At 36.3% G+C, this 72,089-nt stretch overlaps 2 protein-coding genes and 1 non-coding gene across 3 annotated transcripts; all 3 read left to right on the top strand.

The window, feature by feature from the left end:
- Nucleotides 1-14,502: 14,502 nt before the first annotated feature.
- On the top strand, nucleotides 14,503-14,609 carry LOC131182587 (small nucleolar RNA R71). The gene has a single exon (XR_009150851.1). It is a non-coding gene; the product is annotated as a small nucleolar RNA R71 (small nucleolar RNA).
- Nucleotides 14,610-22,931: 8,322 nt separating this feature from the next.
- LOC110641285 (ethylene receptor) lies at nucleotides 22,932-35,902 on the top strand. Its single transcript, XM_021792949.2, has 7 exons — nucleotides 22,932-23,302; nucleotides 24,156-25,109; nucleotides 25,870-26,238; nucleotides 26,362-26,628; nucleotides 26,722-26,849; nucleotides 27,061-27,258; nucleotides 35,364-35,902. Exons 2-7 carry the CDS (start codon nucleotides 24,204-24,206, stop codon nucleotides 35,713-35,715), a joined length of 2,220 nt encoding a protein of 739 aa, XP_021648641.2. The 5' UTR covers nucleotides 22,932-23,302; nucleotides 24,156-24,203; the 3' UTR covers nucleotides 35,716-35,902.
- Nucleotides 35,903-38,976: 3,074 nt separating this feature from the next.
- On the top strand, nucleotides 38,977-52,815 carry LOC110641284 (regulator of nonsense transcripts UPF2). Its single transcript, XM_021792948.2, has 18 exons — nucleotides 38,977-39,145; nucleotides 39,412-39,487; nucleotides 39,735-39,822; nucleotides 42,003-42,205; nucleotides 43,029-43,379; nucleotides 43,618-43,722; nucleotides 43,883-44,010; nucleotides 44,961-45,137; nucleotides 45,256-45,337; nucleotides 46,021-46,311; nucleotides 46,430-46,627; nucleotides 46,764-46,865; nucleotides 48,208-48,459; nucleotides 48,549-48,767; nucleotides 49,806-49,976; nucleotides 50,253-50,438; nucleotides 50,889-51,359; nucleotides 51,731-52,815. Exons 2-18 carry the CDS (start codon nucleotides 39,425-39,427, stop codon nucleotides 52,244-52,246), a joined length of 3,603 nt encoding a protein of 1,200 aa, XP_021648640.2. The 5' UTR covers nucleotides 38,977-39,145; nucleotides 39,412-39,424; the 3' UTR covers nucleotides 52,247-52,815.
- The last annotated feature ends 19,274 nt before the right edge of the window (nucleotides 52,816-72,089 follow it).

Genomic DNA, 72,089 nt, shown 5'->3' on the forward strand with positions numbered 1-72,089 from the left:
TTTTGCCTCATACTGGGTTTAGAATAAAATTTATAAAATATTCGTGGATGATCAAAAAATTATGATTCCTTTTGCAATAGCCTTATAATATTATTAAAAACTGCGTAACAAGTTTATAAAATTTTTAAAGTTCGTTTGGATATTTCTTGAAAAAATATTAGTTTTAAGCCTTATAATTAAATTGTCTGATGTTGTAATTATTGTCTAGTTTGGAGGGCTCAGGAGGGGTCATATGATATGGGTTGAGCTTAGAAGTGTTATTTGAACCATTTTGTATGTTGGATAAGTCCTACGTATAGGAAAAAATTTATTGTATTTTCGACATGAATTAGGCTGTCTGTTGTCTCTTTAGAGTCTTATTTTGAATTAGTACTAATAAATTTATAATATAATTATTTAGGTGATCTAGGTCAACTATTTTTCTCCACCCAACAGCCATAATAGTCCTCAGTGTACTGTGAGTAGATATTTATTTTATTTATAATTTCAATATTATTATATTTCTGGCATTCTCATACATTACTTATACTTATATTTATGTAGTTAAATATTAGGCATACCTTGTTTTCTATTTATACTTGATGATATTACTTTGGTTGCTGTGTTTTGATAATGTGGAGCTATGTGTGCGAGTTGGTATGTATGTGGAGTATATGGATATGGGTAGGACGGGTAGACACGGCTGGAGCTTGACTCGCTGGGACTCGATCTTTGTTATGGATAAGTTGGGGTAGGCACAACTCAAGTTGATCTCGCTGGCCCCCGCATATGGATTATTAAGCGAAGGTCCTGCTCGAGTTGATCTTGCTAGCAGGCCTTGGATTAAGAGAGCTAGGTAGGGGGATCAGCTCCCCATATATGTATGTGTGAGTATAGATGTAATACACGGGTGTGTGAGTACTCCATATTATCTTTAATGTGACTTAATATGATTTGTATGACTTGTATAAAGATGATACATTTCATTTCTAATGATGCATTAGAATTAGATAGTGATAAAAATTATATGTGAAATTAATATCTTACTCTATGAGTTGAACGCTCACTCCTGTTCACCATATTTTTTCAGGCTACAGGAGGAGTTCTTTTTCAAAGTAACCTACTTTCTTTCTCGCAGGTTCATTAATAGTTATTTAATTGTAATATTATTTTCTAAATTTGTAATCTAAAACTCGGCATGTGTTAGCAGTATTATGGATCTTGTTAGAGACAGTGTCAAATTGAGTTATTGGATTTTACTAAACGAAAATTTTTATGATATATAAAAAAATTTATAAATAGTGGTAATAGGGTTGAGCTGGGCTCCCCTCGCTTTAGTAGTTGATATTCAATGGGTTGGGTTTAACCGAATTAAAATGACATATTTTATTTTTATTTTATTTATATGTTGGGCCTCAGTTTTTGGGCCTTGGCTATGGATTTGGGAATAGTAAGGCTTACTATGAGTCTCGAGGCTTTATGCCGGCCCAGGTCCTAGTGCTAGTCTGGCTTATGATATTGGGTCATGACAATATTGGTATCAGAGCTTAAGCTCCAAATTCATGAAAAACACGTATCTAAGGCTTTAAGAAGAGTCTGATTAGGAGTCACATGCGGAGTATAGGATTCTTTTCGTCTTCTTTCCGTGATTCCTTGCTTTTAGATTCTGCATTATTTCTTGGGTAGTATAAGAGTGCTTCAGTTTAGCACCTCAGTTTTGTGAAGTACATGGTGACGTGAAATAGATTTAGCAGACATGTTGAGGTCTGCTATGGAAATACATGTTTCTGTTAGTATGGGTACAAGTGGTGTGCCTATTTAGTGCAAGGCACGAGGACCTAAAGGTGATTTTTAGCAGTCTAGCTACCCTAAATGGGAGTGAGGCTATCATTGCTGGCAGTCATCAGTGAATAACCAGTCAAAATAAGTTCATGGTATTAGTAGATTCAGGATAGATAAAAGAGTGGGAAACCTGGTCTGTAGAGATGTACCGTAGTACTATGCAATGTTCTCGATGTTTGTGCTGTAAGCTGTATACCAATATGGGATTATTGTGTAGAGCTGCGTGCTTCCCCATGGTGCTCCATAATGAGAGTGTTTGCGGAAAACCTCTATATTGATACAGTTATATCAAGACAGAGTTTTATTTCTACAGAGGAGTTAGGAAAACTCCCAGTTAGGGTTTAAGACCCTAAAGATAGAACATCAAAGATTGCAGTTGGGTGATAATTAAAGTTAATGACTCAATTATCTTAACTTGAGCGCAGAGTTATAGCATAAGTGGCACGAGACTAGAGGTTTTTACTATGGTTGCAGTGTAATGATAACACTTACTTAGTGGGATCATCTGGTCTCCAATATGGGGTCTTGAACAGTCTTGCCATGATAAGATATGTTTTGCCTAAAGCTTAGTAAGAATAATATATCCCTCGTGTGTCAGTAAAATGCAAAGTACAACATTACTACCTAGAGAATACAGGAGGCTAGGAATAAAGTTTATAGCCTGTGAAATGATAATTTAAAAAGTTACAGTATGATAAGAGAGTAAATGATCTTTCATGGTTTTGAGCAAGGTGGCAAATGCAGTGCCCCTAATACAGTCAGTTATGATGTATGGTATAATCTTATGCTTTCAAGAAAGACAGGAGAGTAGTATTGTGGTGGAGAGTATCCCAGATGGGACTGTAGAGTGTGGTGGAGAGTAGTTGGCTTAAGTATCCTGAAAAGGGTAAAAGTTTATGATGGATGACAAGCTAGTGAATTGAATGATAGATTATAGTACCTAGTACCAAAAGTTTTGACTAAATGGGTGGATATTAGAAAATAGAATCCCAGTAGATTTCCTCCTTGAGGTATTAGAGGGTAGTTGTAGTTAAGTAAAGGAAAGGACAATGACTGTAAGTCAATGAAAATAAGTCATAGGATATCAGTAGATAAAAGGAAATATAGGAATGAAAACTTGGATAGTCGGTTTTAGATGTGACAGAAGAGAAATTTGAACAGCGGTGGAAGTGCTAATCAGAGTAGTCGAAGGACCAATTCTGAGTAGTGCAAAGGTGAAGATGACCTAGCAGAGACATTGAAAAGTATAGTCATCTAGCATAGCTCTCATGTCAAGAAAAAGAATGGAGCTAAGGAATAAAGTAATCAAGGATCTATTTTGGGTAAGATAAAAGAGATGAATTAAAGAGCAAACTAAATAGCCAAGAATAGGACAAGATCAGGAAGATCAAGGTAAGATATAAAGTACATAAGTTCCATCCTAAGCAAGACAAATAGGATGAGCTGAAAAGCAATATTAGAAAGCCTAGAACGAGATTACATGAGTGAGGATAGTTACCAAGATATGGAATCCAGAAGTGTAGAACTTAGAGTAGGTCATAGTTTGGCAATGTCAGGAGCCAAAACATGAAGTTCAAAGTTGTAGGATAGGGATCAAACTCAGTCTATTCTTGTTCCTAAGAGGGAGTAGGTAGCAATGGGATAAGATCTATTTAAACTCCTAACAGTATAGGGAAAGTTAGTTGAGGAATGCAACCAAAACAGGCAAAACTTATAGGATGTGCAATGGTGCCTTGAACAGTCCTATCAGGCAAGGGAGTAAATTAAAAAGTTATAAGTTAAATAAAAGTAAGCCTAATAGTTTAAATAGGCATGATGAGCAAAAAAAAAATAATAGTGGAAAATGGCACATAGGTTTATGGTCATGAGTAAAGATGGTAAGATAGTAGTTATAGGGTCATTTCATAAGAAAATGTGAATGAAAATAAGTGATAGAATGACAGTAAGAGATAGAGCAGGAAGAGTATGTATGAGTGACAGTCACAAGTCATTGAGAAGCACAAGGATGAGAGTTATGACACTAAGCATGATTGGAATCCATTTTGAAAGAGTCTATTAATGAGAGGTATCTTCTTGAATATAGTAAAATATAGGGATACAAAAGAGTTAAGGTAAGCATAAAAAGGTAAAAGTGGAGTACAACTGGAGATAGAAAATCTAAAGATGATATGTCAGGCAAATCGGTGGTATAACAGAAGGATTGTTGTAGTTGATATCTTATAGAGAGATGACGAAATTTCAGGGAGAAGACCAAGAGACATGAATAGTGTGCTGATGTCAGTAGGAGGAGATTTCTTCTTCTCTTCAAGTTTAAATTGTACCTTTAGCTCTGAAAGTCTACATAAGCAAGGGAAATAATATTGAGATGACCTAGTATTTAAGAACCTGGTAGGCACCAGTCTGTACACATTCTTTTTTTTAAAAAAATGACGGTAAGTGTATACCTGATATTAAGTATGAAAGGACGAATAGAGTAGTGACAGGAATTAAGTTGAGTTAGTTACCAGGGCTTACAATTGTTTGCTGGTTTTACAACCCCGCAAGTGCACGGATCGCTAACAAGTAATAAAATAGTTAGTAGAGTATCGTCCCACGAGGAATGTGATTAATAAGTACCAATCTACATAGTAATTTTAGCTGTCTAGGTAGTCAAATATAATGGGGAAGTGAAATTTGTCTATTTTGAAAGCTGGGATAAAAAAGATAATAAATCTAAATTGGATAATCTATTTTGAAATGATTCTGGAATTAAGATTTCACACTTGAATCTCACTATAGATGTGACTTCGTTTATTAATTGGATTGAGAATCAGTTGCCTTGATGGAAATTAATCATAAGATATCTTAGGTCCTCTCTCAAGGCACCCAAGGTGTGTTTGAATCAACCTAAACCCTACTTTCATGGTGATTAAATTAATTAAAACCCTTTAAGATCTTTGATTACTTTTGAAACTCCACAAAGGTTATTAGCCTATCCCTAGGTCAGATTTCCTAAGTTTAAAATCTTGATTTTCTAATATTAATCTTCACCTTTCAGTCCTTCAATTAATATCTATAATCAATACTAGGTGGGTACCAACACATAACATGCATTAAGATCACAAGAAATTAAATTAAGGAACAAATCTGAAATCTAATAAATAAAACTTAATGTTTATCCATAATAATGATTACAAGTATTACTCTCCCAATTCCAGAATATGAAAGTTACTCACTCATGGTGAGTTCAGCAAACATAATAAAAATGAAGTAAAGAATAATAAAAATCTGTTTAAGAAAATGAAATGAAAGAACCGAAGAGGGTTTGCAGCTTTGATTTTGTGGAACTTCGGCTGAAAAACTCCTCCTTGATACTAATATTCTTCTCCTCAAGACTGTTGAAGAGAATGAAAAAGCAAGTACTCTTCTGAAACTCCTAAAAAGCTCTCTAAAAAGATTGATCTCCCTTCTTTTGATATTTTCTGCTTCTATTTATAATAGCTGTTCTAGAGTTAGGTCATTTTAACTCCAAAAAGCCTTAGGAGTCTGTTTTGAATATGTAAACAAGAGCGAGAATTCGAGTTAAGAAACTGGCTACCACGTGATACAAGGCCCGCGTGTCACTACATGGCCCCAGGCCGTGTAATTTACTGGAGCGGAATGGCGGAGTCTTGCATTGGCACAGAGGTTTACACGAGTCTACATTGACTATACAGGCCTAGTTACATGACCCGTGTACTTTTGTTCTCAGAAAATTCTTCAAGCTTGTGCCCGGCAGAGACTTACACGGGTCCTTACAGATTACACGGGTCCAATTACACGACCCGTGTACTTTTGTTCCTCCATTGGCTCTCTGGCTTTCATCTGGCAGAAGGTTACACGGGTCTATGGCTTTGTTTACATGACCCGTGTAAGGTGTATTAGCAGCTTTTCTCAATCCTTTGGCCTTTCCAAGTTTCCTTCTGGACTCCTATGCCCTGGGGCTTCACCCAAACACCTGAAATGATGCAGAAAACATGGAATTAAGAGCTTGACAATAGAAATTATAAAAACTAATAAAATCAACTACTATGCATGAAATAGTATACAAATGTGCTTAAAAACATCTATACAATTCAAGTGTATCAAATGCCCCCAAACTCAAACTTTTGCTTGTCCTCAAGCAAAATAAGACTTTGTTTTAGAACGCACTTTAGGGAAAAACTCAGGAATATAACCAACAATTCGATAAGTGCATAATTGAACTCCTCCAATCCTTCATATCATTTACCATCTTTCAAGGCATAAGGGTTCTAATAGCTGCCTGTTTGGAACTTCACCTCCTTTCATGGTGTTTCGACTAGTTATACTTCTGTGCAAGGCTATTAATAAGTCACAAATAACTTGTTTTATCAGGATAAATTTGAGAAACACTTACTCCTCTAAATTTGCCTCTATTATGGATAATTGTAGTGAGTTTAATTTAATTCCAACTCCATAGACATATCTTGATTCTCTATCTCCACTAATGCAGCATATACTTTTCAAAAGATCAAAAGGTCTTTAAAAGGGTTGTAATGGGGCTAAAAGGATAATGAATTGATTGTCAATGAAAGGTTTTTAGGGAATGCAAATATGAGGGTAGTATGAGTGCATAAAGTGTCAAGTATACTAAGTTTATTCTACTGATTTTGTATGGAGAGGAAGGGCTTTTAGTTTCTTATAGTGCCAAGCGTGCTTCCATGATACTTATCTTGGGACTCTTTTTCCCTTTTGCTCTTTTTTTTTTTTTTAATGTGTATGTCCCTTTGTCCTCTCCCCTAAACTCATTACTTTTGCTGGGTTAGGAAGGCGGATTTTTCTTTAGTTTCAATTTCACATTTGCACTCTTTCTCGGGTTCTTCATCCTCTCTCCATTTTCCTTTTTTCACTTAATATACTTTTTACTTATGCATTTAGCTTCCTCAAAAGGGTAGGTATGTGTTTAGGCTAGGGGCTAGGTCAATAATTATGGGTAAACAAGGAAAATCATATAGGTAAAAATATGAGCTCAAGTTGGGTGCAAGGAACATATTGTGACTAAGGGTGGCTAAGGCTTAATTTGGTTATATCAAAGAATGCCTTAATCATTTCTTCATCAAGCATATGCTAGGATTTCGCCTTGATAAGTCCAAGAGATATATGCTAGAGCTGGTGAGGCATTTTCATGTTTGTTTATATTTTAAGAATTTCTCCTAACTTTACAAGTTTGATGTACAAATTAATAATTATGAAGGGGTTTAACTAGTCTAGTTCTACTAAAGAGATTAGGTTTTTCATAGACAGCATATTAAAATCCCTTTTTGCCTATCCAGATACGTTCATTCCTCTATCCCGTGGAGTCTAATTATTAGCTTACTAGAAATTGGTTATAGTTCTAAGTTTCACAATTCAAAGTTCAAAATTTTGAAAAATTTTTTTCAATATTTTTCTAGAATTTAGATACACAAGAATAATATACCTAAAATTAAGCAATGTAATGATATGCAAGACATGAAATGCACTTGTACGCCCCAAAAAAAGCGAATCGGACATTGTCCTCAATGTCAACATAATATGCAAAATTAGAGAAAACCATAAAAAATAATAAGAAAGCATATTATGTATTAGGCATGGAAAGGTTGGACAAAAAGCAAATAAAAGAGACCTATGATTGCAGTTTAGGACTAAGGTATGTAAGATTTTACAATAAAGAACCTATCCTATAGTCCTAGCTCTAAAAGGTCTCTGATGGTGATGATAACGATGATGGCTCCTTTTCATCGAGCCTCTCCATTAGCATGTCCAGCTTATTATGGGCTTCTTGGATGCTGTCCTCGATTGCTCGCATCCTACTGTTGATGGTGGTCTCCATACGCTGTAAGTATGTGAGGACTGGGTCTGTGGGTGGTGGTGTGTATGGAGGTACTCGAGCGGGAGACTCATGAAAGAATGGCTCTTGGGCTTCCGCCTGTGGCTGTGAGGTCTCGCCAGGTCCTTCTTGTGCTTTATCTCTCCGAGGGATGGCATTCTCTTTAGCATCAAGCAGGTGGCAAGTGCTGCCGACCTTCTTACATATCCCCATGGATATGTAGATGGTTTGATCAATTCTTGATGTTTCACTGACGGAGCGTAACCAGTGATGTCCTAGGACGAATCCAAAGTGGAGGGCGATGGTTATGATGAGGCCACCAAGTATGATGTGCTCGATAGGCTGGTGAGATAAGTGGCAGAGGTGGTTGCACAAAAAGAAATCTGTGCTGCAGCGCTGCCCGGTGACCATACACCACAGGAAAAATAACTCGTTGGCATTTACCATGCCGAGGCTGTCACCACGGCCCATTATGCTGTGGGCAGCTAACTAGTGCATGTAACGCAGGGCTAGACTGGTGATACTCTAGGATTTTGACTTGCTAGAGTTATAAAGCTCTGTGTTTTGGGCTATGGAACTCCAGAAGTCAATGTTATTGTAGAGCATGCGGTTCCGAGGGATCTCTTAGTGGCCGATATTATCGAAGCCAAAGATGGCATTGAACTCATCTACATTCATTACCCGATCGACATCAAGGAGGCAAAATTCAATTCTTCCTCTATCTTCCCTGTCGGTGGGCCATAAGGCGGCCTTGAAACTGCCCAAAAACTCCAGTGTGGTGTCCCGATATGCATGGAATTGGAGTTGGGCAAACCTTGTCCACCCGATGCTGTCGAGGAGTCCATTGATCTCGTCTTGTAGCCTAATTTGCTCCAGTAGCGCAAAATCCATATATTTTGTGGAGCTAATTTTCCGGGTGTGAAGCCGGGTGCACATGGCCTTATGGGCATCATCACGGAATCTCCAAGGAATGGAGATTTCGGGTTGCGGAGCGGCTCATGGTTGGGGTTATAGTGGGGATGGTTGAGAGGGTTGTGGTTGAGGAGGGGCTGGTTAAGGAGAGGCTGCCCTTGTTCTTGGGCATTGGGGTGTCGGCTGAGGGGGAGAAGGTGAGGATTCTCCTCCTTGCCTCGAGGAAGACCCCATTCTTCGTGCAGATCATTTTGCAGGAGCTATTGATCAGTTTTGGGAAAGAGAAAACTAGGGTTTGGTGAAGGGAGAAGAGATTTGAGAGGTTTTTATATGCTAGGAGGGGTGGAGAGGAAGGGTTTTTGCATGGGGAGTGGTTTAAGGAAGAGAGGTGCATTTAAAGGGTCATTGTGACCCTTTGTTTCACGCATTTCGTGCCCCAGGAGTCACGTCTGCAACAAGATACATGAGTCATGTATCACTACACGGGTCCCGACATGTAGGGCTATGTAATTTTCTGCTCGAAATTTCATCACTTCTGTTGAGTTACACGGGCCGCGTAATTCTGTTCGGGAACCCGTGTAACTACTACCCAAAATTTTGTTACTCATGCTAAGATGCACGGGCCGTGTAAATTGGCTCAAGGACCCATGTAACTTACTGTCCTCCAAGTTACCTTGTTGACGATGTTACACGGACCATGCAATTTACCCGAGAGACCCGTGTAACTTCCTATATCCTTTTTTTGGGTTCCAGAATATTACACGAGGCGTGTAAATTATTACACGGGCCATGTAATTTTCTGGCTTTTCTTTTCTCTCCTGTTTTAAGTTCTTGATTCACACTAGAGAATTCCTATTTATACGAATGAGATGAATGCAAGGATTAAGTGCATGGTTACTTCCCTGATTGTGTTCAAATTCCTTTAGTCGAGTTGACTTGACGTTTCCTCTCCTTTCTTATTCTCTTCTCCCCCTTGCTTTTTTGGATTTGAGATTTTTGGGGTTCCTACAAAAGAAAATGTGAACAAATATTAACAGAATTAAAATAAGAAAGAGAGAAAGAAAAATTAGAAATTTTGGGTTGCCTCCCAAAAAGCGCTTGTTTATAGTCATTAGCTTGACTCTGCCTTCGTTCTATCATGGTCTATCTGGAGGATGGTCGAGGGTGTAGTTGACTCCCTTTTCTATGGATTCTCCTTGAAAGTAAGGCTTTAGCCTCTGCCCATTGACTTTAAATGCTCCTGAGGTTTTTCTCCACACTTCTACTGCTCCATACGGAAAGACTTGAGTAACCTTAAAAGGTCCAGACTACCTTGATTTTAGCTTCCCTGGAAAGAGTTTCAATCTAAAGTTGAATAACAGGACAAAGTCTCTTTCTTTTATTTCTTTCCTTACTATGCACCTGTCATGCCATCTTTTGGTTTTATCTTTAAAGATTTTGGCATTTTCGTATGCATCTTGTCGGATTTCTTCCAACTCATTCAGTTGTAGAAGCCTTTTTTCACCAGCAGCTTTGAGGTCAAAGTTTAGGATCTGAATTGCTCAGTAAGCTTTATGCTCAAGTTCGGCAGGGAGATGGCATGATTTTCTATAAATCAGTTGGAAGGGTGTTGTGCCAATTGGGGTTTTATATACAGTGCGGTATGCCTGCAGTGCATCATCTAACTTCATGCACCAGTCCTTCCTGGATCGGTTTACAGTTTTCTCTAGAATCTGCTTCAGTTCCCTTTTTGAGATTTCTACTTGGCCGCTCGTTTGAGGATGATAAGGTGTGGCCACCTTGTGAGTCACTCCATACTTTTTCAATAGTTTTTCAAATTGTTGATTATAGAATTGACTTCCTCCATCGCTGATTATTGCTCGTGGTGTGCTAAATCTTATGAAGATATTCTTCTTAAGGAACTATGTGACCACTCTAGCATCGTTGGTTGGTGTGGCTATTGCTTATACCCATTTTGACACATAATCAACTCCAACCAGAATATACTTGTTTCTATGAGAAGAGGGGAATGGACCCATGAAATCTATCCCCTATACATCAAACAATTCTACCTCAAGTATACCATGCAGTAGCATTTCATTCCTTCTTGAAGTGTTACCTATTCTTTGGCATTGATCACAAGCTAGCACGAAGGATCTCACATCCTTGAACATATTAGGCCAGTAGAATCCAGCTTGTAAAATTTTAGCTGTTGTTTTTGTGGTGCCAAAGTGTTCTCCATATAGTGATGAATGGCAGTGCTAGAGAATGCTCTCTATTTCCTCTTCCGGTATGCATCTTCTTATCAGCCCATCATTACATCTTTTGTACAGCAGAGGTTCCTCCCATGTGTAGAACTGCACATCATGCAGAAATTTCATCTTTTGCTGATAAGTCATGTTTGGAGGCAATACCCTGCATAAAATAAAATTAACAAAGTCAGCATACCATGGAGCTTAGGAGAATGCTAGTAATTGCTCATCAAGGAATGAATCATCAATTGGCAAATCCTCAAAGTCCCCTGTATACTCCAATTTCAGCCTGAAAAGATGGTCAGTTACTACATTTTTGGATCCCTTTTTGTCCTTGATTTCAAGGTCAAATTCTTGCAGGAGTAAAATCCATCGAATCAGCATTGGTTTCGCCTCTTTCTTGTTCAAAAGGTACCGGATGGCAGCATGATCTGTGAATACAATGACTTTTGACCCAAGTAAGTAGGATTTGAATTTGTCCATTGCAAACACCACTGCTAGGAATTCCTTCTCTGTGGTGGCATAATTTATTTATGCGTCGTCAAGTGTCTCGCTGGCATAGTAAATGGCATAGAGTTTTTTATCTTTTCTTTGCCCAAGCACTGCTCCAACTACAAAGTCACTCGCATCGCATATCACCTCGAATGGTAGCTCCCAATCTAGTGGTTGTGTTATTGGTGCTGAGATCAGGGCTTCTTTTATCCTGTTAAAAGGGACAAGGCAATTTTTATCAAAATCAAAGGGAACATCTTGACTTAACAGGTTGGTAAGTGGCTTAGCTATTTTAGAAAAATCTTTAATGAATCTTCTATAGAACCCTGCATGTCCCAAAAAGCTTCACACTCCCTTGACTAATGTTGGTGGTGGCGTGTTTTCAATGATCTCAATTTTTGCCTTATCAACCTCAATTCCTCTTTCTGATATTAAATGTCCCAGAACTATACCTTCCCTTATCATGAAGTGGCATTTTTCCCAATTTAGGACCAAGTTTGATTCTTCACATCTTTGCAACACCTTAGATAAATTAGCTAGGCAATCATTAAAAGTAGTTCTATAGACAGAAAAATCATCCATAAAAACTTTCATGATATTTTCAATATAATCAGAAAAAATAGCTATCATGCATCTTTGGAAAGTGGTAGGGGTATTGCAAAGACCAAAAGGCATTCTCCTATATGCAAAGGTTCCATAAGGACAAGTGAATGTGGTCTTTTCTTGGTCTTCTGGGTGAATAGAAATTTGAAAGAATCCCTAGTACCCATCTAGATAACAGAGGTAAGAGTGTTTCACTAACCTCTCTAACATTTGGTCAATGAAGGGGAGAGGAAAATGGTCTTTTCTGGTGGCACTATTCAATTTTCTATAATCTATGCATATTCGCCAACCAGTGACTACCCTAGTAGGGATCAGTTTATTATTTGCATTTTGGATAATAGTTATCTCACCCTTCTTAGAAACTACATGTACTGGACTAACCCATTTACTATCAGAAATTGGGTATATGATACCTGCATCTAATAGTTTCAAAATTTCTTTCTTGACTACTTCTTTCATGTTTGGATTAAGTCTTCTTTGGTGCTCAATAGTGGGTTTACTGTTTTCTTGCATAGGTATCCTATGCATGCAAATCGAGAGGTTAATCCCTTTCAGGTCTTCTATTTTATACCCTATGGCCTTATTATGGGTCCTAAGTTCTCTTAGCAATTTTTCCTCTTGCATCTTAGACAGGCTAGCATTGATTATAACAGGATATTTAGAGTTTGAGTCCAGAAATGCGTACCTTAGTAAGGAGGGGAGAGGTTTAAGCTCTACCTGTTTAGTGGTGCTCTTTGGTTTGCTTTTGGTTTGTTCCTCCTTCAACTTCTCCATCTCGGAAGCTTGAGCTAAGGGTAGGGATGGATGAGCTGCTAACTGTTGTGCACAGGCTGCTATTTCTGTGTTTTCATTATTCGCTATATGGCTGTGCACAATGCATGCTTCAAGAGGATCTTTAAAATGTATCTTATGAAATTCTTCTTCAACTTGTTTGTCAATTATGTCAACCTTGAAGCATTCGTCAGGTTCGAATTTGTGTTTCATTGTGTCGAACAAGTTGAATTCCACTTCTTCTTCTCCTACCTTGAGGGTTAGTCACTCATTTTTGACGTCTATGATTGCTCCGGCGGTTGCCAAGAATGGTTTTTCCAAGATGATAAGGATCTGAACATCTTCTTCCATCTCAAGGACAATAAAGTCTACTGGAATGAAGAATTTGCCCACTTTGATGGGGATGTTCTCAAGTATGCCCACTGGATATTTAACAAATTGATCAGCCAATTGCAGTGAAATTATCATGGGCTTCAGTTCTCCTATCTCTAACTTTTGGCATATTGATAGAGGCATTAAACTCACACTTGCCCTAAGATCGCAAAGGGCCTTGTCTATTTTCTTGTTGCCAATGAGGCAGGGTATGGAGAAACTTCCTGGATCTTTCAACTTTGGAGGCAGTTTGTTTTGCAGTATGGCACTGCATTCATCTGTTAGACTAACTGTCTCATAGTCTTCCAATTTTCTTTTCTTTAACAGAATTTCCTTAAGAAATTTGGCATAGGATGGCATCTGAGAGAGTGCTTCAGTGAAGGGAATGTTGATATAAAATTTCTGTAAAACTTCTAAAAACTTTCCAAACTACTTGTCCAATTTGGCTTTCTGAAATCTCTAAGAAAAAGGTAGGGGAGGCTGGTATGGCTCTGGTAACTTCTTTTTCTTCCCTGCTTCCTCTTCCTGATCTTTCTTGGCTTCTTCCTCCTTTTTGTCTGCTTGGCTTTCAGATTTTTCTGAGGTTTCCTCTATCGGTTCTTCCTCTAGTTGTACTAGAGTTCTCCCACTCCTCAATGTAACTACCTTACAATGCTCCCTTAGGTTCATATCTGGTTAACTAGGCAGTTTACCAGTAGCCTTACTTGAAGAACTTGCTTGCTGAGCAATTTGATTCTCTAGCATCTTGTTGTGGGTAGCAAGTTGGTTCATTCTAGAAATTAGCCGTTTAATCAATTCATTCTGTTGTTGTTAAGCTGCTAGGAAACCTTCCATCATGGATTCCATGGTCATCTTCGATTCAGGTTACTGAGGTTGAAGAGGCGGTGGTGGCTGTGCAAAGTTTTAGCCTCTGTTCTGAAATCCAAGGGGTGTTGGTGGTTTGTACCCTGTTGTTTATTTATTAGCTAATTCTGTTGGTTTGACCATGAGAAATTTGGGTGGTTCCTCTATCCAGGGTTGTAAGTGTTTGAATATATATTGTTGGGCTACCTCTGGATGAAGTTTCCCCCGTTATTGAGATAGTTCATTTGTTCTATGGAGGGTTCATTGAAGCTATTGAATTCTGAAGTAATGTATCCTCCTCCATAGCTGTCCTCATGCTGACTGTTCATCCCTATAGCATTGGCTTGCATTCTGTCTAGTCTTTTTGTGAGTTGATCAAATTGAGCTTTTATCATACTTAGGGCGTCCACTTCTAGGACCCTTGTTGTTCTCCTTGCGGTTCCTCTTTCATTTGACCACTCATAATTATGATATGTGACCCTCTCTAGAAGTTCAAGTGCTTGTGTCACTGTTTTCTCCATTAGGTCACCTTCTGCAGCCGAATCTATTGTGCTCCTTGTAGAGGGTAGTAACCCATTATAGAAATTTTGCACTAGTAGTTAATCCTCTATGCCATGGTGTGGACATTCCCTCTGCAGGTCCTTATATCTTTCCCATGCGTCATAGAGTGATTCACCTTCCTTTTGTCTGAAGGTGTTGAGCTCAAACCTCAGTCTTGCAGTCTTTGCAGGTGGGAAATAGCTTACTAGAAAAGCTTGTGAGAGGTTTTCCCAAGTGGTGAACGTTCTAGCTGGTTGAAAAAGTAACCACTTCCTTGCTCTGTCTCGAAGGGAGAATGGGAATGCTCTAAGTCTTATGGCTTGATCAGACACTCCTCATCTTAAACGTGTCACATAGGGCAAGAAAGCACTGGAGGTGATAGTGTGGATCTTCTGTTGGTGAACCTCCAAACTGGGTGTATTGAATCATTTGAAGCCATGTTGGTTTTAACTCAAAGTTGTTAGCTTTCACTGTGGGTCTTGTGACACTGGGCTAAAATCCTTGGACAGATGGAGCTCTGTAGTCTCTCAAGAGTCTTGGCCTGTCATTATTATCGGCCATGGTTGGAATTTCAGGATTTTCTTGATCATGCTCTTGATGTTTCCTTTCCCTCCTGATGGCTCTCAGAGTTCTATCTATTTCGGGATCACAATCCAAGATTTCTTCTTCTGGCCTTATTCTGGTCATATACCAGGTCAAGCACCTGAGAGAAAAGAAAAGAAATAAAACAAATCAAATAAAATTAGATAATAAATATAATTGCCTAAATCAGCTAAATTGCCTATCCTTAATATTACTAAAGCCAAATTCTCCGGCAACGGTGCCAAAAACTTGTTTGCTGGTTTTACAACCCCGCAAGTGCACGGATCGCTAACAAGTAATAAAGTAGTGAGTAGAGTATCGTCCCATGAGGAATGTGATTAGTAAGTACCAATCTACATAGTAATTTTGGCTATCTAGGCAGTCGAATATAATGGGGAAGTGAAATTTGTTTATTTTGAAAGCTAGGATAAAAAGGATAATAAATCTAAATTGGATAATCTATTTTGAAATGATTCTGGAATTAAGATTTCACACTTGAATCTCACTATAGATGTGACTTCGTTTATTCATTGGATTGAGAATCAGTTGCCTTGATGGAATTTAATCCTAAGATATCTTAGGTCCTCTCTCAAGGCACCCAAGGTGAGTTTGAATCAACCTAAATCCTACTTTCATGGTGATTAAATTAATTAAAACCCCTTAAGATCTTTGATTAATTTTGAAACTCCACAAAGGTTATCAGCCTATCTCTAGGTCAGATTTCCTAGGTTTAAAATCTTGATTTTCTAATATTAATCTTCATCTTTCAGTCATTCAATTAATATCTATAATAAATACTAGGTGGGTACCGACACATAACATGTATTAAGATCACAAGAAATTAAATCAAGGAACAAATCTCAAATCTAATAAATAAAACTTAATGTTTATCCATAATAATGATTACAAGCATTATTCTCCCAATTCCAGAATATGAAAGTTACTCACTCATGCTGAGTTCAGCAAACATAATAAAAATGAAGTAAAGAACAATAAAAATCCGTTTAAGGAAATGGAATGAAAGAACTGAAGAGGGTTTGCAGCTTTGATTTTGTGGAACTTCGGCTGAAAAATTCCTCCTTGATACTGATATTCTTCTCCTCAAGACGGCTGAAGAGAATGCAGAAGCGAGTACTCTTCTAAAACTCCTAAAAAGCTCTCTAAAAAGATTGATCTCCCTTCTTTTGATATTTTTTACTTCTATTTATAATAGCTATTCTAGGATTAGGCCATTTTAAGTCTAAAAAGCCTTAGGAGTCTGTTTTGAATGTGTAAACAAGAGCGAGAATTCGGGTTAGGAAACTGGCTGCCGCATGATACACGGCCCTGGGCCGTGTAACTTACTGGAGCGGAATGACGGAGTCTTGCATTGGCACAGAGGTTTACATAGGTCTGCGTTGGCTACACGGGCCTAGTTACACCACCCGTGTACTTTTGTTCTCAGAAAATTCTTTAACCTTGTACCCAGCAGAGACTTACACGGGTCCCTACAGATTATACAGGTCCAATTACACGACCTGTGTACTTTTTTTCCTCCATTGGCTCTCTGGCTTTCATCTAGCAGAAGGTTACATGGGTCTATGGCTTTGTTTACATGACCCGTTTAAGGTGTATCAGTAGCTTTTCTCAATTCTTTGGCCTTTCCAAGTTTCCTTCCGGACTTCTATGCCCTGGGGCTTCACCCAAACATCTGAAATGATGCAGAAAATATGGAATTAAGAGCTTGACAATAGAAATTACAAAAACTAATGAAATCAACTACTATGCATGAGATTACTTACCTAAATGCTATGAGATAGTATACAAATGAGCTTAAATCTATATAATTTAAGTGTATCAGCAACCCTTCTGAACTATAAGCTGGAGGAAGTGCTAGTTATGGATAAGTTTTAGTGGATGAAATTATTGATGATGGGTAAATTTAAAGCTAAAGTTTGGCAAGCTATGAGCAGTATATGTGGTTATATTAGGGAGAATGAATGCGTGAAGTATCTTGTCTGTAATTAAGCCATAACACACATTTCCCACAACCATGTTAGTTTAGATGGAACTTATAGTTTCTAGGGCTCCTATCTAACCAGGAAGAGTAATTTCCTATTAAGGGTAATAGGGAATGGTAATGTTCTAATGGTCAAGTTGGGAAGGAGGCACAAGAAGAATTTTCTGTGGTTAATTACGAATGGTACATAAGGTGAAATAAGTGCTAGTATGAGCTAATCGTAAGGTTGGAATTCTAGAAATAATGAAAATAGCAATCAAGATAGGACTAAGAAATAAAAGGAAGGTCAAATTGATGACAGGATGAACATCCTTGAAGGAAAAAAAAAGTATAAGAATAAGAGAGGATAAAGGTTAAAGAATAAGTATAGTAGGTTGAAAGGATATCAACAATAGCAGAAGCAGGAAAAGGAAGTGGATAAGATCCAAAGGGTGAAAGAAAAGCTCATTAGAGTTGGGTACAATGATGAGAATAAGAAGAAATAAGTATGCTAGGGACACATTAAGAGATGTTTAAAGCAAGTTATGATGAGATGGTAGATTAAAGAAATAATAGAGCCTTGATTTAAGTATCAATGTGTCAAGAAGCACGTCAGATAGTAAGAACTTTCAAGCAGAAGTTAAGGGGCTCTCTTTTAAAAAAAAAAAAAAGTAGGATATGATAAGTTGTTTTGATTGGATGGCTTAGGAATACCTAGACTTTTGTTAGGTAAGAGAAGAGGCCCAGCCCACTTTGTAATATTAATAGATAGAATATGAATGTTCAACACTAAGATAAAGCTCTACATGACTAGTTACAAAGGATAGATAGGAGTTGATCTAAGGACCATAGTAATGACACAAAGATTGGAAATTCAAAGTATTATAGGATTGAGAAGATGCACAAGTGTTGACCATTGAGGTCATAGGACAAGTAAAGATTCTGAATAAGATACCCATGACAAGTGCTACAGGAAAGCTTCTCATAGGATGCTATAGGATAAAGAACATAAGTCATGTCCTTGGAAAGCAGAAATTGTTAAAGCGGAGGAATGAGGACTAAAATCACCAATAAACATGTTGGGGCACATTGAAAGAGGGGTAAGCGCTAGGGTTGATTGAAGTTATAAGGTATCAAGTCAAGCATGGTAGAGATATAGTGAGTAATTGAGATGTCAAAAAAATGGTCAATGAATAGTTTGAGATAAGAGTTCCCTTACAGAATGATAATGATAGCTAGGACACTATAGTAGAGCCAGAAAAGCAGCGAATAATCACCTTCTTTTCCTTGACACTTTTTATTAAAAATTCGTGGACGAATTTTTCTTAAGGGGGGGAGAATTTAACAACCTGATATTTTTTTTATTTAATTTAATATATATATATATATATATATATATTGATAATAATTTAAACTATTTTATTTAAGATATTAAATTAGTATTTTCATAATGATAATAATCAAATAAAATGAAATAATAATTAAGTTTCTTTAGGGTATATTTAATTTCATTACTAAAGTCTTATTAAATTTAATCATAATAAAAGAATCTTTGGACTTGATTGAAAAACATGAAAAAGTTCACGGACTAGTCATGTAATTAAAAGATAAAAAAAAAACAGAGTTTTAAAATTTTGCAAACAGGCCCCCTCCCGTCTCTCTCCCTCTCCCTCTTCATTCACTGTGGCTCCGGCTGACCTAGTGGCGAGCGACAGCCGGCAAAGGTTCAGCGAGCTTGCAATGGCCCCCAGCGACACCGGCAAACCCCCCTGGATTGCGAACGGTGGCTAAAGGAGGCTTCAATGCGCACAGCAGCCATGTCCTTTCAAGCGCGATTTCGGCAGTTTCTGGTGGGGTTTCGGCCAGTGGAGGGTGGCGCTCAACTCCTGGGACCACGGGCTTCCCATCTCTACCAGCGGTGCTCCGTTCCATAGAGGTTTCCGGCGAGTTTTGAAGAGAGAGAAAATGATGGTAGTGGCTTTCCGGCCATTTTTCTGATGATCCGACCATCGAATCAAAAATCCGAGAATACCGATGGACTCAGGGCGACGAAATCTTTGAGATGAGATTGGCCTCGCTCTGATCGGACATCATTGGAAAAAGACGATCATCGAACAATCCAGATCTCTTGGCGAGATTTTTGACCTTTTTCAATTCCCAAAAATAAAAAATAATTTTATGATAATTATTAACAATTTTTTGTTGAAATTTAGGTGCGATCGAATCGATGATAGCTCACCGGCGCTGGGACTGCATTTTCAGCCAGATCCAGCTATCCAGCGGCCTATCTTGGAACATGGTCGATATTATAGTCAATCCTAGCATTTTCAGATGTTCTGGACGAGTTCCGGGTGTCAAATTTAGCATAGGTAAACCCAAACTTTAAATTGCTCAATTTTTATCTCAGACTGGGTTTAGAATAAAATTCATAAAATATTCATGGATGATCAGAAAATTATGATTCCTTTTGCAATAGCCTTATAATACTATTAAGGACAACAGAACAAGTTTATAAAATTTTTAAAATTAGTTTGGATAGTTCTTGAAAAAATATTAATTTTAAGCTTTATAATTGAATTGTCTGATGTTGTGATTATTGTCTGGTTTAGAGGGTCCAAGAGGGGTCATATGATATTGATGAGATATGGGTTGAGTTTAGAAGTATTATTTAAACCATTTTGTAGGTTGAGTAGATCATAGGCATAGGAAAAAATTTATCAAATTTCCGGCATGAATTAAGCTGTCTATTGTCTCTTTAGAGTCTTATTTTGAATTAGTACTAATAAATTTATAATATAATTATTTAGGTGATCGATGTCAACTATTTTTCTCCATCCAGCAACCACAATAGTCATCGGTATACTATGAGTAGATATTTATTTTATTTACAATTTCAATATTATTATATTTCTGGCATGCTTATGCATCACTTATATTTATGTAGTTAAATATTAGGCATGCCCTGTTTTGCATTTATACTTGATGATATTATTTTGGTTGCTATGTTTTGATAATCTGGAGCTGTGTGTGTGAGTTGGTGTGTATGTGGAGTATATGGATATGAGTAGGACGGGTAGACGCGGCTGGAGCTTGACTCGTTGAAACCCGATCCTTATTATGGATAAGTCGGGGTAGGCACGACTCGAGTTGATCTCGCTGGCCCCTGCATATGAATTATTAAGAAAATGTCCGACTCAAGTTGATCTCGCTAGCAGGCCTTGGATTAAGAGAGCTGGCTAGGGGGATCAGCTCCCCATATATGTATGTGTGAATATGGATGTGACACATGAGTATGTGAATGCTCCATATTATCTTTGATGTGACTTAATATGATTTGTATGACTTGTATAAAGATGATGCATTTTATTTTCAATGATGCATTAAAATTATATAGTTATAAAAATTGTATGTGAAATAAATATTTTACTCTATGAGTCGAGCGTTTACTCTTGTTTACCATATTTTTTCAGGCTAAAGGAAGAGTTCATTTTCAGAGTAACCTGATTTCTTCATCGCAGGTTCATTAACAGTTATTTAATTGTAATATTATTTTCTAAATTTGTAATCTAGAACTCCGCATATTAGTAGTATTGTGGATCTTGTTAGAGACGATGTCAAATGGAGTTATTGGTTTTTACTGAACGAAAATTTTTATGATATATAAAAAATTTATAAATGGTGGTAATAGGGTTGAGTTGGGCTTCATTTGTTTTAGTAGCTGATATTTAATGGGTTGGGTTGACCCTAATTAAAATAAAATATTTTATTTTTATTTTATTTACATGTTGGGCCTCAGTTTTTAGTCATTGATTATGGATTTTAGAACAGTAAGGCTTACAACGGGCCTCGGAGGTTTTATGTGGGTCCAGGCCCTAGTACCGGTCCAGCCCATGATATCAGGTCGTGACAGATAAGAAAAAAAAATGAAGAAAATAAATTAAAAAGGAAAAGGTGATGAATAAAACAAATAAGAATGAAAAAAAATGATAAACAAAATGAGAGAAAAAAAAAAAGAAAGAGAAACAAAAAATTAGTAGTGTGAAAAGAAAATGAGTAATGGGAAAAGAAAATGAACAGTAATTTATATAAGCGAATTAGCAATCAATTTTAGCAACTAGTTATCAATTGCTAATTTCTTTTAAAAAATTGGTGAGAATTTTTGGGGAAAAAATTTACAACCAATTCGAAATCAGTTGCAAATAAAAAAAATTGAGCAAAAATTTTTGGGGAAAAAATTTTGTGATCAATTTGAAATCAGTTATAAAATTATTTGTTAATAGCAACCGATTTTAATCAATTACAAAAATCAATTGCTATTAGTAACCGATTCGCAACTCTGTTACAAATAAAAAAAGAATAAAAAAAATTACTTGAAAATTTTTGGGGGGAATTTTAATTTTCTATCTATTGCAAAATCGATTGTTAATAATAACTAATTTCATTCGATTAAAAAGTCGATTACTGTTAGCAATCGATTTCAAATAGAAAAATGATGAAAATTTTTAGGGGAAAAATTTAATAACCGATTTGCAATTGATTGTAAAAATTATTTGCTATTAACAATTGATTTTAATCAATTGTAAAATTAGTTATTTTTAGCAATCGATAAAACATTAGTTACAAATTTAAAACCTTTTAAACAAGGCTTTAAATTGGTTACAAATTATTTAAATTAGTTGCTATTGACAACTGATTCACAAATCGATCGCCAATAGCAACTGATTTAAATAATTGATTGTAAATCAATTACTAATAGTAATTAATTTTTGCTATTGATTGTAAATTAGTTGCTAAATTTTAGAGCCAATTAAATAATTCTTTAATTTAGTAATTGATTTTAACAATTGATTTCTTAATCAGTTGCTAATAACACCCAATTTTAAAATTGGTTGCTAAAATATCGATTAGCAATCAATTTCAGTCGATTACAAAAATCATCTGTAAAACTAATTATTTTTTTAGTGATAATTAACAAAACATATTTATTTATTTTCATTATATTATATTATTTATAGAACCTATGACATTAATAATATTAACAGCATTGAAGTATTTATTTTTAAATTATTAATGGAATGAAGCTCAAGATATCATTTTATTAAGGAGAAATTACTAAAAAAAACTATACTTTCAATTTTTTTTACAAATATATTTTATATTAATTACATTATCAATTAAATCCTATGTTTTTTAATTTTTTTTTTCAAATTTTATCCTATTGTCATCACGTATGTTGGCCATAATATGGCATATGACGTAGTAAGTTTGTTAAGTAATTAACGAACTAAATGACCGTAAAGTATAATTAAGAAAAGAAATTAAAAATAAATATTTTTTTTTTATAATTTCTTCTTTTATTAAAAATTGAATTACAGAAGCAATAAATTAAAAATTAAAAAAACAAATTCGAAAGAAAGGAAGAATGCATTCTCAAAAAATGAACATTGTTCTTCCAGATCTCCTGAGCATTTTATTTACATTAACATTTGGAAACTCTAGACTTAAGTAATAAGAGGATTTAATTAACTTATTTAAATTGAAGGATAAAATCATCTGTTGGCCCATAATTAAATGAACAATTTGAGCATTTAGCCAAAATCAAATCTAAATTAGAGTATTTAGGGATAGTAACAAATGAAATAATTGTAAAAATTATTCTATTTGAATTTAAATTTAAATTCATTATAAATTTAATTAAAATTATTCAAAATTATTTGTGTCGGTCCTAAGTTCAATTATTAATATTTAAATCTATTTGATCTTATATATTTTAATTAATAATTTATATAAAATATTTAAATTTTATTTATTTAAAATATAACACATATATAAATTCTTGCCATCTAACTTAAAAAAAAAAAAAAAAAAGTAAAAGAAAAATAATGAAATCAAGACAACCCAGTTAAACCCATCCGGACCGACCTACGGTAAGCGGTGTAGTTTTATTCATACCATATAATTACCATCTAAAACCGAGCCGCCAAAGTCCCCACTCTCCTTAATGACGGTACGATCCCGTCCATCACCAGTCCCAACTCGTCTCTCTCTATAATCTCTTTCGTCCGATTTAACTCCGGCCACTGTCTGCTCTCATCTCAGCTTGCTTGAAATTATTCTACTTTTCATAAAAGATTTCCCCAATTTCTCCTATCTTTTTACTCGTTACTTCTGGCTTCTAAAAGACCTCGCCAGTGATTCTTTGGATGAGGTACAAGTTTTGATCTTTAGGAGCAAGCTCACGTGAATTAGGAGGAATATGGAAGGAATTGTTGGTGCGAATTTATTGACCTATTGCAAGTACTGAACTGAGTAAGAATCGATGTTTTAGGTTTCGGTGGCTGGGAATTGATTTTGACTATTTTTTGTACACTTCTTCTTTGCTTGTGATTTTTTTTTTCTTTTTTCTTTTTTTGATATTTGTTTGTGTTATGTTTCCCATGCAATAGACAAAGGGAAGAGCTTTTGCTGTAAGTGGAAAGTGTTACTGAGAAGCTCTCTTCAGTCTAGTACTGTTTCCTTTCTTCTCAGATTGCCTGAAATTATGCTTTGGTTGCTTTCACAGTGAGATAAGCAGCTTTGCTATTTTTCTTGCTCTAATCATGTGAGATAATTGGGTGGGGGAAATTGGCAAATTTAATTTTAATTATACATGTTTCCATTGCCCCTTTCCCGATCTATAATTCAATATAAGAACCCTTTCTCTTCCAATTCGTCCTTCTTCTCCAAATTCAATGTAACATAGGATTTAATTTTTCAAGTAGAAGTAAAATCTCATGGCATGCTTCCTCAAAATTTGTAAAACAAAAGAGGTAAATATGGTCCAGAAAACAATCCAAGAAATGTTGGATTTTAAAAATGCTTTGCTTTCTTGGATATGAGTATGGGAATTCGTTGAATTGATATTTTCTTTTCATTTTTCTTAAACTTGTCTCTTTAATGTTTTGGTAGAGAGTGTTTTCTTTTTTGTGACGTAAGACTTGCTGGTACCATGGCGATCGTGCCTTTTTGGTCATTCCTTGCTGATTTATACTGGCTTGGAAGTTGATAATTGATTGTGGTGGCCATATTTCAAAACTTGTGTTTTGTTATTATCTGACGGGAATATTGGTGATGGTTGGAGTGCTTGAAATGCATTTGTATGATTGTGAACCTTCCATTTCAGGTAAGTCAAAGAGGAAGCATTGGCTGACGAGATTCAGTTTCATTCAAAATGGAGACTTGCAACTGTGTTGAGCCACAATGGCCAGCTGAGGAACTTTTGATGAAGTATCAATATATTTCAGATTTCTTCATTGCTCTTGCTTATTTCTCCATCCCTCTAGAGCTCATTTATTTTGTTAAGAAATCAGCAGTTTTTCCTTATAGATGGGTGCTTGTGCAGTTTGGTGCTTTTATAGTTCTATGTGGGGCAACACATCTTATTAATTTGTGGACTTTTACTATCCATACGCGAACTGTGGCAATTGTAATGACCATAGCAAAAGTTTTAACTGCTGTAGTGTCTTGCATAACCGCCCTTATGCTTGTGCACATAATTCCTGATCTTTTGAGTGTTAAAACTAGAGAACTATTTTTGAAAAACAAGGCTGCAGAACTTGATAGAGAGATGGGCTTGATCCGTACACAGGAAGAAACAGGCCGGCATGTTAGGATGTTGACTCATGAGATCAGGAGTACGCTTGATAGACATACCATACTAAAGACCACTCTTGTTGAACTGGGTAGGACGTTAGCTTTGGAAGAGTGTGCCTTGTGGATGCCCACCCGAACTGGATTAGAGCTTCAACTTTCCTACACTCTTCGTCCGCAGAATCCTGTTGGATATACTGTGCCTATCCAGCTTCCTGTGATTAATCAAGTATTCAGTAGTAACCGTGCTGTAAAAATATCACCCAACTGTCCAGTGGCAAGAATACGGCCTTTTGCTGGAAAATATATGCCTGGAGAGGTGGTTGCTGTTCGAGTTCCACTTCTTCATCTCTCTAATTTCCAAATTAATGATTGGCCTGAGCTTTCTACCAAACGCTATGCTTTGATGGTTTTAATGCTTCCCTCAGATAGTGCAAGGCAGTGGCATGCTTATGAGTTGGAGCTTGTTGAAGTAGTTGCTGACCAGGTGAGTTAGGTGGCCTTATTTATCATCTTGCTATTGCTTGCATATCATATTTCTAGTTCAACTATAGTGAAATTGCCAATTATATGCATTATTTACCATTTTTTTATCTGCTATTTGAGTTCATACTTATACCAAGTACTGCTTTAGTAGTTTTTATTAAATTTTTAAGGTCTATTCAATGTCATAATTGGCAGCAAGTTGAATTTTGGGAAGTGTTGGCTGCCCCTCTGAGTGGAATCATGTATAAATGTTTCAAAAATGGATATCATTTCTTATGTTACCAATGCAGCAATGCCAGTGCATTGTTCTTTGTTGGGAGCTAGAAAACCATTTGCAGCTTACATGGTATAAACTTCCTACTAGAAGAGAAGGATGGAACAGAGATATAACGGAGAGGAGAATTTGAATAGATAAAGCAGGAGAAAAAGATAAGAAGGAAAAAAATTGAAATTAAGAATTAAGAAAGAAAGAAATTAGGGTAGAGAATGGAAAGAAAGGGACAAGAGGAGGAAGAAACTGGAGAGAACATTCTACAATTAATCAATTCTTTTGCTTCATCAATTCTCCCAATGACATAATAGAGGTGCACTTATACAGGCACTTAGACAACTGAGAATAGTTGACTGAAGTTTGTTGTCAACTATAAGGTCTCTCACAGCTTATATGGTACCTCATTTAAAATGGAAGAAAAAGAAGAGATCATACCATCTAAAGCAGCAAATAATGATTCCATGATTTGTTAAATTTATCTTCTAAACAGGTGGCTGTTGCTCTATCACATGCTGCTATCTTAGAAGAGTCAATGAGGGCAAGGGATCTTCTTATGGAGCGGAATGTTGCACTTGATCTTGCAAGGAGAGAAGCAGAAACAGCTATCCGTGCTCGCAATGATTTCTTAGCTGTCATGAACCATGAGATGAGAACTCCCATGCATGCAATTATTGCACTTTCTTCCTTACTGCAAGAAACTGGACTGACGCCTGAGCAGCGCCTGATGGTTGAGACAATTCTTAAGAGTAGTAACCTGTTGGCTACTTTAATAAATGATGTATTAGACCTTTCAAGGCTTGAAGATGGCAGTCTTCAGCTTGACCTGGGAACTTTTAATCTACGTGCTGTATTCAGGGAGGTAGGATTATGTGATCCTGTTAAATTTGCTAAAATTTCAGTGTGGACTTTGGATGTGTAATTTTCTAAAATCTGGTTGCATTTAGTTGCTGAGTTAAGTGTTTGTTTACCCATTCCATTGCAGGTCCTTAACTTGATCAAGCCTATTGCATCTGTTAAAAAGTTGCCTGTTACTTTAAATTTAGCTCCAGATTTGCCAGAATATGCCATTGGTGATGAGAAACGTCTTATGCAAACCATTTTAAATGTTGTTGGTAATGCTGTGAAGTTCTCTAAAGAAGGCAACATCTCAATAACTGCTTTTGTTGCTAGACCAGAATCATTAAGAGATCTTCGGTTTCCTGATTTTTTCCCAGTGCCAAGTGATGATCACTTTTATTTGCGTGTACAGGTTGGTAGTCTGATCTCAAAAACATCTTCTGCTTCGGGATATCATTTATTAATGCTAAAAGTTGATATATCTGGCTGTTATCTTCTGGCATAGGTAAAAGATGAGGGACTAGGTATAAACCCCCAAGATATTCCTAAGTTGTTTACTAAATTTGCACAAAATCAATCATTGGCAACCAGAAATTCTGGTGGCAGTGGACTTGGCCTTGCAATTTGTAAGAGGTACTTTACTTTTGCCCTTCCCCTTTCTCTCTCTTTTTTACAGTACTCAATTTCTGATTTAGTTTTCAGGCAATATAATTAGTTCCAAAAACACTTTTCTTCTTATGATATGGTTTTCGTTTATAAAATAAATAGGTAGACAGGTTTTGCTTGTGCTTGAAGTTAATGAAAATGCAGTATAGGATTTATTATAACTGTTGCATGCCTGCAGGTTTGTAAATCTTATGGAAGGACACATCTGGATAGAGAGTGAAGGACTTGGCAAGGGATGCACTGCTATCTTTGTTGTAAAACTTGCTATTCTTGAGTGCTCAAATGAATCGAAGCATCCTTTCATGCAGAAAGGGCCAGCAAATCATGGGCAAACAACTTTTTCTGGGCTGAAAGTTCTTGTAATGGATGATAACGGGTCAGTAACATTGCAATCTTATCATAGCATATATCATTAGCTCATGAGGCATTAATCACAATTGGGCAATTATTATAATGGCTTCTGGCCTTTTTTTTTTTTCTATCTATAGCAATAGTGAGAAATTACAAGGGAATGGAAATCCTGAAAACATTAGAAATGGTATCATAGAATCATGGAAATACACTTTTTCGAAGTTCTGCAGGTATAGTTCTTTCAAAAGTTGCAGAGTTCCTTAGGATATATGTGATGTAGAATAGAAAGAAACCAAAGATCTAGAGAAACAAATTCTCAAGATTTAGGGAAGAGAAACAATTTCTCTAGAGAACCAATTCTTAAAATTTTATTTAATTTCAATTGTCAATAATGTCAATATCGGTTAGTGGTCTTGGATGTCAAGTTTAGGAACAATTCAAGTAAGGTTAGAAGAAATAGTGTAGCCTGAACAAAGTGGTGGAAGTTCAAAGGAGTAAATCAAGTGAAGTTCAAGAATGAGCTTCTCGAGTCCGAAGCATGGAAGCTGGATATGGAGGCCAATGATATGTGGATACAGATGGCACCAAAGATTAGAGAAATAGCTAGAAAAGTACTTGAAGAGTCTAGAGGACATGGACTACCCTCAAAAGAGAGATAGTGGTGGAATGAGGAAGTACAAAAGACAGTGAAGAGAGAGAGAATGGTATAAGAAATTACCTAAGTGTGATAATAATGAGGCATATGAACAGTACAAGATAGCAAAGAAAGAAACAAAAAAGGCAGTTAGTCAAGCAAGAGTGCAGGTCTTTGAAAAGTTATATGAGAAACTTGGAACTAAAGAAAGGGAGAAAGATATAGATTAGCAAGGAGGAGAGAAAAGAAATGTCAAGATCTCAATCAAGTTAGGTGAATTAAGGATAAAGAAGAAAAAGTGTTGGTGAAAGATGAGGACATTAAAGAAAGATGGATAAATTATTTTGATGATCTCTTTAATAATAGTCAAAATGGTAATAGCGTGAATATAGACTACAGAGCAATAGAAAAGAATGTGAATTATACTAGGATTAGATCTTTAGAAGTAAAGGAAGCACTTAAGAGAATGAAAGTGGGTAAAGTCTGTGGACTCGATGGAATACCAATTGAAGTGTGGAAGTGTTTGGGAGATATGGGAGTGGCATGGTTAACTAAATTGTTTAATAAGATTCTAAATTCAAAGAAAATGCTTGATGAATGGAGGATGAGTATTTTAGTATCTATTTTTAAAAATAAGGGAGACATACAGAGTTACTCAAACTATAGGGGAATTAAACTCATGAGCCATACTATGAAGTTGTGGGATAGAGTTGTGAAACATCGACTACGTCATGATACTTCTATCTCTCCCAATCAATTTGGCTTCATGCCTGGTCGTTCAATTATGGAAGTGATCTTTCTCATTAGAAGTTTAATGGAGAAATGTAGAGATGCGAGGAAAGATTTACACATGGTTTTTATCGATTTGGAGAAGGCTTATGATAGTGTTCCAAGAGATGTCTTATGGAGAGTGTTAGAACAAAATAGAGTATCTATTAGGTACATACAAGTGTTGAAAGACATGTATAAAGGAGCAACTACTATTGTGCGCACAGTGGGAGGGGACACAAGAGATTTTCCTATCACAAGAGATTTTCCTATCTCAGTTGGATTATACCAATGTTCAACTGTAAGCCCTTACCTTTTTACATTAGTTTTAGATGAATTAACGAAACATATACAAGAGAGTATCCCTTGGTGCATGATGTTTGCGGATGATATAGTTCTGATAGATGAGACTCAAGAAGGAGTTAATAGAAAGCTAGAGCTTTGGAGAAGTACTCTAGAGTCAAAGGGTTTTAAGTTAAGTAGAACCAAGACAGAATACATGTATTGCAAGTTCAGTGAAGGCCGAACTGGTGATAGGGAAGGAATTAGTTTGGATGGAGTTAGTTTGGATGGAGTGATATTGTTATAAAGTAGTCACTTTAAATATCTCTGCTCAGTCCTTCAAGTAGGTCCTTCAAGTAGATAGGGGATGTGAGGAGGATGTTAGTCATAGGAATAAAGCCGGATGGTTGAAGTGGAGACGTGCTACGGAAGTTTTTTGTGATAGCAAGATCCCAATAAGTTGAAAGGAAAATTTTACCATACAGCCATACGACCGGTCACGCTATATGGTAGTGAGTGTTGGGCACTGAAGGAGTCATATGTGTCTAAGATAAGAGTTGCGGAGATGAGAATGTTAAGGTGGATGAGTGGCCATACTAGACTAGATAAAGTCCTTAATGAGAGTATTAGAGAAAATGTAGGAGTGGTACCAATTGAGGATAAGTTGAGAGATGGGAGATTGAGGTGGTTTGGTCATGTGAAGCGTAGACATACGGAGGCTCAAGTTAGACAAGTAGAGTACATTAGGGTAGAGGATAGAAAGAAAAGAAGGGGTAGACCTAAACTGATTTGGAGGAGAGTAGTATAATATGACCTAGAAGCATTACACATTTTCGAGGATTTAACCCAAAATCGTTTAGAGTGGAGAAAGAGAATTCATATAGCCGACCCAAAATTTTTGGGATAAAGGCTTAGTTGAGTTGAGTTGAGTTCAATTGTCAATAATATCATAATAATCAAATCTATAAAATCCCTAGATAACACATGTATTTATAGTAACATAACTAGTCCTAGTGCTAACTATGATTAGGATAGGAATCCTTAAACAAGAAACTTTAATCAAATACTAATTAGGGATCCTAAATAAAACAAACTAGAAAAATAATAACAAATCTAATAATGGAATTCCTAGATAATGAAACTCCAACTCCCTAATTCTATAATGAATATAATTCCAAAGTATCTTAAGTTGAATCAAATTCCAATACTACATCATTCTCTCCTTGTTAGAGAAAACTTAACCTCGAGTCTTGTAGTGTGGAAAAATTAAGAACCAAGTGAAGAGAACGCACAATCTTTTCTTCTTCAATGATAGCAACTTCAATTGAAAGACTCTTCAGTTTAGTAAAAATAAGGGAATTTGAAAAAATTTCAATTTCCATTGTCGGCTCCATAGGTTTATTTTCTTCAAATTCAATTGAAGTCTCCAGGGCTTGATCTTCTTTGTTCCCCAACATGTCTTCCTCTAGCTTTGCTTGCGCAGCTTCATCAACTTCTTCTTCTTCTTCTTCTTCTTCTTCTTCTTCTTCTTCTTCTAGAATAGTTTCTTCAACATGTGTTTCTAGAGCTGCTTTTTCAACATGTGAATGCTCAACTGCCAAATATTCAGATTCTTCAATTTCAGACTCTTTTAAGTTGCTTTTCGAATTCAAGATACTCTTTTTGTTCTTGCCTTTAATCTGTAACAACTCTTGATAACTCATCAAGCTTTGCTTTCAGGTGAACCTTTGATAACTCATCAAATTTTGCTTTCAATTTAAGCATGTTATCAAGCTATGCTTTCATTTGTACAACACTTGAAATCACAAATTCTTTTCTCCAAGCTTCAAGACCTTTTTCCCTAACTTATAAAATTTGTTAGATATATCAATATTTATAATATAAATTGTTTTATACGTCAGGAACACAAACATATTTATTTACCCAATAATATAGATCAGCTAATTGTGCCTCGTAGTAATCAGTTTCATCTTGTAGTCTCTCAATGCAAGTCCAAAACATGAAGTTAACATACCTTACCAAAACACAAATCTTCAACCTTTAGGAGTATTTTTCTAACCTAAAATGGATGCCAAAAGTGTCGAAACTAGGAAAAATGTGGTCAAAGTTGATGGTGTGGGGTTGACATGGCAAGTTGCAGCAGAGTGAAGTGAAGCTAATGCGTTGCTAATATGGCAAAATGACACAAGCAAAAAAGAATTGGATATGGTGGAATGAGCACACATTGAGGAGTTATGAGCTCAACTACAAATCCAGGCGAAGTTGTACGTGATCCGGTTGGATCTCAATGCAGAGGTGCTTGACTGGAACTCTGTCAGCTTGGCTAGGTCGCCGAAGTCAGGTGAATCTCTAGGAAGTTTCTTGACATTTAAATGAGAGGATCCAGGTCAAACTTGACCCATCTGGTTCTCACTCTAGAGACATCGAATGGTTGTTGTGACAGTAGGTATGGAATCAACAGAAGTTAGCAAGCCTCCGAGAAGTAGTGTGATGCTAAGAAGAGGTTAGGTCTACTTGTTTCAGTCAGGTCTCTTATTTGAGTCAAAAACCAAGCCAATCAAATCTTCTTTGGGAAGTTTCTGGTCAACAGAGTTTTGCTATTAGAGTTGCCTCAGGTTGAGGAGTCTTCTAGCAATGGCATGGAGGTTATTTGATGGTTGAACTGTGATGGCCGGTGAAGACAGTGGTTGGACTTGGGTTGTGCGAGTGTGAAATGGAGGGTTAAGTTTTGTAAATTTTTTTAAAACAATAATCTAAAGGGAAATTTGGAGGGAAGTTTTTACAGGAAGCTGCGGCTAGTTGCTCAAAGGCAGATCAGAGAAGCTCTTATACTAAATTGATGTAGAACAAAAAGAAACCAAAGATCAAGAGAAACAAATTATCTGGAGAACCAATTCTCAAAATTTTATTTAATTTCAATTGTCAATAATATCATAATAATCAAATGTGTAACATCCCTAGATAACGTATGTATTTATAGTAAAATAGCTAGTCCTATTACTACTAGGATTAGGAATCCTTAAATAGGAAACTGTAATCAAATACTAATAAGGAATCCTAAATAAAACAAAATAGAAAAAATAATAGTAATCCTAATGATAGAATTCAAATAATAAAACTCTAAACTTTCTAATTCTACAATGAATAATTCCTTAGTATCTTAAATTCCAATACTCCTTGTATATGGAGCACTTCTAATCGAAATCCTATCTATTTGCTCCCAAACTAGTTTATAACTAAATTTGTGATATGTAGAGAAAATGGACCGGACTTAACTCTACCCCAAAAGCTAGTTCAAGGGGAGGAGATTTGCCAAATCATATATATAATACAAACTCCTCTTATACTCAGACATGAACATCTAGAACGTGAAATTTGCAAACAAGCACATCTGCAAGTGGCATAACAATGAAGTAGGGTAGGTTTTGATACCATGTTGAGAAAATAGACCCACCTAACTTCACCTCAAAAGCTAGCTTATGGGGTGGAGATTTGCCTAAGTCTTATATATAAAACAAATACTTTATCTCAAACCAATGTGAGATAACACATTTCCCTCATGCCCAGACATGAACATTTGGATCGTGAAATTTGCAGGCAAACACATCTGCGAGTGGTCCAACAATGAAGTAGGGTATGCTCTGATACCATATAGAGAAAATTGACTATCCTAACTCCACCAAAAAAACTAGCTAAAATGGAAGAGGTTTGCTTAAGTCTTATATATAACACAGATACCTTATCTCAAACTAATGTGTGACATCAGCAAAGGAAACGAGCAGACTCTTGCTGTGTGAAGCGACAGTTGTGATCATGAGGAAATGCTTTTTTGTTCTTGGAATTGTACCTATTTACAAGATTTGGCAATACAAAACCGAGATTAAGGGTTTTGTCTATATTTTTCTCGAGGCACCATGAAAATTGTATAAAAGATCATATAGTTTGTTGGCAATTTTGTTGGAAAGATTCTTCGATGGGTGGTAGGTCCCCTGGGTCGGTTAAACTAGGGGCAACGAAAGTGTTTACGTGCAGATCCTGAGCCTAGGAGCAGTGACCGTTACACCCAAAGAGCTGCTTTTTTTTTTTTTTGGCAAAAAAAAGAAAAGTGTTGGGAATTCTTGTCCACATTGAGAAAATACAAAGATGTAAGTGTAAATAGGAGCAATTAAGTCGCAACATTAACTTTGTTAGTTATTTTGATATATAAAGAAAAGTAACTTAATCACTTGTATTAGCGTAGATTAAAAATGAAATATTACATAATTTGTCTAACACTCTCTCTAAATTTAACATGGTATCAGAGTTTGGTTTGTGTTGTGGGTTTCAGTCGCTCATGAGGCTATATAATTGGGCCATATTGGGTTATTACTAACTGGGGGAGTGTTGGGCTTGAGAATTCTTGTCTACATGAAGAAAATACAAAGATGTAAGGGTAAATATAAATGGTTGAATTGCAATATTAACTTGGCTAATCATTTTGATGTGTAAAACAACTTAATCACTTATATAAACCCATATTAAAAATAAATTAATACATAATTTACCCAACACTCTCTCCAAATTTAACATGATACTGTAAATAGGCTTAGAAAATTTTAATGTCACAAGATAATGATATGTTCCACATGGTATAAAATAATTACGTTTGCTATTTTGTAGCTATTTGACTTGTTGCCTAGTTATCATGTGTTTGCCTTATAGTGCAAAAGTCAGGTGCTCAATTCTTAACACCTCCCTCCCTCCTAAAATTATCTAAATTGCAATAAAAAAAAAGATTAAAAGTTTTATCTTGGTTTAGGAATTATGTGTAAGGGGCAATTTGTTATTATTAGAAAATATTAGTTTGTCCATATCCTAATATTTAATTGCACTTTTTGTTGTCTTACTAAAGTTCCTTCCAGGTCTGTGCTTTTAAGCATACTAGTTATTACCATTTTAAATAATTTTTCAACTTTATTTATTGCAGTGATATTTTCATTGCATAAAACAAAGACAATTCAAAGTATGTATGTATCAGGAAATGTATCGTGCATGCGTCTTAATGATTCACACACTTCTGTAGGAGGTAGTTTATGTACAATTGAAGTAAAATTAAATTTTTGTTATTTCCAACTTTGTGAAATATATTTTTATAACAGCTATATATATATATATATGAAGGTATTTGTGCAAAGTGTGCAGTGCTTCATCAAAAATATTGTTAGATAAAAATAAATAAATATTAGAATAAAATTATATTTATTAGACGTGTATTCCAACTGATCTCCAAATTTAACTTAAAAATAATTTGAAGAGGTCATGTGGCAAGTCACCACTGTATGCCTGTTATATGAACATCTTATGAATTTAGTTAAAAATCATTGAAATAGGGAATAAATTCACTACTTTTGGTTTGTATGCATTGTCAAGTGTACCAGTGTATGCCTGCTATATGAACATCTCATGAATTTAGTTAAAAATCGTTGAAATAGGGAATGCTTCGCTACTTTTGGTTTGTATGCATTGTCAAGTGTACCAGTGTATGCCTGCTATATGAACATCTCATGAATTTAGTTAAAAAAAATAGGGAATACTTCGCTACTTTCGGTTTGTATGCATTGTCAAGTGTACCAGTGTATGCCTGTTATATGAACATCTTATGAATTTAGCTAAAAATCGTTGAAATAGGGAATACTTCACTACTTTTGGTTTGAATGCATTGTCAAGTGTTGTGCTTTGGGCTTTCAAGACCAATTTGACCACTTTATGAGTTTCAACTTGATTTAAGTTTTGATACTTAAGTAACTTTGGGAGAAATGGTAGCCATATGGACACAGACGACTAGAATACATGACAGACATGACAAAAAAAAAGGACGGATGGATAGGCACACAGCATTATTGAATATCAATCCTTATCTTCATTCAAAAACTTTGAACCAATAAGTCCCTAGTTTTTTTAACTTTTTAATTCTGAGTTCATCCCTTTGTCAAACCCTTCACAAAGGTGGGATTACATGAGAGAAAATCAGTAAAATGATACAAAATGGAATTGGAAGTTGTCTTTGCCTGGTGCAACTGAAGCACAGCTTGAACAAGATTTCTTTTTTTTTTTTAATGAGAAATTTCTTGGATTTACCTTGGTTAGAGTTGGCATGAGGAACTTAATATGGTGGCTTCCAACCATTTACTTATGGTAATGAAGGTAATAGGAGCCTTTCTGCTCATTAATGCTGTAGTGCTTTCAGGTTTATGTTTAGGTAGAATCAATTGTTAAAACTCCCCCTCAGATGTCTTTGACTATAATCTGTATAGGTATAAGAGATGGGATTATATATATATATATATATATATATATATATATATATATATAACACAGCCGATGTATGCAATATTTCGACTATCATATTTGAAGTTAAGCAAATTTTTGCTGTAAATGTGAACATCAAATTTGTTTATGGTTTACAGGGTTAGCAGGATGGTAACAAAAGGACTTCTCGTGCACTTGGGTTGTGATGTGACCACTGTGAGCTCCAGCGATGAGTGTTTACGAGTAGTTTCTCTGGACCACAAGGTGGTATTTATGGATGTGTGCATGCCTGATGGTTTTGAAGTTGCTATCCGCATACATGAAAGATTCACAAAACGTCATGAAAGGCCATTAATAGTGGCGCTTACTGGAAACGCAAACAAGGTGACAAAGGAAAACTGCATGAAGGTCGGCATGGATGGTGTAATACTGAAACCTGTCTCTGTTGACAAGATGAGGGGTGTTTTATCAGATCTTCTGGAGCATCGGGTTCTATTCGAGGCCATGTAAACAGTAGGGATGTAAATGACATGTGCAACCAGTTAATGAAACCCAGATGGAACAAACAGTTCCAGGACTGTGGAGAACCGAGCATATCCCTTGAAAATGAATTTTTTGTTGTTCCTGTTCTTTAAATTGAATTTGTATAAAACAGATTGTCATACAATGATACCTAAATTACCCCCATTGTCTCCTCTATCCCTCTCATCTCTCTCCTGTTCCTCTACATCTCTCTCTCTAAAAAAAAACACAATAATAAAAAGAACATTAGATTCACTAGCGAATTTATAGAAGCCAAAAAATATATATAATAATAAAAAATTTAAGAAATTATTAGGTACAGATTTTTGGTATTTCTTGGACTCGCATAAGCTCTTCTATAAATTGTGTGAAGTAAATCCCATATATGAGTGAAGAAGCAGATGCCTTTGAATGGATTTCTATGCTATGTGATGTTTTCTACAAAATAATTTAGTGTCGAATTACTTTTCCATCTCTTGTTCTGTAAAGACCTTTTCCAACTGAAAAATCCGGAGAACTTGTTGGTGTTGATGCTGGTGCTCCGGCAGGCGCTTCATTGCCACCCCAGGTTGTCGAAACTTGTTGAAACTTTTCAGTATTTTCAGGTTCATTAGCTAGGGCCGCAAATAAAACTTCATTAACAACCAACATGACGAGAACACGAATCACCCATTTCCTATTGGAAGCTGCCATCTTAATATTTTGGTTCTCAAAGTAAATCTGAGAGATATTGAGATTTGGTGGGAAGAATACAAGGTGAATGATTAAGTTTAATTTTATAATAGATATTTCGGAGCATTTCTTTTCTCTGATTATTTCTAGGGACAGGTAGTGAGATTAAATAGATTGCCTAAAATTTTAATGGTTTTATGGCTAGATTGTTTTCCTGTTTTCATGTCCAATTGGTAAAAAATATTTCTTTTCTTGGAATGGATTGGGAAGTACATTTATGGCTACCAAAATTACCACTAATTAGATGTTGCTGTTGAGAAGGTGTTTGGATTAGTTTATGAAAATCAACTTATAATAAATTAATTTGTGCTTATAAATATTTAAAATTTTAAACCGTTATTTATTTGCTTAAAGTGCTTATAATCAATAGATAAATAGTTGATGTATTTGGTAAAAAATAAATTATAAACATATTTATTATTAAAATGATAAAAAAAAATTAAATGAAATTTATGATGAAATGTTAAAAATTAAATTAGAATAATATAGTAAAATACTTAATCAAACTAGCTTATAAGTATCAAAATGAAAAATTTTAACTTACATGCACAAAAAATTATTATAAATAAGCGGGTTAATTTTTCATAACTCTTAATTATGGAATTTCGCCTTTGATAAAAATAGTAGTTCTACATATGGATAATTTTATATTAGTTATATTTTATATTTTCCTCACGAAATTTTCAATTCTAATCTATCTTTTTAATTTTGTTAAAATTTGCATGCACTGAATAAGAACTATAATGTACGGCATAAGATTTACATTGCTATTTCAACAAGCAAAAAAATAAGATTTCCACCAACAAGAGTGGTAAGCCCGCTATGCTCCTAAGAAGAGAATTCAAATTTAATCTTTAGAAATAACATTGTTGAAATGAGCAGTCACGTTTTTAGTAGTTTCTTTTTTAAAAAAAAAAAAATTCACTTCTTTTAAATGCCGAGTTATTTTTCTTAAGAGCTTTTTCAAATATAATATTTTTAATTTATCGATTACTAAAATTGAATTATATAATTACTAAGAAAAGAAAGCATGGTAATTTAATAAAATTAATAAATTGAAATGGATTAAATACTTAACTCAGTCAATCTTATTTGTTAAATTTAGGGAATGTGTTTTTTAAGTTTTTAAAAATTAATTAATTGTATAATGTCCTATCTAATAAATATTTGTGTTAAGAATTTTATTTAATTTATAAATAATACTAAAATATAAATACTACTTTATATAAACAATATTATTTTATTCTATTGAGTAATAACTCTTACATTTGAATTAAGAAAATTTCTCTCTAAATTTTACTAAAATTTTGAACCACAAATTTAAAAAATATATATATATATTTTAAGAAAAAAATAAAAAAAAATACTTTGTGATTTAATATTTTAATGCATAAATAATGCTGACGTGACGTCATATCGTTGAGTGATGACACACAACACACTTAAAATTATTAAAGTGGTGCTAATGTGCTTATCATGTGTTGCCACATCAGCACCACATATTTATCATATTAGCGTCATTTAATCGTAATTAACGGTTTAAACCATATTTACTAATGGAGAAAAATACAGGATATTAAATTGCTAAAAATCAAAATACAATCCCTATGTGTGAAAACATAAAATTATAGCTTGTTTTTTATATATATATTTCTCTGATTTCAATGCATGAAATATCAAATAACTAAAATAAAACAATATTATAAATATTAATTGGGTTTAAATTGAATGGAGTAATTTTAATAAAAATCAACTCATTTACGGTCTTAGATGAAAAGTAAATGATTTAATAAAAATCTATCTAAAGCCATTCCTTAGGGCACCGCAAATCAATTGATTTGTTGAGATTAAAGAATTATATCCGTTGATATCTGATATAACAATACTAAAATTATAAGATTCCAAATTTCAACCCCGGTGCCAGTCAACTCAATAAAGAAACCTAAGCGATTTTGATTTTGATTTTGAGTTGGTCTAAGAATTAAAATTAAATTAAAATTTGAATATGATTTTAATTTGATTTTTGATTCTTAAAATAATTTATACTTAGTTCATATATATATATATATATATATATATATATATATATATATATATATATAATATATAATACATCTAAAAAAATTATAAAAGATTTTCGTATAAATTTGATTCTCAATTTGATAATGTTCTCATTTAATTTTAATGTAATTTTGATTTAATTTTTAATAAAAATAAAAATCAAATCAAACATTAAAATAAATTGCACTAATTATGCAAGTAAGAAGGGAATTTTAATAATTTTTGAGGGATAAATTATTAAAAACTTGACTTGTCTACTAAATAAAATATATTTATTACATGTATTTTATATATTTTGGGTTGGGTAATCCTCCTTAACAGAGACTCCAAACGTTTGGGCTTGGTTGGGCTTAAACAGCTGTGAAAAAAACCCCTAAATTGGACTGAACCGATTGAGTACTGGTGGATAAGGGTTTGGGAGGCTCAATTGGACGGTTCGAAATCCGAAACACACCGATTCATCTGTCACGCCAAAACGGGTCAACCCGCACTAAGAATCTGAAACATGCGAGTTGCCCAAGTCGGTTTCTCAAATTCGATGGTTGATTTTTCAGGCACTCGCTCTGTCTTTCTGTCTTGTGAATTTCTTGCTTCTCCGAGATTCTTTGGTTCAATCTCCGATCAGGTAAGCCACAACCCAGCCTTTCGTCTTCTCTCTGGTATGAATATGCATACTCAAATTCCTCTTTTCTCTCTCTATGTTTATACATATATGTGATGGGATGATCGAGGAATGTAATGCAGGACTCTTGTTCATTTTTAGTGCGTTTCGATTATTCTGCGATTTATTATTCATGTTTTGCTGATTTTTTTTTGAGGGTTTTCTGTTCAATTGAAGTTGTATGATACTTGATTCTAATAATTTTATGGGGTTTCTATTTGCAAAGACAGTTAATTAGTAGAAATGGATCACCATGAAGATGAGTACCGTGCTACAGGTGAACCACAGGCCAAGCAAGAGGATGAGGTGGTTGGATTTTCCCCCCCTTTTTAAGTTACTCAATTGTAATATTGATTCTAGATGTTTATTACTTGTGGATAATGATTAGACCGACTTTGTAAAACTGATGTTAATGTATCTGAGATAGGTTATGATTCAAATTTTTGTAAAGGACTGAATATGCTTTTGTGAGAAGATTTGGTGGTTGCTTTTTCGGTTTTCCTTTATATATGTAGATAGTTCGGTTGTCAAGATAAATGTTTTTCATTGTCAGGAAGCTCTGGCTCGACTTGAGGAAATGAAGAAATCGGTTGAGGCAAAAGTTGCTCTTCGCCAAAGCAATTTGAATCCTGAAAGGCCTGGTTAGTAACATTGCAAGAATTCTAGGATAAATTAATAACTGAATAATTGCTGAAATGGATAAGATCCGTAACATCCTGGTTATATTGAATTTCTTACCTTTCCTTGTGGAGAAAATAGGACATGTTAGTTTATAAATTATGTGCTTGGTAACATAAAAAAAAAGGTTGATAATACTTCTGATATTTATAACAGTAGGCTAATCAAGTGCTAAGGTTTATTTGGTGTGGTGATTTGGGAATTATAAAGTAAGCAGAAAGGGAAAAGGGAAGTGGATTTGAATGCAGAAAAGAGTTAAAAAAAAACTCTCATTTGAACGCATGTGGAAAGATATCATCTCTTTGTTATTTTTGGCCATTTTTCTCATGCATTTTTATATTAGCTTGAAATTTACTTTAATAATTTCCTAAATCTTCCTTCTAGGAAAATTCTGGATAGATTTATAGTTAGGAAACCATTTAGCATAATTTTTTTTTGCTCTTTAATTTTCTAGGCCCTAGTAGTATCTATTGGACCTAGGAAATATTCTACGAATCCTCTCAACACCGAAACTTTCTATTAGGGTAAGCTTAGCATTTCATTTTTGTTTAGAATATTGAGATGGAAGGCTTTAGCATATCAATAGATGGAGTAGGAGAGGGATAACCTTTTCAAGCTAGTAGAGATAAGTTGGTGATTCTTATATAGTGCTCATGCATTAATGCTAATATGATGTTTATGTTCCCAAAAGTTGCAATCGTAGAAAATGATTTCATTTTTCTATTTTTATTTATTGAATATCTTATAATTGTTAGAAAATCACGTGATTGATTAGCAAAATCAATGGCTTGATTAAAGCTTGTATAAGGGAGTGAGTTATGGTTTATTGATTGGATGCCATGTATATCTTGTATCTTCTATTATAAATGTGGAGTCTTATGTGTTATGTTAGAACACAAATAAATGAAATGTAGCCCTTTGAGGTTTTGTGTCTATAGACATAGGCTCTTGGTAGTCAAACCATGTAAATCCTTCTCTTGTTATTTTCTCCTATCTTTTCTATCATTCTAAGTTTTAACATGGTATCAAAGCTTAGGGTTTGAGTCCCAGCTCTTTTCTTTCTTCTCCTCTCCCCTTTGTTTCTCTTCTTCCCGAAAACACTCACTACATTTTAGTTAAAAAAAAGGGTTCTAATTTCACTTTCACTCTTCAAACATGTCTGAGAGAGGAGTCGCTTCAACTACAATTGTTGACCTCTTTTTTCTTCTTCTTTCATCTATTTCTTCATTTCTGTCCAATTTCAGCACTGATGAGCATTTCAGTTCTATTTATCTTGGCCATTTACAATTTGTGAATTTTGTGATCACTCCATGCACAACTTAAGGGAGAGTGTTGAAGAATCCTATTATTATGAGAAAATCATGTAATTGATTAGCAAAATCAATGGCTTGATTAAAGCTTTATGTAAACGAGTGATTTATGATTTATTGATAGGATGCCTTATATGTCTTGTATATTCTGTCTTAAATATGGAGTCTTATGTATTATGTTAACATACAAGTGAATGAAATGTAAGCCTTGAGGATTTTGTGTCTGTGGGCATAGGCTCTCAGTGGCCGAACGATGTAAATCATTCTCCTATATTTTCTATCATGTTAAATTTTAACATTATTTATGAATTTTTTTATTTAGTAATTTGTAATTTTTGCTATTACTGCATTTTTTGGGGTCATTTGGTACGGAAATATCAGTTTTAAAGCCTTCTAGCAATATTGTAAAAATGTCATTATCTTTTGTTGGATTTTGCATTGGTCTTTGGTGTTTATTTGGATTTTCATAATGGCAAGGAAAAGCTGAGTCTGTATAAATGCATATATATTTTTCTTATTTTCCCTAGATTCATGGTACTGAAAAGTGGAGTATTTTGCTTGCTTTTGGTTTGATCTCTCTTTCTCTCTAGTAATTTTAAATCTGTTTTTAAGGACTTCATTTCATTAAATTCTGGATTGGAAGCCATGTGAGATCTATAGTGTCTAGTTCTTTTAACGGTGAGTCCAATAGTTTCTAGTCTTTCATACACTACTCTGCTATGGTCTTAACATGACATGATTAAATGCAGTTCTTGGTAGTGTACATCTTTAGCCTTTTGATTTTGATATGATTACTGCTGCATAATATTGAACCAATTTGTTACTCTTAGCAGATTCAGGATTCCTCAGAACATTGGATTCAAGCATTAAGCGAAATACGGCTGTTATTAAAAAATTAAAGCAGATAAATGAAGAGCAGAGGGAAGGGCTAATGGATGAGTTGCGAAATGTAAACCTTAGCAAATTTGTTAGTGAAGCTGTGACAGCTATTTGTGATGCAAAGCTTAGAACTTCTGACATACAAGCAGCAGTTCAGGTAGCTTTTACAGTTCTGAACTGAAAATTTCTGTAGATTCTACCAGTAGCTGCCTGTAATATATTATTTGTAAATCACTAATCATGCCCTCACGTCTTGATCACATTCTCTATGACCTGGATGCTGGTAATTAGTTAAACAGTATGTAATCATTGCTTGCATCTCTCTCTCTCTCTCTCTCTCTCTCTCTCTCTCTCTCTCTCTCTCTCTCTCCACTCAACCTAATTTTCTATTCATCTAAATCCTCGGCGTAATATTGATTGGGTGACATCATCCTAAATATCATGAAGTTTTATGCAATAAAATTGTCTAATGCTGTTTACAGCTTTCACGGAAACGATGCTGTTGAATTATCCATCATTTTACTGTTTAATCATTCACTAGCTGCACTTATTTTGTTGGCTTTTAGTGGTCTATTCGTTTTGTTTGTCAATCTGAAATTCATTCATTCCTAATGTTGCTAGGTTTTTACTTTGAGAATTGTTTTACAAATCTTTTTAAGTTTATAGTTGATGGTTTGCTCATAATGTTTGGTCTCCTTTATGTTGTCCTACATGTTGATTAGTCTAGCCTGTATTAATGTTCAGCTAGCACACGCTTTGTGAAGTTCTTATTGTAGTACAATCAATATTCATGTTTTGTTAATTTGTTGGAGAGGAAGAAATGGTAAGTAGGTTATTTGTTTGGGACCATATGCATCAAATTTGCAAGTTCTGTTATTTATTTTAAAAGGTGCAGTGTTTAACTTATTGGGTGCAGCCTAGTCATAATAGTGCTTTTTCTGCTCTTCTGCACTGTTCTGATATTTGTCCATCTTGCAAAGATCTGCTCTTTGCTTCATCAAAGGTACAAAGACTTTTCACCAAGTCTGGTACAAGGGCTTTTGAAGGTCTTTTTTCCTGGAAAATCAGTGGAAGACTTGGAAGTGGACAGGAACTCAAAGGCTATGAAGAAGCGGAGCACCTTGAAACTGCTTTTGGAACTTTACTTTGTTGGAGTTATAGAAGACAGCAGTATTTTCATCAATATCATTAAGGATCTTGCTCTTACTAGTGTGGAACACTTGAAGGATCGAGATGCTACTCAGACAAATCTGACTCTTCTTGCTAGTTTTGCTCGACAAGGGAGAGTTTTCCTAGGACTGCCTCTGTCTGGACAAGAAATTCATGAAGAGGTGCATTTGTTTGTTCTTCTTGCATTTCAACTTATTTTATCGTATTATTATGGAGTTTCATTAGGATTTGACGTAATTCTTGCTTTCACTTCTTTGTGATGATGATATATCCATCACACTTGTGTCTACTTCTACTACTTTTATTGTATAGCAAATAGCAAATAGCAATTTGATCTTTTTAGAATTACATTGACGTTCTTGAATAGTTTGTAGCTTATCTTCTTACATTTTGTTACAGTTTTTCAAGGGCCTTAATATCACAGCAGATCAGAAGAAAATATTCAAGAAAGCCTTTAGTACGTATTTCGATGCTGTATCAGAACTACTTCAGTCTGAGCACGCGGTAAGAGTTTTTATGCATTTAGTTGCTGACCATAGAGTTATTTTGTACGTCTTCTATTGATAGAAATTGAATTTTTTTCCTTGTATAATGTTTTCTATTCTTTCTGTTGCTTTCATTTGCTCAAAAGACCTGTAATTTTTGGATCTTTATTTCTTAACAGTCTCTCCGCCAAATGGAACATGAAAATGCGAAGATTTTGAATGCTAAAGGAGAGCTTACTGATGAAAATGTTGCATCATATGAAAAGCTTCGAAAATCTTATGAGCATTTATATCGCAATGTTTCTTCGTAAGTTTGCTTATTGATTTCATTTTGTTCTTGTACCTGTGCTGATGGTGGCTAGATAATTGAAGTTTATTACAACAGTAAGATCTCATGTTGCAAAAGTTAAAAGAATACAATATTTCACTTTCACAACTGAATCCCTCCTCCTTTCCTCTTTACTCTTAATGTGGCGTCTTACTCTTTAAATAACTGACCTTTCTTCCTACTGGATAATTCATATCTGGTCTTAGTATCACAAGCAATGATTTTAGGTAAGATTATGTATGCTGTAAGATTGAAGAGTGAAACCACTCTAGAAATGTTTTTGGATGGATAGACTAAATTTATAGCACGTTGGTTGTAATACTACTGAGCTGCAGATACTTGCGTGAGGATAAGTTTAAGGTGGTTTCAGATTTTGATGAGAAAAACAGGTGGTGTGTTGGCCATAGTGCAGGTTAACTGTTGTCTGATGAACCACTTAGTAGAGGAGGATGCATGGGATGATGTAGAGATGTAAAGGGTACATTTATTTTTGTTGTTGGCCTCAATCTTTTTCTTGAGCCATCAACAAGGGATAAAGAAATATAGGCGCTTTTACCTTGAGAATATTTGGGGATGCCAAGGTTCATATAATTGCTTTGATTGTTAGAGTGTCCATTTCACCTGAATGAGATGCTTGATTAATGATTCTTGTAGTATGGATGGACCAACTGCCAAGTGGTTCTGAGGTGGGTTAGCCAGCCAGGTTCTTAGCTACAGTGATTGATGTTCTTTTTTCTTTCTTTCTTCTTTTCCTTTTTATCTTTTGGGTTGCATGTTGCTACAACGGTACTTTAATTATATCAACCTGCACTTGGATCCCAACTCTTTCTACTTATTAGAAGGCCTGAAACCAATGTCTCTTTGGCTTGCTTCTCGTATTATTGTTTCCTTGTGGTTTTTCAATTGACACACAGATTCTTGACTTGCAGTTTGGCTGAAGCCCTTGACATGCAACCTCCAGTGATGCCAGAAGATGGCCACACTACTAGGGTTACAACTGGAGATGATTCTTCATCACCTGCTGCCGGCAAAGATTCTTCTGTTCTTGAAGCTTTGTGGGATGATGAAGATACTAGAGCATTTTATGAATGCTTACCAGATCTCAGGTTTGGTGGGATTGGATAATTGTTGTTTACTTACGTTTTATATTGATTAAAGTATTGCTTTGATGCAGTTACTTCACCTTAAAAACTTTGAGTAATGCATGATAAATATTCTTTGTAGAGCATTTGTTCCAGCAGTATTATTGGGAGAAGCAGAGCCGAAAGCGAATGAACAATCTGCAAAGACTCAAGAGCAACAAAGTGTAAGGATTTAAAACTCTGAAGTTATATAACTGGCTTAGATTATTCTTGGAATAGGCGGATAGCTATGATGTGGAAAAAATTGGTGAATTAACAAAACATCTGCAAAATTTTCTTGTACGATTTTGATTCTAAATTTGTTGGAATAATATTCAGCATTGCTCACAATGCATGGGATGATTGCTTAAAAAAAAAACCTCATATTGTTTTCATATGATCTTCTAAATTATTTCTGAAATTACTGATTGCTTTTTTTTTTTTTCACAATTATTTTCTTATGGTCTCTTGAATTAGTTTTGAAATTACTGGTTTACATTTATTTTCTGTAGCAAAAGTTATTGCCTTCTTTGTCCCTCTCTCTTCCCACCTCCCTTCCTTCCCCTTTTAACTGCTGGCTTAAGGGATGTTTCTGAATTAATACATTTTAGAGGGTCATGACAGCTGTGACAGTCAAATTAACCCTCTTTTATAGCACATTGCAGTTAAAGCTTATGTTAAGGACTGAACCCTGATCCCTCTAGAATCTTGCCCTTTTAGCTGTATGGAAATCCACATTTAATTTGATCATTGTGAATCATGTTTTTCTAACCTATACTTGTTTGTTTGTCTGTGAAAAATGTTTCTATACCCACTCAAAAGAAGGTTATTTGTTTATCTATTTATTCTTGTATCGATTTATTTGAAGGAGGTGGCACCTGAATCAGACCAAGGCCAACCTAGTCTAGATAATGCAGAGTCCTCTGCAGACTCTGGTACTTTGCAGGAGGGAAAAAGCATTGAGAAAGGAAAGGATAAGGAAGAAAAGGATAAAGAAAAAGCTAAAGATCCAGAAAAAGAGAAGGGTAAAGAAAAGGATGCAGAGAGAAAAGGAGAGATTGAAAAGGAGAAACCCAAAGGTCTTGAAGGGTCAAACTTGGATGCTTTACTGCAAAGGCTTCCTGGATGTGTCAGTCGTGACCTTATTGATCAATTGACTGTAATCTTACTGCTGCTTCCTATGACTAGCTATTTTATGTAATCCTTTATAGAATAGAAGTTATGCATCTCTTCAGTGGCCATCGTATTATTGTTTTCCTCTGTCAATATTTTTTCAGGTAGAGTTTTGTTACTTAAATTCAAAGTCAAACCGGAAAAAGCTTGTAAAGGCATTGTTTAATGTACCTAGAACGTCTCTAGAACTGCTACCATACTACTCTCGAATGGTTGCCACACTATCAACTTGTATGAAGGACGTCTCTTCCATCCTTGTGCAGATGTTAGATGAGGAGTTCAATTTCTTGTTAAATAAGAAGGTTTGTTTTGCATACTAATATGTTTCATTGCAAAGAGGAGTTGCAGTTTATCCTTTTTCTTTCCATTGTTGCTCCTGTATTCACTCGCATCTTGTAAATTATTATGATTTTAATTTTTAATCTTAATTTTCTGCAGGATCAAATGAACATCGAAACAAAGATCAGAAATATTAGATTTATTGCAGAACTCTGCAAATTTAGAATTGCACCAACTGGCCTTGTCTTCACTTGTTTGAAGGTATATGTGTAGGATCTTTTTGATTTTTTGATTTTTTTTTTTTTTTTAATTTGTGAAACTATTTACAAGTTTTCAATGCTTTATGCTGTGAACTCAATTGAGATTTCCTTAATTATGCGTGGCCGGCTATATGATCATTTTTTACCCAGTGGCAAAGCCTGAATTTTTAATTGAAGGAAAGGAAAGGGGGTGGGGAGGCGCGGGCGGAGTGGGGGTGTTGGGAAATCATTCTCATCATGTATAAATCAAAAAAGTTTCCTCTCAAATATTCCTCTTTTTAAAACAAATAAAAAGATAATTTTGAGTAACAAAATTTAACTATTAAATGTGCTAAAGAAATTGATATGCATAATTGATGTAATCTAATCACGAATCTTGTTTTTTAAATAATATTTTATATAATAATAAAACATTATAAAAAAATTTTATATTAAAATTTATTTTATATATAGAAAGAGAGGCAACTTAAAATCCAAGCTAATTTTTTCAAAAAAAAAAAAAAGAATCTATAAAAAAAATCATGTTGATATTCAAATTAAAACTATCAAATTCTTTATGGCTTTAATATGATAATTTGGATGATATGGATTTAAATTGTAAGAAACTCATAAACAAATTTATCAAGGGTCAAAACAATATTTAGAAAAATCAAACCTTTATATATTATTAAAATTAAATTTGGTCATAATAGAACCTTAACAATTAATAGTTTATTTGAACAATTTTGCTAAAAAATCCAACTTGAAATATAAATAACTAAATAATAAATAAAGATGCAAGACACTGTCAAAACACTAGAATTGGTGATTTGATTCAAATAATAATTTGAAGCATATAAAATTATATTTTTATTTTTAATTAAATATTTTATTTGTTTTTCCAAAGAAGTGATTTTACTTTTTATTTTTAATTTGATCTTTCTAAATTTTCATACAAAATAAAAATAAGGGGATACTTTATTTAAAAGGGAAATAAATTTAATTTCTCAAAATTAAAATGTGATAATTTTTGAATTTAGCAAAAGAAAAGAAAAGGAGAAAGCAATTGCCCCCTTGCTCATAAAATAACTTCACCATTGTTTGCGCCATTCTCTCTTTTCTTTCTTTTTAACCTACCCACATCTTCTTGGTTTTTGTCTTGTCTTTGGAAATGTTGTCTTCTATTTGGGCCTTCAAGTAAATTCTTGTGAGTTGCCATTTTTCTTGTTTTTGCAACCTCACTGTTGTTTGAATTTTGCTATTAGAAGATTAATTCTATCTGGTCAAAGATATGAGATAACTTTCATTAAGGTTGAGATATGTTGTTGGACTTACATATGGATCAATGCTTTTCTTTCTTACAGGCTTGTTTAGATGATTTCACTCATCATAACATTGATGTTGCTTGCAATCTTCTTGAGACATGTGGCCGTTTTCTGTATCGGTCTCCTGAAACTACTGTGCGGATGGCTAATATGTTAGAGATATTGATGCGCTTGAAAAATGTTAAAAATTTGGATCCCCGCCACAGCACACTTGTAGAAAATGCTTACTATTTGTGCAAACCCCCTGAAAGATCTGCACGAGTGTCTAAAGTCCGGCCCCCACTATATCAGGTATAAATCTTTTTACAATCTCACTATTTTTTCCAACCTTTTTTAAATAGGATATATTTATTATATCTTATGAATTGATCTTTATGCAGTATATTAGAAAATTGCTTTTCTCGGATCTTGACAAGTCTTCCATTGAGCATGTGCTGAGGCAACTTCGTAAATTACCATGGAGTGAATGTGACGCATACCTTTTGAAGTGCTTTATGAAAGTTCATAAGGGCAGATATGGTCAAATAAACTTAATTGCTTCTCTTACTGCTGGTTTGAGCCGCTATCATGATGAATTTGCAGTTGCTGTTGTTGATGAGGTTGTTATTTTCATTCTGGAAACTATTTATTTCAATTAATATTTTAATTTGCCCTCAAATAGATATATTTGTGCTTTATATTGTTTTGTGATAGGCAGTGGGAATTTTGGATTGTTTATTGTTTCTATTTGTCGTTGATAATGTTAGTCTTAGCCTTCTAGAAGAATGTGGCTGGAATATATGCTGTGTTAATGACTCATTTTTCAGGAATTGGTCGGTCAATAATGCATTCTCTCTCTTAGCATTGAAGCTGTGTTATAGGTGCATTGATCCTACATTACTTTGAATGGCTAGGGAAACCTTATGAGAAAATGGCATTTGCTTAGATCAGGAATCCATTATGATTTCTCTAGGGGTTGGGAAAATGAACAGTGACTTCAGTATTAGACTGTTATGCTCATCCCATAGCTTTCATTTGTTTTTTTTAGGTCAGTGACCATGTGAATAAAATTTTTTATGGTTAGTTATCCGGTCAGCATTACACATTTCCGAGGATTTAACCAAAATCGTTTAGAGTGGAGAAAGAGAATCCATATAGCCGACCCCAAATTTTTTGGGATAAAGGCTTAGTTGAGTTGAGTTGAGTTGAGTTAGTTATCCACTCAGTAAGGGTAGGCCTATTGGAACTCTAAATCATGGTTTTTCTTTTTATTTTTTCATGTGGTCTTTATAAACTTCCTTTCAAAACCAACCTAATTCTATTTTTTGCTTACACCTAATTCTTGCGACAAGTTAATAAACCACTATTCATATTGCACATCATTCCTTGGCTTTTTCTGAAGCTGCAGTCAGAACGCACACTAGATTGTTTTGTCTAAATTCCTTACCATTATTTTAAAACCTGACCTTATCCTTGAATTGATCAATTGCAGACAGTTTTATGGGTGTTTCTTATTCACGTGGCAGTGTTTGTTTTGAAGTGTGACATGTTTTGCTTGCATATTTAACCAACGGTATAAGGACAACATGCACTAATTTGCATTATTGTATGTTTGCAGTTTTCTCTTTGGAATCATGGCAATTTATCTTTGCTTTCAGGTTTTGGAGGAGATTAGGCTTGGGCTAGAAATAAATGACTATGGGATGCAGCAGAGGCGAATTGCTCACATGCGATTCTTAGGAGAGTTATACAACTATGAACTTGTGGATTCATCTGTAATTTTTGAGACACTCTATTTGATCCTTGTTTTTGGTCACGACACACCAGAGGTATGGCATTAGTTACACTAATGCATCTTCATAAATATATGCAATCATGATATAAACTTTAAGGTGAAAAAACATTCCATGGGTGCATAACTGCATATTCTCCAATGATTTCCTATCTGTTCATCCTTAATGGAAAGCATATCTTAAGAGTGTAGTAGTATGTGAACTTCGAAGTAGTTGCATGTTTGGAATCAGCTGAAATGAAAATAAGCTAGACATGAATCTACTTATTGAATTTCTGATAAACTTTTGTTTTCTTTTTAAACTTGTTTTTAGCGAGATGTACTGGATCCACCAGAGGATTGTTTCCGCATCAGAATGGTTATCATTCTTCTGGAGACCTGTGGACACTACTTTGACCGAGGTTCTTCTAAGAGGAAACTTGATCGATTTTTAATACACTTTCAGAGATATGTTCTCATCAAAGGTGCCCTACCGCTTGACATTGAATTTGACTTACAGGTATGTCATTCAGATTCCTTTATGCCCATTTTTATTTTTTCCTAACAGAAGGTATTATCCAGCATAAGAGCTTTGGCTTCTGAATTTGATGGTAAATTGTTTAATGCAACAATCTTGCTATGTAGTTTGCAAATTATGCTGTTAGGTATAGGGAGGAGAGGGTAATGATGGAGATGTTATAGGAATAAGCATGTTACGTTTTATTTTCTGGGGTGCTAATGGGGAGCAGAAATGTCTTGTGCAGCATTCTGCACTTTGTCGTGTGCAGAAATGTCACTAGAATAACTTGTATGAAACTGTGATCTTGAGATATGGAAAGAGAATTAACTTTTTTTATTCCATTTATGTATTGGATTATGTCCTAGTGTTCTTTACTTGAGAATTAGTATTGATAATTTTAATTGAATGTTTGTTCATGTAATGCATGCTCATATATTGAGGCATTTGCAGGACTTATTTGCTGAATTACGCCCTAGCATGACTCGATACTCATCCATTGATGAAGTTAATGCAGCTCTTATAGAACTTGAGGAGAATGAACGAACTGGTTCAACTGACAAGGTCAATATTGAGAAACACTCTGACGCTGAAAAACCTTCTAGCAGGAATACTTCCAATGCCGTCTCTGCCAATGGACAAAATTTTGTGAATGGTAATGAGGAAAATGGTGGAATCCATGAGGACATCAGTGACAGTGACACTGATTCAGGAAGTGGCACCGTTGAGCAGGAGGGACATGATGATGAGGAGTTGGACGCGGAGAATCATGATGATGGATCTGAGACACAGGATGATGATGAAGATGATGGGGTTGAACCTGTTTCTGATGAGGATGATGAAGTCCATGTGAGACAAAAAGTAGCTGAGGTGGATCCAGTGGAAGCTGCAAATTTTGAGCAGGAGCTAAGGGCGGTAATGCAGGTAAGATTCCGATATTAGCTGTTTGTTTCATAATTGCAAGTGCCTTGCCATGCAATATTATAATTTATTTTCATATTATAATGCTAACATGATTTTGGAAGATATATTTTTGGGATTTGAGAAAATATGCTACAAAAATATTTTTAAATTTTCTTTTATTTTGGCTTTGTTAATGAGTCGAAGTCAATTTGTTAATCAACATTCTGAAAAGGCTAATTACATCGTTTTATGGCTTTTATTTGAAGTTTTGCTGTTAAGGAATTGTGTCTGCTGCATTTACTGATAGAGCTATTATACATGTTGAAATTATATTTATATAGTAGTTGAATTGCTTCAATTTGTCACCCCTGTTATTTGAATTGGGAGTGCAGGAGAGCATGGAGCAGCGCAGGCAAGAGCTGCGGGGTCGGCCAACACTAAATATGGTGATACCTATGAGCGTGTTTGAGGGGTCCACCAAAGATCACGTAAGGGGAGTTGGAGGGGAAAGTGGTGATGAGGCATTGGATGATGAGACGGGAGGAAGCAAGGAGGTTCAGGTGAAAGTACTTGTGAAGCGTGGAAACAAACAACAGACAAAGCAGATGTACATTCCTAGGGATTGCACTCTTGTGCAGAGCACAAAACAGAAAGAAGCAGCTGAGTTTGAAGAGAAACAAGATATTAAGAGGATAGTCTTGGAGTATAATGATAGAGAAGAGGAGGAGAATTATGGATTAGGAACCCAGACATTGAATTGGATGCCTAGTGGTAGCAACAGAGTTGGCAGCCGTGGCAGTATGTGGGGGGAAGGAAGCAGTGGTAGAGGTGCTGGATCACGACATCGGCATCAGCATCAGCATCATCATCATTCAGGCAGCGGAGTTTATCATGGCAGAAGAAGGTGAATGATTGAAGAAGAAAGTGGGAATATTAACATGTGGGCACTTGTGTTCCAAATGCAGTGGAACCTATTACAGATGGAAATGGGTTTTTAACAGCAGAAGAAATGAAATCTTTTGGCTTTGCAAATTGATAGCACGAATTTCTCTCTGACTGATTGAATTGCTGCATTACCCAACGGGGTGTCTGGTGAGATGATACCTTAAGTATATCTTAAATGATTGTTGGCTAAGTTAGTGACCAGAATTGTCCTCTGGAGGAAGTTACTGTTTATGTGGGGTAAGCAACTAGACAGAAGATTTTCACTCATGATTTGCAGGATGGTGATTCTTAGATATGCCCAGTCGGGTGCTCGTAATAGCATTCATTGGGTAATCAGTTTCTTTGTTGTATATCGGTCAAAAGTGAAAGGTTTCATCTTGGACACTAATGGAGATTTTACATTGTGGTTTGTATATGAGTAGACCACTGAATTGCTAACAAAAATATTATTACAATGGCATGTGAGCTTTGGAATCTGTGCTGGTAAGATGTTGAATTCTGTGGAGCTTAACTATTGAACCTTTTTTTTCTATTAGGCTATTGATCTTGATTGGTCTATGGCATTAATGTCTGCTCTTCTAGAGATGAGATTAGAAAGGCTAAGGTAATTGAGAATATATTGTTAGCACAATTAATTAACCTAAGTCCGAAATTTTGTTAATATGAATGCTGAGTTGCAGATCAAGGTGAAAAAGACGTTTTCTTTGTAGTAGCTGAACTTAACCCCATTGTTTGTAACTTGTTTTCCTTTTATCTTCCTTTCTCTTTTCTATAAAAGAACTCAAAAAAATCAATTTTATTTGTTTTTTAATTTTCTAAATCCAAACAAAGGGTTATGTACAATATGAAGGTGTGCATTAAGCTTTGTGTTTTTTTTTTTTTTTTTCAATTGATTGGCTCGGACTCTGAGGTTTATAAATATTATTAATTTCAAAGAATATATTTATAAAAACAAGAACGAATCGGGAAGTATGTAAATTTTTTTTTTCCAAAGGGAAAATGATTTGAATACAGAGTTATGATTGCAAAAATACAAAACAGGGTAAGCTTTTGCTGAACAAGACAGTAACTTACCTAATTACAACATCCACTTTAAGAAAGATTCGTGCAATTATTAATAAACAGTTAGTTTTTATTCCTCTCTCCTTTAAGAAGGATGTGATGCAACCATGATAATTATCAGAATAAACTGTCTTGAATAAAAAAAAAAAATCATTCCTTGCTTCTAAGTTCATATAAGTGATAAATGCATATGGTATAATCGTTCAGACATATGCCTTGCACTATATTGCTAATAGTCCAATGATTAAATGTTTTTATAATGCAAAATGTTAAAAATATAAATTTTGAAGTTTGTTGTGATTTCTAAACCGCTATTTACCATTAAATAATGCTAAGTTGGTGAATATGTAATACTAACATGACGACACATGAGTGTTATGTGCTCATCACATAAATACCACATGGACACCATGTAAGCATTACGTTTGTCATATGTCTGTTAAGAAAAATATAAGATATTAAATTGAAAAAAATTAAATCACAATCCTTTACGTATTAAAGCACGAAATTATAAGGTATTTTTTTATATCATAATATATTAACCATTGCATTCATTTTATAAAAATTTACAAATAGGTGTTCAAAAGGGGTGAAGTATATTTTTTTTAACATTTTTTTTTACTTTTATATTTAAAATTTTATGAAAAATCTTCATTTAATTATATTTTTATGGTTTGAAGTGGGTATACTAATAATCTTTGAAAAACTAGTCATATGATCCCTCTAACTGATTAAACCTTAACCAAGAGAAGCAAGCTAGGATATCAATTGCTTTTCCTATTTAGGAGTCGAAGAAAGACGTGATGAATGGGACTTATTTTACAGTTTTTTCATCTCTTGCTTAACAAAAAATATTGGCTTATGATTTTTTTTTATATGTGAAGTGATTAAATGTACTAATTAAGCACAATAACCAATTCAAATAATAATATCAAAATTGAGAAATATGCTCTATCTTGGTAATTTAAAGCATGTATAGGAAAGGAAAAAGGTTTCAATTCAAATCAATGCAAAAATTTAAAGTTTAACGAAAGAGAGAATCAAACTCCCAATGTATTGTGGTTAGCACACTTGGCTTATATCCATTCCTTCAAAGCATCAAAGCACACCTTTGAGAGTTCTTCTATTAGTAGTATGCCCTAGAGCATATCTTGTAAATATTTATTCTCTTTTAATGGCATTTTTTTTCCTTTTAAATTTAAATAGTTTAAATTTAATTGAAAATATCCTTTAGTAACTTGTTAGATGTTTCATTCTTAAAGTACTAAGAATATAAGTTACAGAACATTCTGGTACAATTATTATAAATTATGGTTTACAGTTTTGGATACTTTAGAAGATAAGATTATCTATATAAACAGTCATATTTGTTTATTCCCATCAATTAGTATGAGATACTAATGATATAGAATAGTGAGTCTCATACTATACAATAAATAAATTAGGCACTTATAAGATAAGTAGGACAGACCAATGTCCTAAGATGATATATACATGGAGTTTACTCTTGTCAATACATAATCATCTAGATCATAATAGTGCATATATTCTCTTGACCTGAGATAACACCATTATCTTGTATGTAGGTGGTTTGAGTTTGATACTGCTTTCATGCTTGCACTAGATATAAGTATATGGACATGTGTTAGCTCCGACTTGTTATATATGAAGATAAGTGTTAGTCAAAATGGGATCCATTGCCCTAAGTAAATAGGGATAAAATCCTATGTCCATTTAAATTATTCTTGATGAATCAAGTTCCTAACCTTTATCTTTTCCCAAACCAAATTTTCCTTCTTCCTTTCTTGCTTGATTCAAGAGAAATTACAAGTTGTTATTCTTGAATTAAAGGTTAAGAAAGTGTTTCTTTACATTTCCATAGAGATAAAACCAAGAAACCCCAAATTTCACCTTGTGTTAGTGTTGGCCAAATCAAAGGAAGAACAAGGAAGGATTTTTGGTTCATTCAAAGGAGTTTTGGTCATCTTGTTTGTTTAGACAAGCTAGAGGATCAATACTTGATGATCTTCACTACTCGAATTAGGTGTTAGAATTCGATTCTATGCCTTAGGGGTAAAATCCCTAAACTTTACCTTATTAATTTTAGGATTTTAGTTTCCTAATGGCAATTAGGATTGTCAGCAATTGAGATAAAATTTGCTATGACCAAATTATGTGTTTTGCAATAGTATAAATGATTTGTATGTTGCACGAACACTAGGTTGAAAAAATTTAAAGTTGCTAAATTTTGCACCCTTAGGTGCATTTATCTTGCAATTGGTATCAGAGCCATCCTAATTTGCCATTAGGAACTTTAATTCATGTTATATAATGTTTGGGACTCAAGAAAATTGCATTAGATGCAAGTTGGAATAAGTAAAATCCAAGAAAAATTACTAATTTTGAATTAGTATGATTCGACCATGTTGAGATCATGTTTGATTCAAATTATTATTTTTTTAGTTTTTCTTGTTCTTCTTAATGATTAAAATGTTTAATCAAAGTCCCAACATAAATATAAAATGTTTATGAATGAGATTAGTGAGAAATTATTTTAATTTTAAATATTGGATATTTAGAATTAAAATTCATATTCAAGAGTTGGATGTGTAAAATTGCACTAAGGATGATCATGGACTTAAGAGACCAATGTGATTGATTTCTTGTTTATTCTTATGGAATGTAATAATTAATTTTATTTTAGTGCATAAAGGTTGTAATTTATTTATTTGGGTTTTTGAGCTCATTTCTTTGTAATTTCACCTTCGTATGGCAAGGAGAATAAATGTATGACATTAATGGAATTTACAAGAAGAAAAGAGTTTAAGACATTGATGGATATCAATGGGAGTACAAGACTTCAAGAGTTGAAGATTTGCAATAAAGCTTCAAATAGATGGATGATAACCTAGGATACCTTTAAATCTAATCCTTGTGGCTAAGATTGGATTTCCAAAGAATAATCCATGATCATGCCTTTCACATTATTGTTGATGAATTTATGTATGAGATATGTATGTTCATAGATGTATATGAGATATGCATGAAAATGATTAATGTGCAAAGTGACACCAAATAGTAGTTAAGTAGGCAAAGAAATCTTCCAATCAAATAATTAAGTTAGTAATGGTGTACTTTTTGAAATTGCATCATGGCTCTCCACTAATGCAATTATTTAAGAAGTTTTTAAACATTTACATTGTTGGCTATGGTAACATAGGAATGATGTATTTGGTTTAAGAGATCTTTTTAAAATAATTGTTAAAACATAAGATGTTGTAAATATGTAAATACTTTAGCAATCAAGAATGGATGTACTTGAGGTCATTAAGGTTCAAATTTTCATATTTACTGGCTTAGTGGGTTTAACTTAATTGGTGAAAGATAAGCCAAGAATGGATGTTCCTGAGGTTTTGAGTATTAGGAGCCAAATTAATGATTGAACCTCACATGAGATATGAAGAGTAAAGTGTTACGCACTTATAAATTGTTATAAATCCAATAATAGATATACTTGAGAATAATTAACAATTTATAAGAATTCAATTGCTCACTAGAAATCCATCCCAATCAGGATTTTCGTTTCCTACTTTGGAAGTGTAGAATTCGCCAAATTAGTGAGAGGACCAATTTGATTAAAAGACCATGATCATTTTGGTTAGTTACATGGTACAATATACTAATTGGAATCTTATTATTTTTTTATAGTTTATGTCAACACCATATTTTTGCCGATCACTTTGAAAATCGACCCCCAACTGACATTCTTCGGTTAAAAGTAACTTGATTAGGAAATAAACCGATCCCGCATCTAGTCAAATGCTTTTCGATCTCTCAACAAAGGAGATCACACCAATATCAGGTCTCCGTGCCATCCAGCCTTATTTCCGATCTCTCCTTTATAAATATTGTGGAAAATCGTTTAATAAAGTTAAGGTTTCAGTCCGACTTAAAGGTGTTTCTGATCTTAAGTGTTCAAATCAAGTTTCCAATTTTGATGATCTAAAGTTTTATCAGGTGTTTTGTCTCGGCATAGGCCGATCTCATGGTTATAATGTTCTTCCGACCTCTTATACTTAGATTAATAATCACTTTTAAGTTCGATGTCCTAATACGTTCAAACAATCAAGCACTCATACAATTTGGATACTTTCCGATCTCATCAAGAAATTGAGCAAAAATGGATTTCATTTCATTTCAAAATAAAGTACAAGTCATTCAGCTGGAGGATCACCCCCAGCCTATTCTACATTTCGCTCACCCTCTCTCTCTCTCAGGCTCCTCATCGCTCTCGTCTTCGGCCTCTGGGGCGAGCTCGTTCATCCAGGAGAAGTCCTCTTCAGGATATCATTTCTTCAGCTCGGCCATAAGGTCATTATGAGTGTTTATATAAGCCCCAGCCTCCTTCATTGTGCTCTCCTCTTCCTTAGCTCGAAGCTCCTCATCCTTGGCTCGGAGCTCTTCTTCCTTCGCCCGAAGGTCTTCAGCATAACGAGCGAGGTTGGTAGACCAACCAGCTCGAGAGTTTTCGAGTTCTCGTTCCACTTCAATGATCCTCTCCTCATAACGCTTCATTTGATCCTCCATTCTGGCGATGTTCTCGTTAGCAGAGGAGAGCTGAACTTGTGTGGCAGAGGCATCTTGGACCGCCTTGAGGATCTCCTTCTTCAAGCCATGAGCTTTCTTTCTGAGTATATGCTGGTTTGCAATGGCCTCTAAGCCTAAGCTCATTGTCTGAGCCAAGATATCATCAAAACTCTCCTCTGCCAACCTGTTCCGATCTTATTGGAAGCAAATGGAAGCTCCCATGACTTTGGCCAGGCCGGGGTTCCCCCTAATAGAGCGGTTCTTTTCCAACGACTGGATCAGAAGTTGTGCGCCCCAGGAAAGTGCCCTGACCGTGAGACCAGAAGACTCCCCTTCTACATGGGAAGAGGTCGGAGGAGGAAGGGGAGGTGGAAGCTCGATCGGTTGAGGAGACGGGGCAAGGACTTCTACCTCAGGGATCGATTGCTCTTGAGGTCAGGGAGGAGATCTCAGCACCTCTATTGATTCACGATGAGGGGTCTGAGCATCGGCAGTGGCGGCCCCTTTCATCGCCCTCACTTTTCTAGAAACCTCCCTCTTTCGTTTGCGGCTCTCCCTAGAAGCATCACCGCCTGCCATATCTACACGAAAAAGAAAGTCAGTGAGTTCGCTAAGTTTCAGAGACCAAAGATATGGATAGTACTAGGGCTGAGGTCAGAGAGCTGAAGCTCATATTCTTTGCCAGTGACCAGCCGCATCATCCAATGCTGCAGTTCGGCCATCACTGCGTCTAAGCAAGAGAATTTTTGAGTGGATGCCTGAGACTGTAACTCTCTCACCATGACGTCTTCGTCCTTATTTAAAGTGATCCTTTTTGGGATCGGAGCGACCAGGTGTTTCCAACTCCGTGGGATCCCCTCAAAGCCATTCTGAATCTTGCTCTTCAAAATAAAGAACCGGTTCTTCCAATTCTTCAATGAAGAAGGAAGATTGGTAAAGAGAGAACAATGGGGCTTAGCTTGGAAGAACCAGAACTCATCATCCTTCCTTCGGGCGAGTCTATGCAGCTCGATAAAGACTTTAGCTGTGGGTTCCAGTCCCTTAGCTCAGTAGAGGCCTCGGAAGGCTATTAGAGTCTGCCAGGAGTTCAGATGCACTTGGGCTACCGAGACATGGTGGAATTTTAGGACAGCTTTGTAAAATTCGTCCAAGGAAAAGCGGAGCCCGGCCTTCAGTTTCTCTTCATACACTATGATGAGATCGCCCTCATCAAAGAAATGGTCGGCCTGATGATCGCCATGTCATTTGATCAATTCAAAAGAATCGATCCACAGATTGTACTCCTGGCTTATAGATTGGAGATCGATGTCTCTCAAGACTGAAGGCAACTCATCAATTGGCAAGTTGTCTCTTCTCAAAGATGCCCTTTGCCTCGGTCTGGCACCCGAACTAGTTACCAGGACGAGGGCTCTGCTGGCTTAACCACCAGATCTAATCACGTCACCCTCTTTCGAGGTCCACGAAATGTGGACAGACGACGGACTCGCAGCTCTCTGACCCTCGGCGCCGCTCATTTTCAAAGAAACCAAAGAAGTTTAATTAAGAAAAGATCAAAACCCTTACCGGAATGTGATCGGTGTCGAAAAAACTTGAAGAAACTAAAGAATTTCGAAATCGCTCACAAAGTGCTGAAAATGACATAAGGGAGCAATTGACTGACCCTTCCCCTATTTATACCCGTTTGAGCATTCAATGCTCACAGTGTCCCAAGCGACGCATCGATTAGCGGAATCTGCCCGCTTCCTTGACACATCACAGGAAAGATTCCAGAAACACCATAAATAAAATAAAAGGAGATTGGCTGGCTAAGATCATTAGATTAATGTAGATGTTCAGAGTTACAGATTGGCTAAGGGTGATTTAGTTAGGAACCAGATCGGATATGCACATCAGAGATCGAAAAATAACCAATAAATGACAACTGTCAAATAAAATTTATTTTATTTCCAAAAGGTCATATTACATCATTTGGGCGATCTCAAGAGGTCGGATTACATCATTAAGAACCTTTAAAGAATAGATTACATCATTTAGGCGATCTCTAAAGATCGGCATTGCATCCTACCTAGTAGGGACGTATGTCAAAGCCTAGTCTTGTGGCTGAATCAAAAGATGTGTTTGATCAGAAAGCCAGCCATAGGTATCGGATAGATATGCAGCTCAAATGGAGTGACTATGACTCTCATGATGATGAGAGGAGTCATCGTCGATGTCATCGACCAGAATCGAGCCGCAGTCGGGACGCCCGATGTGGTGAGGAGCCAAATGAACTTCAAAAGGCGGTCACCGATATTTAGAGGGAAATTAGAGTCCTCTTGCCCGAAATCAGTTCACCGATTATATCAGTAGACCGATTTGAGATCGGCATGATCGACATTTTCGATCTGGATCGATAAATTAGTCCGGTTCTCTCACTGTCATCAGATGTGGTTTTCATGATTCTCCTATCACCAGGATCATAAATTTTCAGTCGAGGAACAAAGAGAACAATCGGAAAAAGATCAAAAGTGGTCACCATGGCCGGAATTGTTACCGGAGAAACTTGGACAGGAGAAGTGAAAAATGGGAAGAGGAGAAATGGAATGTGGGAGAAATTCCCTGCTGAGGCATATAAATAGGGGGTCTAAGCATTTATTACTTGCAAAAACCGAAGCGGATGCATTGGTAACTGAAGAATTAAATGCTTTGACTGAGGCAGCTCGGATAGAGGGGAAGGTCCTAGAATGGGAAAGATCGGGAGAAGGGCCCGATATGAGAGATCGGAAAAGGGTCATAATAGATCAGAAGAAATAAGAGATCGGAATGCACGAAGAGGATAAGATAACTTCTAATAACTCTCCACACAAATACACCACAAACTCAGACCCTCGCATTCACTTAGCTACTTACATTGCCAAGATGTCCGCCCTGACAAAAGATGATAGACTCCTGGTCCACTTCTTCCACGAGAGTCTCTCCGGGGCAGCCCTGAGATGGTGTATTCAGTTCGATAGGAGAAAACTGCGCTACAGGAAAGATTTGGCTGACGCCTTTCTGAAATAGTAAAAATTTAACTATGACATCGCCCCACGAGGAGAGACCTCCAAAATCTGATGCAGGGAGAAAGGGAAGGCTTCAAGGAGTATGCCCAGAGGTGGAGAGAGAAAGCAGCGGAGGTCTATCCTCCGGTTACTGACAATGAACTCTGCTATTTGTTCATTGAGACATTGAAGGCTCCGTATTTCAACCTCATTATTAGTAACACCTCCAACATCTTCTCGGACATCATTCAAGCTGGCGAGAGGATTGAAGCTAACCTCAGGTTAGGACGATTGCAGGAGTTGATTGAGAATCCTGTAAAGAAAACTGCTAGTTTTGGCAAAAAGAAAGAAGGTGATGTGCACTCCATCACTCGAAAAACCCAACCTTTATTCCATCAGAATAATTTTTTGCCATGTCCTCCTTCTCATGGCCCGACAATTACAAACATTCCACCCCCTTTCCCAAGTTATCCTCATCCACGGCAACAATATCCGCCACAAACAGCTTACCAACCCCGACCACCTCCTCAACCTATTTAATCAAGACCACCCCAAAATAATCCTAGACCACAGAGAAATCCTGATCCACCTCTCCCCCTCCCACTCAGCGAAATATACCGATACCTCATCGGTATAAATCAAATAGTGCCAATCCCCCTTGATCCAATTCAGCCACCATACCCTAGGTGGTATGATTCCAGTGCCCGATGTGAGTATCATGGAGGGGCACTCGGACACTCAACTGATAACTGAGGGGCCCTTAGGAGAAGGGTACAGGCCCTGATTAGAAATGGGTGGTTAAAGATTGAAGGGAATGGCTCTCTACCCAACGTCACTTCAAACCGTCTGCCCAATCATGGTACAAGCAGTGATGTGAACATGATAGAGTTCGGGGATGAAAAGTCAACCGTGGAGATGGATCGACTGCTTCCTCACTTTGAGGAAATTTTTGTTATAGCAGTGAGGGAAGGCTACCTTTTCCCTCAGGCATCAGGATCAGAAAGGGGTACGGTATGTCCTTACTATGGAGGAGCAACTGATCATGAGCTGCGCGACTGTGAGGGATTCCGGCAAGAGGTCCAGAACTTGCTGTCCCTTAAAATTTTGAGATGTCAAATGAGGTCAAAAGTGGAAGGTGAAATAAATGCAGCCAGATTCAGCCAGAATGCCTCCACCTCCAATCCCAGATTAACCTTCTCCGCCACTAATCCACCAATACCACCACCACCAGTAACAATCATCCGAACCCCGCCTTAGCTCCCTGTCACAAACACTTATGCTGTGCCTTGGAACTACAATTTCCAAGTCTTCACTCAAAAAGCATCTAGCAGTACATCAACTCCTAACCTTACCTATACTCCACCCTTGACACCTCCTAAACCGTGCTTTGGCCCCCACGAGCACTTCAGAAAGACTTATACCGAACCCTCCGACAATGCTACTCATTAATCAAATCCCGAAGCTATCACTACCAGCAACTCCTTCCCACCCGAGCAAGAGATAGAATTTATAACACGGAGTGGGAGATGTTACGGGAATGACGAGAAGGAAAAGAAAAGAGGGAAAGTAAAATGGGAGAGCCACAAGAGAGCACGGAAGAGGAGGTTGAGAAAGGGGAACCTGCTAGATCGAGTGGAGAAGAGGAGCTGTTGCTTCAAATAATGAAGCAAAGTGAATATGCTATTGAGCAAATGAGGAAGACGCCTGCCCGGATTTCATTGTTGTCATTGATCTTAAGCTCAGAAGTACATCGCCAAGCCCTACAAAAGATTCTAGATCAAGCCTTTGTAAACCCCGATATCACACCGAGGCAATTGGAGAAAATAATGGGACAAATTCAGGCATCCAGTTTCGTCACTTTCTTGGAAGAGGAGATAGACCCGGCTAGTTTGAAGCACACCAAGGCTTTGCATGTGACAGTCAAATGCAAGGGGTGCATAGTCGCCAAGGTTCTGATTGACAATGGATTTGCGCTTAACGTCTTGCCCAATGCCACCTTGGTAAGGCTACCTATCGACCGATCAAACATACGTCAAAGTGCCATAGTGGTAAGAGCCTTTGATGGCACAAGGAGGGAGGTACTGGGAGACATTGACTTGCCACTTCAAATCGGGGCTTGCACTTTCAACGTCACATTCCAAGTAATGGACATTGAACCTGCATACACCATGCTGCTAGGGAGACCTTGGATCCATTCAGCAAATGTCATACCTTTGACCTTGCATCAGAAAATTAAATACATCATGGATGGCAGAATCATCACTGTGAAGGGCGAGGAAACCATGCTGGTCACCAAGCTGCAATCACTCCCTTATGTGGAAGTAGCTGAAAAGTCCTTGGAAAGTTCTTTCCAAGCTCTAGAGTTGCAAGAAACTATCCTGAGGGATGAAAGGGCTACAACTATAGTTGCAAAGGTTATGCTTAAGAGCGGATATGAGATAGGCAAGGGGCTAGGTGCCACATTACAGGGGATTATTGAACCCATACTGGCTATCCAGAAGATTGGCCGTTTCGGCCTGGGATTTGAGGAAGATGCTTTTATGGATGGGCGATTTTGGAGGAGGAACGTCCTTCGAGATCAGAGATTTGACCAGAGAGTCAGGAAAATGAAGGTTGTCCCCAAAATCATAGATGTCTTCACCAAACCAATCCTCGAGAATCCCGAGAAGGGTAAAGAATCACCCGAAGAACCATCTGTTGATGTCATACAACGGGACTCCCTATATGAAGCCCTGATCTCGCCAATTAATGAGGGGCAAAAACTGGATAATTGGGAAGCAGAGGACCTTCCTGTGCTTAATCTCGAGTAAAGTACATTTTGTTATCTTCACTTGATTATTTTGTCCATGGTGACAAGTGCAATGTTGTAAATGGACCCTTTTCTTATGATTCAGATATTAATGAATTAATAGCGCATTTTGCATCCTATTATCTTTTCCTTTTTCTCTTGAAATCCATTCTTATAATGTATTCCACTTTCATTTCTTCAGGACCATTCATCAATTAACGCCTAATAATTAAATAGACTCAGAAATTCCTCTTGTTAATTTTGAAATTCTCATAACTGCTATTATTTCAAGTGATTCTGAAGAGGAACTTGCAGAAGAAAGGGGTGAAAGAGACGAACCTTCCCTAGTGCCCTGTGGGGATGAAACGCACACCATAAATCTAGGCACAGAAGAAATAAAGAGGGAACTTAAGGTTGTGGGCAGTGAAGAATTAGAAGATATGGTCAGTTTGCTCAAAGAATTCCTGGATGTATTTTCATGGAGCTATGACGATATGACCGGCTTAGACCCTCACATAGTGACGCATAAAATTCCCCTAATCCCTGGGACAATTCTGGTAAAATAGAAGTTAAGAAGAATGAATCTCGACACCCTACTCAAGGTTAGGGATGAAGTCAAAAAGTAGTATGATGCCGAATTTTTGGAAGTGGTCAAGTACCCTCAGTGAATAGCTAATGTGGTCCCGGTAATGAAGAAGGACGGGAGAGTCAGGGTGTGTGTTGATTACAGGGATCTCAATAAAGCAAGCTTGAAGGATGATTTCCCTCTCCCACACATAGACGTGCTAGTAGACAATGCTGCAGGATTGGGTAGATGTTCATGTATTGATGGGGCATTCGGATACAACCAGATCCCCATGGATGAAGAAGACAAAGAGAAAATCGCTTTCATCACTCAGTGGGGAGTATTCTGTTATCGGGTCATGCCATTTGGGTTAAAGAATGCTGGGGCTACCTACCAACGCACTATGGTCACGTTATTCCATGATATGATGCACAAAGAAGTGGAGGTGTACATGGATGACATGATTATCAAATCCAAGGAGGGCGAAAGTCATGTACAAGTGCTGAGGAAAGTATTCGAAAGGCTCAGAAAGTATCAGCTAAAGTTGAGCCCAGCCAAATGTGTGTTTGGAGCTAGATCTGGAAAGCTGTTGGGATTTATAGTGAGTGAGAAGGGAATAGAAGTAGATCCAGATATAGTTCGAGCCATTCAAGAAATGCCATCCCCAAAAACAAAAAGGGAGGTGCGCAGTTTCCTGGGGAAGCTGAACTACATTTCAAGATTTATTTCCAACCTCATTGCTAAAGCTGAACCCATCTTTAGACTACTCAGAAAGAACAAAACCTCTCAATGGGATTCAGTTTGTCAAGAGGCTTTTGAGAAAATTAAGCAGTACCTATCAAACCCGCAGATATTGGTCCCTTTGGTAGCAGGAAGGCCGTTGATTCTATACATGGCTGTCCAACAGAATTCAATGGGATGTGTTTTGGGGCAGCATGATGATACAGGATGAAAGGAGAGGGCCATTTATTACCTGAGCAAGAAATTCAATGATTACAAGTCAAGGTACTCTTTCCTAGAGAAAACTTATTGCGCATTAGCCTAGACGGTAAATCAACTTAAACACTACATGTTGAATCATAAGACATGACTCATCTCCCAGATGGATCCCATCAAGTATGTATTTGAAAGCCCATTTGTGCCAGGTAGGATAGCAAAATGGCAAGTCATACTTTCTCAATATGACATTGTCTATATGACCAGGAACACAGTAAAAGGTAGCGTAATCACTGATCTCCTAGCGGAAAATCCTATCCAAGATTATGAAGCATGTTAACGAAGTCAACGGCGAGGAAAAAGAACCAACAGATGTATGGGTAATATATTTTGATGGAGTTGTCAATTTGTCTGGTAATGGAATTGGAGCGGTGCTGGTATCCCCTGACGGAAAATACTTCCCAATAGCTATCAAGTTAAGATTTGACTACACTAATAACGTTGCAGAATACGAAGCCTGTGTGATGGGTTTACAGGCTACCATTGAAATGAAAGTCAGAAAGTTGGAGGTATATGGAGATTCGGCCTTGATCATTTATCAAGTCAAAGGAGAATGGCAAACCAAGGACCCAAAGTTGATCCCATATCAGAAGTACCTGATGGAATTGATCAAAAAATTTGAAGAGATTTCTTTTACTCACCTCAGTCGGGACAAGAATCAATTCACAGATGCCTTAGCCACCCTGGCTGTCATGGCTCAAATAGAAGAGGGGCAGACGACTCATGTATTGCAGATCAAAGCAAGGGGTGAGCCAGCTTACTGTTTCATGGCCGAGGAAGAAATTGATGGAAAACCCTGGTACCATGATATCCAGGTCTACGTCAAAACCAGGGAATACCCTCCAGGGGCAAGCAGAAACGAAAAGAAAATGATCAAGAGACTAGCTTTGGGATACTTCCCCAGTGGTGAAATTCTGTACAAAAGGAGCTCCAATGGTGAACTATTGAGATGCGTGGATGCAAAAGAAGTAAAAAAGATCCTTTTTGAGACTTATGAGGGGAATTGTGCAACCCATGCTAATGGACATATGATGGCCAAGCAAATCATGAGACGAGGGTACCTTTGGACTACTATGAAGAAAGATTGCATCGAGTACTTTCGGAAATATCATAAATGTCAAATCTATGCGGATCCGATAAATGTTCCGCCTCACCAATTGTTCAACCTCGTCTCGCCATGGCCTTTTGCAATGTGGGGAATCGATGTGATTGGTCCCATTAACCCCAAGGCATCCAATGGGCATAGGTTTGTCCTGGTAGGTATTGACTATTTTTCTAAATGGGTCGAAGCGACGTCATATGCCCACATCACGCAGAACACATTCCTCAAATTCCTTCGAAATAATATCATCTACCGACACAGCCTCCCTAGTGAAATCGTCACTGACAGCGCCAAGAATTTGAACGGTCCGAAGGTCCAAAGTTTATGTGACCAATACAAGATCCTACATCTCAATTCTTCACCATACCGTCCTCAGATGAATGGAGCGATGGAAGCCGCTAACAAAAATCTCAAGAGGATCATCCGGAAAATGACCATTACCTATAGAGATTAGCACGATATGCTTCCCTACGCCCTTCACGCATACTGGACCTCCATAAGGACATTAACTGGGGCAAGTCCATACTCGCTGGTTTATGGAATGGAAGCTATTTTTCCTATTGAAGTAGAAATTCCTTCCCTAAGGATTCTAAAAGAATCAGGAATTAATGTGTCAGAGTGGATTCAATCAAGGTTGGACCAATTGAATTTGCTGGATGAGAAAAGGCTAGCAGCAGCATGTCATGGGCAACTATACCAGAGGAGAATGGCTAGGGCATTTAACAAAGGCATTCGCCCGCGTGAATTTCAACCAGGAGATCTAGTCTTGAAAAAGGTGCTCCCGAATCAAAACGATGCCCGGGGTAAATGGTCGCCAACTTATAAAGGACCTTACGTGGTTAAAAAGGTATTTTCTGGTGGGGCCCTGATCTTGACCCATATGGACGGAGAAGAATTTCTAAGACCCGTGAATGCCGACACTGTCAAAAGGTATTATGCCTAAAAAAAAAAAAAGAGTAGGGGTGAAAACCCGAAAGGGCGCTCCTAGCAAAATGTGCGAAAGAAGGCGAAAACCCGGAAGGGTGCTTTCTGTAAAATGAGTGAAGGGTGAAAACCCGAAAAAGCACCTTGAAAAAGCAATAAAAAAACTAGAGATGAAAATCCAAAAGGGCCCCCTTAGAACTAAAATGGAGAATTAGGGAGGGATACTGGACCAGGGAAGGAAATAAACCGACAAGGTATGAATGTTCGTCAATAGAGTGCTTGAAATAATGGCAGTTAAGGGACTTCAAAGTCAACTATAAGGAATCGGTGAGATCCATTCTTGTACCTTTTTTTTTTGAAATTGTTCCTTTTTCTCTCGAGCTATAATAAAATCATCCTTTCACTTTAATCAATCTTCTTCACACATTCGCATTTATTGTTTTGCTTACACTCAGATTTATCTTTCTCGTATACTCACACTATAAGGCTGTCTTTTGCGCGCTATTAATCTGTTAAAATTTTGTCATAAGATTAGGATTTGGATATTGATAACCTCATGTACTTTGCTAAGAGATTTGCAGGGACTGATCGATAGCCTAAAAAAAAAAAACTAAGGGTGAAAACCCGCAAGGGCGCTTCTAGTCAAATACGCAGAGGGGAAAGTGAAAACCCGTAGGGGCGCTTTCTGCAAAATAAGAAGAAAGTCGAGAACAGGAAAGTGATCCGGGGAAGTGAATAAAAAGGGGAAGTCGTAGGTCAAGTCTTGAGACTTGTCCTCCATTAATCATTTATCTTCGGGATCCTGTTAAGTACACTTCATCGCGGAAGAACTTCTCTTGTCATGTTAGGCTTGCTTTGTAAGCATTTTAATTTTTGCATTTTAAATTTCTGTCATCAACCTCTGGTTCCTTGACCCAAGTTGATTTTAATTTTCATCATTTTAAATTCCTGTCATCAAACTCTGGTTCCTTGATCCAAGTTGATTTTAATTTTCGCATTTTAAATTTCTTGTCATCAACCTCTGGTTCCTTGATCTAAGTTGATTTTAATTTTCGCATTTCAAATTCTTATCATCAACCTCTGGTTCCTTGATCCAAGTTGATTTTAATTTTTGCACTTTAAATTCCTGTCATCAACCTCTGGTTCCTTGATCCAAGTTGATTTTAGTTTTCGTGCATTTAAATTTCCGAGTTAATTTTAATTCTCACATTTCAAATTCTTGTCATCAACCTCTAGTTCCTTGATCCAAGTTGATTTTAATTTTCGCATTTTAAACTCCTGTCATCAACCTCTGGTTCCTTGATCCAAGTTGATTTTAATTTTCACATTTCAAATTCTTATCATCAACTGCTGGTTCCTTGATCCAAGTTGATTTTAATTTTCGCATTTTAAATTCCTGTCATCAACCTCTGGTTCCTTGATCCAATTTGATTTTAGTTTTTGTGCATTTAAATTTCCAAGTTGATTTTAATTTTCGCATTTCAAATTCTTGTCATCAAACTCTGGTTCCTTGATCCAAGTTGATTTTAATTTTCGCATTTTAAATTCCTGCCATCAACCTCTGGTCCTTGATCCAAGTTAATTTTAGTTTTCGTGCATTTAAATTTCCGAGTTGATTTTAATTTTTGCATTTTAAATTTCTTGTCATCAACCTCTGGTTCCTTGATCCAAGTTAATTTTAATTTTCGCATTTTAAATTCTTGTCATCAGCCTCTGGTTCCTTAATCCAAGTTGATTTTAATTTTCTTATTTTAAATTCCTGTCATCAACCTCTGGTTCCTTGATCCAAGTTGATTTTAATTTTCGCATTTCAAATTCCTGTCATCAACCTCTGGTTCCTTGATCCAAGTTGATTTTAATTTTCGCATTTTAAATCTCTGTCATCAACCTCTGATTCCTTGATCCAAGTTGATTTTAGTTTTCGTACATTTAAATTACTGAGTTGATTTTAATTTTCGCATTGACTAGGTGTTGCCAACTCCGTGGGATCCCCTCAAAGCCGTTTCAAATCTTGCTCCTCAAAATAAAGAACCGGTTCTTCCAATTCTTCAATGAAGAAGGAAGATCGGTAAAGAGAGAACAATGGGGCTTAGCTTGGAAGAACCATAACTCATCATCCTTCCTTCGGGCGAGTTTATGCAGCTCGGCAAAGACTTTGGCTGTGGGTTCCAGTCCCTTAGCTCGGCAGAGGCCCCGGAAGGCTATTAGAGTCCACCAGGAGTTCGGATGCACTTGGGCTACTGAGACATGGTGGAATTTTAGGACGGTTTTGTAAAATTCATCCAAGGGTAAGTGGAGCCTGGCCTTCAGTTGCTCTTCATACACCATGATGAGATTGCCCTCATCAAAGAAATGGTCGGCCCGATGATCGCCATGGAATTTGATCAATTCAAAGGAGTTAATCCGCAGATTGTACTCCTGGCTTATAGATTGGAGATCGGCGTCTCTCAAAACTAAAGGCAACTCATCAATTGGCAAGTTGTCTCTTCTCAAAGATACCCCTCGCCTCGGTCTGGCACCCGAACTAGTTACCGGGATGAGGGCTCTACTGGCTTGACCACCCGATCTAATCACGTCACCCTCTTTCGAGGTCCACGAAACGTGGACAGAAGATGGACTCTCAGCTCTCTGACCCTCGGCACCTCTCATTTTCAAAGAAACCAAAGAAGTTTAACTAAGAAAAGATCAAAACCCTTACCGGAATGTGATTGGTGTCAGAAAAACTTGAAAAAACTAAAGAATTTCAGAATCGCTCACAAAGTGCTGAAAATAAAATAAGGGAGCAACTAACTGACCCTTCCCCTATTTATACCCTTCTGAGCATTCAATGCTCACAGTGTCCCAAGCGATGCATCGGTTAGCGGAATCCGCCTGCTTCCCTGACACATCACAGGAAGATTCCATAAACACCATAAATAAAATAAAAGGAGATCGGCTAGCTAAGATCGTCAGATTAAGGTGGATGTTCAGTGTTACAGATCGGCTAAGGGTGATTTAGTTAGGAACCAGATCGGATATGCACATCAGAGATCGAAGAATAACCAATAATTGATAACTGTCAAATTAAATTTCATTTCATTTCCAAAAGGTTAGATTACATCATTTAGGCAATCTCAAGAGATTGGATTACATCATTAAGAACCTTTAAATAACAGATTACATTATTTAGGCGATCTCTAAAGATCGGCATTGCATCCTACCTAGTAGGGATCTATGCCAAAGCCTAGTCTTGTGGCTGAATCAAAAGATGTGTTTGATTAGAAAGCCAGCCATAGGCATCGGATAGATATGTAGCTCAGATGGAGTGACTATGACTCTCATGATGATGAGAGGAGTCATCGTCGATGTCATCGACCAGAACCGAGCCGCATTCGGGACGCTCGATGTGGTGAGGAGCCAAATGAACTTTAAAAGGTGGTCACCGATATTTAGAGGGAAATTAGCAGTCCTCTCGCCCGAAATTAGTTCACCGATTATATCGGTAGACCGATTCGAGATCGGCATGATCGACATTTTTGATCTGGATCAGTAAATTAGTCCGGTTCTCTCACTGTCATCAGATGTGGCTTTCATGATTCTCCTATCACCGAGATCATAAATTTTCAGTCGAGGAACAAAGAGAACAATCAGAAAAAGATTAAAAGCCGTCACTATGGCCGGAATTGTTACCAGAGAAACTTGGACAGGAGAAGTGAAAAATGGGAAGAGGAGAAATGGAATGTGGGAGAAATTCCCCGCTGAGGCATATATATAGGGGGTCTGAGCATTTATTACTTACGGAAACCGAAACGGATGCATCGGTAACCAAAGAATTAAATGCTTTGACTGAGGCAGCTCGGATAGAGGGGAAGGTCCTAGAATGGGAAAGATTGGGAGAAGGGCCCGATATGAGAGATCGAAAAAGGGTCATAATAGATCAGAAGAAATAAGAGATCGGAATGCACGAAGAGGATAAGATAACTTCTAATAACTCTCCACACAATCAGAGCCGAGGTAGTTAAAGCATTGCAGGCGTGATCAAATCTTCACCGCACGCCTCATTTGCATAATCGCCCATATTGCTGACAGACGCCAAAAACAGTTATGACAGTCCTGTACATCACAATCCCCACCGTTGATTATACTTGCAAGGATGAACTCGGAGCCCTTGGATCAAAAACAGACAACAGGGCCGATGCCTTTTATTCCCAGCCCTCAGATCCATCTTGTAAGGCAGGATCCTGAGCCGTTGGATTGGGAAGAGAAAGGACGGATATTCTGGGTAGGATCCCAGCCGTCCATTTTGATTCCCTTTAATTTTCAAATGTCAAATTATGTTCTTTTAAATCCAAACCTTCCATCTCCCCAAAGGGAGATCTTGACCCTTCATTAGCAGCACCCGTTCCCTACAAATACCTGCATGCAATACTGTAGAGGGGATGGACAAAAAAAAAGGTGGTGGTGATTATAGTGGAAAGGCTCTGAAATCTAATTCAGCCTTGCTGGTTTGCCATTCTAAGCTTGCATGAAAATTGAGAAACTTCAAAAACTAGTTTTCTCAAGTATCTCCATTGATAGAGAGTTTTCGAACCCTGAAATCCTTCATTTTCACTTGACCCCATTCTGACCAGGCAGCTGTAGCTTCAACTTAACTGCATTTCAGCCTAGTTCTCGCAATCTCAAAGTAAGCATTGGTCCCGGAACCATCAACCTTCAACGCAACAATATTTGTGATCTCCAAAATCAGTTTGATAACTTCGACCTCACACAGGTAAGTATCTAG

This window comes from Hevea brasiliensis, chromosome 8 (assembly GCF_030052815.1).
Source record: "Hevea brasiliensis isolate MT/VB/25A 57/8 chromosome 8, ASM3005281v1, whole genome shotgun sequence".
Classification (NCBI taxonomy): Eukaryota; Viridiplantae; Streptophyta; class Magnoliopsida; order Malpighiales; family Euphorbiaceae; genus Hevea; species Hevea brasiliensis.

Excerpts from the sequence above, each read along its gene's own strand:
- LOC110641285 (XM_021792949.2), top strand. The coding sequence starts at position 24,204 with ATGGAGACTTGCAACTGTGTTGAGCCACAATGGCCAGCTGAGGAACTT. Across the intron at positions 26,239-26,361 it reads TACGTGCTGTATTCAGGGAG|GTCCTTAACTTGATCAAGCC; the intron begins GTAGGATTATGT and ends ATTCCATTGCAG. Across the intron at positions 26,629-26,721 it reads ACTTTTATTTGCGTGTACAG|GTAAAAGATGAGGGACTAGG; the intron begins GTTGGTAGTCTG and ends CTTCTGGCATAG.
- LOC110641284 (XM_021792948.2), top strand. The coding sequence starts at position 39,425 with ATGGATCACCATGAAGATGAGTACCGTGCTACAGGTGAACCACAGGCC. Across the intron at positions 42,206-43,028 it reads ACATACAAGCAGCAGTTCAG|ATCTGCTCTTTGCTTCATCA; the intron begins GTAGCTTTTACA and ends CATCTTGCAAAG. Across the intron at positions 48,768-49,805 it reads CAGTTGCTGTTGTTGATGAG|GTTTTGGAGGAGATTAGGCT; the intron begins GTTGTTATTTTC and ends CTTTGCTTTCAG.